Source organism: Populus trichocarpa, chromosome 10, assembly GCF_000002775.5.
Source record: "Populus trichocarpa isolate Nisqually-1 chromosome 10, P.trichocarpa_v4.1, whole genome shotgun sequence".
Lineage (NCBI taxonomy): Eukaryota > Viridiplantae > Streptophyta > Magnoliopsida > Malpighiales > Salicaceae > Populus > Populus trichocarpa.
In genome coordinates this window covers 11484982-11537387 of record NC_037294.2, presented here as the reverse complement: position 1 = coordinate 11537387, position 52406 = coordinate 11484982, and the positions used below count along the sequence as shown (strand labels likewise).

Below are 52406 nucleotides of genomic sequence, written 5' to 3'. Positions count from 1 at the left end.
GATGTTTGATGATCAGAAGGGCTAGAATGTAATATTCTTAATTAGAGTGGCCATTTCATGAGGATTTATTTCAAAACTTTCCAAGAGCAAAGGGTATTTTGTGTTTTTTTTTTTAAAAAAAAAACTCGGGGGAGGAGGTGTTAATCCTCGGCCCCTTCTGGACTCGTTCTGCTTGTCACACATGAAAAACTAGAAAAGATAACCGAAAGGGACGTCCTTACATTTTAAAGGTCGGTCCTCCATGACCATGAACTATCATAAATATCTAGATGGATCACATGCTGCATTTAAATTTCGTCGCTAGAGAGTTCACATATCAAACCACAAAGGTTAAGAATTTGAATAAGATATATATATCACGATCCAGGACCTTTTCCTTGGATGCCGCCAGGTTCCGTGTCATGTCGAACCACTTAAATATTCAAGTTGCTGCAATAACAATCTTTCCATTCCTTAATAAAACACAATAATTTTCTTTTCCGAGAAAAAAAAAAAACACGGAGGACGAGTAATGAAGGCCAGCTCTTACTTAACGACAACATAGTATATCTCACACGTCTCCTATTCAAGTGTCTTGCATAACCCAGAATTTTTCTGCGTTTTAAAAGAGCAATTGTTTTTGTTTCCAAGTTGCCACAGGCCCACAGGCACTAAAAAAAAACGCATTTTCATCTCAGCCGCACGTTCTCATCACCATTCTAAAAAAGCGTGCCCACTTCTCTCCCCCTCACCCTCTGATCTTATCTCCCTGTTTCTCTTTGGGTATTCGTTTTCTTCGGAAACAAAAACAGAACGAAGGGTTTGTGACTTTGTTCTTTCGAAACTAGCGCCACAAAAAAAAAAAAAAATCGGAATTTATTAGAACAAGTTACGTTAAACGGTTAAGAAGCCAAACGTTCGGGAAAATATGGACTCGGCGATGACAGCTCCCGATACAGCTCAACGTCGCATTAAAGCTATTCACAGCCACCTCATCACCGCCGCTGCCCATGATGATTCTCCGCCCCAACTCCGTCACAATCCCACCGCTGGAGAGTTCTTCTCTGGTACGTAACTCCCCTCCCGCCTTCCACGTTTCATATCACTCACCCCCAAAATATGACGTGTATCGTAGGATAGAATAATATCTTTTTAGGTGTTTTCTTATGCGTCCCTCTTCCTCTCTCCATGTCTGATCGATTAAAATGGTGATTCTCTTCCTAATTACGGGACAAGATATTAGCCTTTATGAATTTCTTTTTTAAAAATGTCAGGATAATCAAATAATGATGCAGAAAAATTTTTATGTACAGCTTTCAATACATACATACATACATACATACTTTGGGATAGCCATCAACATTAGCATCAGTATTTTAGAATCTCCCACATATATTCTTGGTTAGAACTTAGAAGGAAGAGGCTTAATCAGTGATCTCTGAGATCTCTTAAGAGGGAGTAGATGTCACTGTCCGACCCTAGTGAGAGCCTGCTACCCTTTTGAATAGTTTTTGTGATGCACAGTGCTGCTGCAGCCCCTAAGAATTTTCTTCATTCAATGTTCGTTGGCCACCTGGAAATAGAACTTGAAATTTTACTTGTTTTTTCTTTTATTATTATAAAAACGAACCTCTGTCTCAAGTCTTGAAATTTTTTATTTATCAAAAAATATCCTTGAGAATTTGATGAATCATCACATATTTTAAAATAGTTTTATTAATAGATATAAAATAAAGTGTTTTTTGTACATACAAATTAAAAAGTTTATAATACTAATAGATAAATTCAATTCTATTTCATTAAAAAAAAAAGACTAAAACATTATTATAATCCTTAAAAAATAGATTAATTCCATTTCTTATTACATATCTATTTATACATCATATAAAATCTTAAATTATATAAAATAAACTTCTTAAATCTGTTGACACTATATTTTGAATATTAAAACCCTAAAAATGCTTAAAAATAGATCAATAAAAGCCATAATTAAAATATGAAAGGAAGCTATTGTTAAAAGAAGATTATATTTTTTATATTTTTCATTTCTATGCATGCCATATATAATTATTTTTAAAAAATAATAAAATAACATCAAAAGTTAATAAATTATAAAATTGGAACTTTTGTTAAGTTTTTACAGTGAACCCCGAGTTATTTTCTTATGTAATTTTTTTAAAACTTTTTTTATCAGTAATTATATCCTTGACAAACTTTTCTCATATTAAAAAAAAAGAAAAACTCCTTAGTAAAAAAGTAAAATAAATTTTGAGCTAAATTATCAAAAATGTTTTAAAGATATGAAATTTGTTTCTCTCTTTCTTCCACCTGATGTGCTTAAAGTGGGACTAGGAGAAGTGCCCTTGGACTTTGCCTTAAGGTGGTCAAGGGTGGGTGGGTGGGTGGGGGTTGAGGTAGGTTCTATGTCCAAATCTCATAAATCCCTTGAATTTGATAGTTTTTGAAAGTGAAATTTTGGGTTCTATCAGTGAATTGGAATTTGAAAGAACAAGAGGCTAATTAAATTTACTTATTTATTCTGTGTTATCATACTGCTCCTGAAATCTTCGTCGTTGATTGTGAATAAGAAAGGAACGGGCCGTAAACTGGGGCTATTTTTCACTTATTTTATACTTTAAGGCTATGTTTGTATTTTAGAATTCAGTTTACGGAAACCACTTTTCAAATTTTCTTGTGTTTGTTTGACATTAGTAAAGTTGGTCAACGAAAAACACTTTTTAGTAAAAGAAAAATTTGGCTTAGTTTCCAGAAAAGTGTTTAAACACTTTCTGGAAGTTGTGAAAAACTTAGAAATATCATATTATTTGCTGATTATATCAAATTTGGTCCCCAAACTTTTGATTGCTATATATATTTTGTTTTGAATATTTATTTTTCAATTTCATCTCTTAAAATTTAATTTTTACATTAATTTTGGTCCTTATTTTTATAATTATTATTTGCTTTTTCCTTATCATTTTTTTATTGAAATTTTTTATCTATCAAATTTAGTTCTCATTCTTTTGATTATTACTTATTTTTTTTAAATAATTTATGAAATGTTAATTATTATTATTTTAATTTCTTCATCTTTCATTTTTTTTATTTTTTAGATTTGATCTCTATTATTTTGATTATTATTTATTTTATTTGAGATAATTTATGAAATTATATTTTTTTCAATTTCATTCTCATTCAACTTTTTAATTTGTAAGATTTGTTCCTCATTATTTTAATAAACTTGAGAAAAATAAAACATTAATATGTTATTTTCCAGCTCATTTTCTATGACATAACCAAACACTGGAAAGTGTTTTCCAACTAATTTTCCATTATACTACCAAACTTCAGAAAATAATTCACTTTCCAAAAGAAAATTACTTTCCAGCAAATAAACGGGACCTAAAAAGAAATTCCTCTTGGTTTATGCCTCGAAAAAAGGTTCACACATGCTCGTTTACCATTTGCTAAGGTCAGTCAAACATTCCAGGATTGGTTTCAGTGCTTTTGAAAATGAACGATAGATGTGGGCTTATGTGATGGGATATTTGCAAGGAATCGAAGGAGATGCGGTGAAGAGTAATGTCGTGTTTGGATTATAATCTAAAGCATAACAATAAAAAATATTAATTTGATTTTTTTCTAAAATATTTTCAAAAATTAAAAAAAAATACAGTCCAAAAACTCCCAAACGGTGCCGGAGAGGAAGGGAGTGAACGGTTACTCCTACTTCTTACCCTTTCTAATTGGGGTGAATCGTTACACCCTTTACTGTTATACTTGAATATTTCTTGATGCCAAATACAAGGGAAGGAGGAGAAAGGTGAAGCAAGTTTTCATTCCCTTTCTCATCCACCGAAGACTTGTAGTTTACTCCAGCAACATCTCATCCCATTCTTTTTTTCTGCTTAGGAGATAAAATTACCTCTTAGATTACGAGACTTGCTATTGCTTGTAAGGAATCATCGGGACACATAGGGTGAGATGATAATCTGTATCTAGTAATCAACATGGTTTAGTCTGCTTGCCTGCCTAATTTTTTGTTCTTATACATATCATGTTTCTCGTTTTTCTTTTGTTATGTGTGTATACATTAATATTGTCAATCTTGGTGTTTTATCCTGAGCAGAGCAGGGGTACAGCGTTGTGCTTCCAGAGAAATTGCAAACAGGAAAGTGGAATGTGTACAGGTAGGCATTGGCCAGTATTCTTGAAGTTTCTTTTCGTTGCTTTTCGTGCTCGTCTGTTTAGATGTTCATATGTAGTTCTTTTTTAATGGCAGGTCTGCTCGCACCCCTTTAAAGCTCGTGAGTAGATTTCCTGATCATCCTGAAATTGGTACATTGCATGATAATTTTGCGTAAGAATCCTTTGGTTATGTGGCTTCATTACATTTAAGTTATCTAAGTTACATTTCATAAATCTCCATAATCTAGAAAGCATCCAACTACCTCTATTTTAAAAGCTAAATATGGTTTTCTCTAACTTGTCTCTATAGGCGCTCGGTTGAAACTTTCCGGGACTACAAATATCTGGGCACGCGAATTCGTGTTGATGGAACAGTTGGAGAGTAAGTTCCTTTTAGATAAATTTCACTTACGATGCCACTTTTAAGTTAGCTTATCCATTTTCATTTGTTTATTCTAGCTACAAATGGATGACGTTCGGAGAAGCAGGTACTGCACGAACTGAGATAGGTTCTGGCTTAATATACCATGGAATACCTAAGGTAAATGTACAAATAACAGTCATCAGTTCGAATACAGATCTCATTTAACCTTGTTTTATCTGGTTTGATTTTTCATTTTTATTTTGTGGTGCTGTATATAAATATCTCATAAAATTCTCCTTCTTGCTTCCTTGAAACCTGATTATTATGGGGTTGTTATTACAGGGATCTACTATTGGAATATATTTTATCAACAGGCCAGAATGGATGATTGTTGACCATGCGTGCTCTGCATACTCTTACATATCCGTACCTTTATATGACACACTCGGTTTGTTGATGGTTGAACAAGTACTTTTATTTGATCTTTGCCTGTGCCCTTATAAATTAATGTCAATTATTGTTTCTCTGCAGGTCCTGATGCTGTCAAGTATATTGTAAATCATGCTGTTGTACATGCTATATTTTGTGTGCCTCAAACATTGAATATGGTGAGTTAAATTTATTATGCCCTTCGTTGGCTGCCTTTTAGAAAACAGGTGTCTTCTTAGCTTTGGAAGTTGAATTACCTTGTAGCATCAAATTCTTCTGAAATATAAGCTGGAAATCACATATCCTTTTTTTTCTTAGTTTCTGTTTTGTCCACTGAGGTGTTTCTGCGCTTATGGAGTCATGATATAGATGCAAGATATTGCAAGCTTGAGACTATGATCTAACATTCAAACTGTATCTGGAGCGAAGACCATTGAGAAACAAGATAGAACAAATTCTTATTACTTAAGATATTGCTTTACCTAAGAATTGTAGACATTTTTTAAGGCAACTTCTTGCAGTCTCCATTTTGATCTTGCTGTCTATCAGTATCAAGTCTGTGCTTATTGAGCTAATGAAATATGTTGAGTTTTTTTCGTACGAGGTTTGCAACCTTGAGTTGAGTATGGAATTCCTTTATTGGGATGGAGATAATAAATATAATGTTCACAAAACGCACATAGGATTAGCAATCACAAAAACTTTATATATTGTCACAAGGTGGCTGTATGTACTTGAAGACTTGATAGCTAAGGATTTTTGTCTAGTGAGTCTACAGTTATTTCCAATCTTAATGGATGACTCGATGAAGACAAAAGGTGTTCCTTTTGCTGCCTACTGTCACTTTTTATAATTGTATTCCACTTTTTTCATTCTTTCAGTTGTCTATAATACGTGAAATTGAAAGCTTCTGACTTGGAGCTTCTGCAGCAGTACTAAATATTATATCATTTGGAATTTGCAGTTATTGAGTTTCTTGTCTGAGATTCCATCTGCACGTCTAATTGTGGTATGAAATCCTCCCAGTCACTATTAATTGATATTTGAGCAGGTTGCGATTATTGAATATTTAGAGGCCATTTACCATAGAAAAAAAGTGATACCCCGTTGGTTTTAGAGTTTTCATTTGCTTTTCCTATAAAACAGGTGGTTGGAGGAATAGATGATCAAATGCCATCTCTTCCATCGTCAACTGGAGTTCAGGTTGTGACATATTCAAAACTGCTGAGTCAGGTAATTTTATATCCTTCTTTATCTTTATAATTATATAATTGATACACTTCTTGCACGCTCAGTTCATACCCTCTTGAAGCTGGACTTGCTCTGGCTGTCCTCCTTTGTCAAGGATAGCTAATTGTTGTTTCCTTGCGAACTCTCTTTCTCTTCGAATTGGTTGATGTGGGCCTTGAAACTCAGACACTTGAATGATAGTTTTCTTTCTAGGCTTTCACATGCTTCACATACAATGGCATGTAACGAACATGGACTAACCCATGAATTCCAGTGTACATGTTCATATGACTATACATTTAGGTGAACTCTCTTAGTTCAAGATCAAGAGTCATTTTTATTATATTTTATCCTGTTTCAAGGTTTATAATGTGATATTGCACAAGATTATTGCATTTTGCTTTATCTTTAATGGATAATTTCCTTGTGCAAATGACTATTTATTAGGGTCGCAGTAGCCTGCAGCCCTTTCACCCGCCAAAGCCTGAGGATATTGCTACCATTTGCTACACAAGTGGTACAACTGGAACACCAAAGGTAGATATACTTGCCTCATGCATTCAACTCTGTGGTTCTCAGGCAACATAATTTTCTAGAAATGTTCTTACTTCAACCAGCAACTAAAAGAAATTATTTTGATGAATTCTTTAAAGGGAGTTGTATTGACCCATGGAAACTTTATTGCAAGCGTTGCTGGGATCTCGCTTTCTACTTCATACAGCACATCAGATATGTGAGTTCTACTGGTTTTATATATGGTGCTGAAGTGCTATCGTACCTTGTTTATATATGAAACTGTTTTCTCCTACTGAAATGAACTCTATTTTGCCAGTTTCATTTCATATTTGCCTTTGGCGCACATTTATGAACGGGTAAACCAGGTCATGACGGTTTATTGTGGAGTTGCTGTTGGATTCTATCAGGGGGTATAAGACTGAACTAAACTATTTGTTATGTTTTTGCTGTTCGAGTTGATATATTATTGATGCAATGTAAGATATGCTGCTGCTTCCCATTTACATGATGAAAAATTGTAGGAAGCTCTAACAAGTAGATGGAACTTTGTTCCTGGAGACAAGTGATCCTCTGAATAATAACTACTTAAGGAAACAGATCATGCAATATTTTATTCAAACATTTGGTTGTTCTAACTTGATTGAGGAGTCCATTTACTATCCATACCCGCAGAGGAAAAAGCCTAGGTTTCGTAACCTTCTTTTCTATCCTGACAACATCAAACACTACATTATAACCTCTATGTGCAGGATAATATGAAACTAATGGATGATATGGCTGCTCTACGACCCACTATATTCTGCAGTGTTCCTCGGCTCTACAATAGAATATATGCAGGGTGAAGTTACTGTCCATAGCTGCTGAATTTATATATTTTCTTTCGAGTATTATGTTCATTTTATAACTGAGTCAAATACCTTGGTTTGCAGTATTATGAATGCTGTAAAGGCATCTGGTGGGTTAAGGGAGAGGTTATTCAATGCTGCTTATAATGCTAAGAAGCAAGCACTACTGAATGGTAGGAATAATGTCGATAAAGTTTGTTTTAGCATGGGGTTTTCTTCTATCTAGGACCTCTTGTACCTAGATTGTTAAATGAAATTCGCTGCTATAGTCTTATGATCTGATGGAGGTGATGGCAACGGTTTGAAAGATATAAAATCACACAAAGCTCTTATGTAGCGTTGGCCAAAAAGTATACTTGTCCAACTTGACAACTTCATGAAACCAGAACCAGAGAACAATAAAGTACTTTGTTCCATGTCATAGTCTAAATAGCTTAAATATTTTTCTGCTTGGATGTTTAACCAATATTGTTGCATATATATTGCTGCAGGCAAGAATCCATCTCCAATGTGGGACAGGCTGGTGTTCAATAAGATTAAGGATAGACTTGGAGGGCGAGTTCGTTTAATTGTGTCAGGTGCTTCACCGCTGTCTCCTGATGTGTTGGAGTTTTTGAGGATGTAAGTTAGTTGCTTTTAGTCAACAAAATGTTGTTAGCAAAATTCCTTTCTTTTTTCTTTCATAATGCTTTGATGATTTCTGGATAAATTGGCAGCTGTTTTGGTGGGCGGATAATTGAAGGGTATGGAATGACTGAGACGACTTCTCCTATATCTTCCATGGATGAGGGTGACAGCCTCAATGGTCATGTTGGTTCTCCTAGTCCATCTTGTGGTGGGTTTGTCTTGAGTTTACATGCCTATTTGCCTTTCTTCTGACGTATTTTTCATTTTGTTTCGGGATAGGTTTTATTAATTTGTATTTTCTGTAACAGAAGTAAAGCTTGTGGATGTTCCAGAAATGAACTACACATCTGATGATAAGCCATATCCTCGTGGTGAAATCTGTATAAGGGGTCCAATTGTTTTCCAAGGCTATTACAAAGATGAAGAACAGACGTACTCACCTTACCTGTGGGCTGTTTCTTTTACACGATTGACTTGGACATGAGTAAAACTGACAATATAATGATGCAATGCAGGAGAGAAGTAATCAATGAAGATGGATGGTTTCATTCTGGGGATATAGGATTATGGCTACCTGGAGGCCGTCTAAAGATTATTGATAGGTGAACTCCATACCTCTAATCAGTAGTCTTTGGTTGAATTGATAGATGATAATACCTACTCTTAGAGTTTGGTTGGAATTCTTGAATCAATGACGGTCTTGGGATAAATTTTGAATGATGCTATGTGCATGCAAAAAAATAAAATAAAAAAATCAATCCACACCTTTGAAATAAACTCATTTGGGTGGGGTTTAGACGAACCCTGGTTATTTTATCAACATTGCAAACAGTGTACTTGGGCTGACAAGAGAATCTCTGTTTGGAGATAGTCGCTCTAGAGTTCACTTGCTAGCTTATGACAAGAATTCCACTAATGGCATTACCTTTTAGTTCCCTTGCATGATGGCCATCGACATGTTTTCTTGTGAATTAGATGTTGTAAAACTTCTTTTACACGTTCATGAAGCATTATTAGGATTCAGTTTTCAAATTGTGGTAATTACAGAAGCCTGGATGCTTTTGCTCCTTTGACTGGAGTAGGACACCTCAGAAAAACTAAATTCAATTCGCATGATGTCATTGATTGGAACTTGGTGATTGCATTTTGGAATGAATGCCTTTGCATTCTAATGGGAACACTTATTTGCTGTTACAGAAAGAAGAACATTTTTAAGCTGGCACAAGGAGAGTACATAGCTCCGGAGAAAATTGAGAATGTTTATGCTAAATGCAAGTTTATTGCCCAGTGCTTTGTCTATGGTATGTAGATAAGTTTTATAATTTAATACATAGTTTTCTCTCTCCCTTATTGTTGACTCTTAATTGTTTCTATTGTAGGGGACAGCCTAAATTCTTCTTTGGTAGCTGTTGTTTCAGTAGACCATGATGTGTTGAAAGCATGGGCTGCTTCTGAAGGCAATAAGGTGGCGTTTGCTTTTTACTAAATTCAAGCTGATAAGAAAGAATTATAGCTGCCTCATCAACCTTTGGTTTACCTGCTTCTATTTGCATTCAAAAATCCTTTTTACAGCTAAAAGTTTTTCACTTTGCAATTTTGTTGTTCAATCATTAGATATAACTAAAATTGAACTGTCATTACTTTACACTTCTTTTTATAGGATGTTTCCAGTATTATTCTGATACTGCCAAGCTCTTGAATCAGATTACTTTTCTATCTTGCGTAACTGCATGAAGCTCCTTGATTATTATTTTTTTTTACCCGAGGAGGAATGCTGATTACAGAAACGGCTTTTAATAGATGATCAATAGTTTTATACTGCTTTTCACAATTATTCAAGGATAAAAAAAAATCATTGATTGCTACAGTTTTTGTGCTGGAGTACGATGTGCCTGCACGTTTGACTTATTTATGGAATATGTGGGTAGTAATTGAATGCCCTGACCATATACTGATGCTTTTTTTTCTGGCCATGTGCAATTGCAGTATGAAAATTTAGCACAACTGTGCAATGATCCTAGAGTTAGGGCTGCTATACTTGCAGACATGGATGCTGTCGGAAGGGAAGCTCAGGTAGTGCATTTGGAGAAATCGAATTTTTAATTTGAGCACATAAATGGTAGCTTTACCTTGAGATTTTCACCTTAAACCTTTTATTGGTTGATCATATTGTCCTGCAGCTGCGAGGTTTTGAATTTGTAAAAGCTGTGACACTGGTGCTAGAACAATTTACAGTGGAAAATGATCTTCTGACCCCAACATTTAAGGCAAGTGCACATTTTTTTTTTTTAAAGAAAAACCTAAAAGCTGTAAAAGCTGTGAAGAAAAGTAAAAGTGGCCAGCGACAGCTTCTCACTGTGCTTATTCGCTTTCAGATTAAGAGACCTCAGGCAAAGGCATACTACGAGAAAGCAATATCAAATATGTATGCAGAACTGGCTGCATCTGATCCCTCTTCTAAGAAGGTGCTGTGAAGAAAATTACAGAGAAAGAACAGTAAAATAGAGACGTGGCCAAGCTCTTCATAGCAGCCTTCACTTGACAATATGATTTCTGGACGTGACAGAGAAAAAAGGCCTAAAGTAATCCTCCCCGGCAAAGAATTCTGCATGTCAATGCCTGTTTGTGTTTTTCTTTTGTTGCCTTGAATAAGGTTATATAGAAATTTGATTGTTTTGTTTGTATCACAGCTCATTGAGTTTCTTACAAAAAAATAATATAAAATTTTGCATCGTTATATGATCATTTGTTTATCGTACCACAGCTCATTTGGGCTCTCAAACAAAATGAAGGAAATAAACTCTGATATTTACGAAGCTTGGAAATTGATCATACAATTGCACAACGGATCCGTAGATGTATTCGGTGATGATTTCGAATTTTCTAAGAAGCCTCTGATCACGTACAGGAATTATTTAGTTTGAGGTTGGAATCTCTTTGTTACTTACGCAAGACAATTCGTTTTGTAAATGTCAGTAGATTTTAAACAGACTGTCGTGATTAAACGGACCGAAGTGCAATGCTTTCTTATGGAGTGGTCGAGTTATTGCCTCTGCCCATGGAGCAAAAGTCGCTTGAATTTTGCCTGCTAGCCCCTTTCCAAGCAAGGGGGGCAGAGATCAGAAAGTTGAGAGAATGGAATTTAGCTTGTGTTTTTAAGAAGCATTTGGTGCATTGTTTGTGTTCCAGGTTTTCTTTGGGTGGCATGGTGTTTCAATTTATGCATCTAGGGGAAAAAGTTTCTGTAGCGTCTCCTTTCCAAGTGATTGTTCTTGGATTGGAGATGACGGTTGAAGCTCGGAGGTATTGCATGGGATAAAGAGTAAAAGATCGTAAATTGGGAAATGGTACTAACATCTATATGTGGCGGGATCAATGGCATCCTCATTGTCCTCTTACCAAAGCAGATGGTAACAGTATCATGCATGGAACCTGCCAAACCATCGGAAGTGATTATTCCTGAAGAATGGCATGGGCCTGCTGCTAGATCATATCGTAAGAAGATAATACCAAGATATGTGGCCTTACTCAGCCTTTTCAATTGAAAAAGGATCCTATGGTTTGGAAGCCTAGTCCTGATGAACAATTCACATTTAAAGTGTATCGAAGATTTTCAAGATAGAAGGGACCAGAATGAACCGATATGAGCTAATCTGGGGACCATCACATCCCTAGACGAAGAGTACATAGCTTTGTCTGTTGGTTGTCCTGTGACTGTCTGTCTTCGATCGAGTATCTACATAAAGAGTGTAAATGAGTTCGGGTCCTTCTACTTTAAGTGTTTTATTAAAATGGTCCCTCATAAAAAAAAAAACAATATCAATGGAGACAGTGATCACATCTTTTTCGTCGTGCGCTGTTACTAGAAGAGTGTCGCAGCAAGTTCAAGTCGCGTGCAAGGATTATAGACAGGTGGGAGTTTGGAATTATGAATTGTGTTAGGATAAACAATTTCTGCAGCAGAAGGGATTCCTGGCAATGTTACCGAGACTTGCATGCTTGTGTCTGGAAAGCCAGGAATAACAAAATGCACCATGCTGCATAGCCATGGAAGAATGAAGCTCCTGTTGATTAAGATCCATCTACAATAGTGTGCATTAGTAGCTAGCTAGGCTTTATTCAAGTAGTCTCTACTGTTTTGCATCCATCGATGCTCTTGGTAGGATCCTCTCTCTCTCTCTCTCTATATATATATATATATATATGTATGTATATATATATATATGTATGTATATATATATATATGTATGGACTAATTCCTAGAAATTGCATTTAATCTAATACAATTTCTCATTTATGGAAAAGAGAAATTCACACAAGAGTGGATGAATAAAAACATTGATACAGCAAAATTTATCAGAACACTTCCTGTTAGTGCACAACCGTGGATTGATTAGGACAGCATCCCCACTTGTGTTTTTGAGTGAATGTTGGTGGTGGAGCTGTAGCCTGCTTTTTATGGATCTCTTTCCTTTCACTTGTGTTCTGGAGCCTAGGAATTCTTCAACTCGCTCTTTGTGGTGTTCATTTTTTATTGGTCTTAATGCTCAAACTGTTTTCAATTGAGTTTTACTGGTCAGTGTGGCTGTATAATTTCGAGAATTTTATTTTATTTTATTCTATTTTATGGTAATTGAACTAGAAGAGTTTAAGAAAGACAATAATTTAAATCATAAGGAAGAAATGTATTTGTTTTATTCAAAATTATTTTTATTCCTGTATTTTTTTAGTTTTAACAAAAATATATTTGTAGCGGGATTTTTTAAATAAAATTTAAATTTAGTTACAATAAATATTCATAAAAACTTTTTACTAATTTAATTTAAGAAGAAAAAAAAATATCTCTTTAATTAAAACTCTTTTGTCTTATTCATGTATTTTTTCGTTTTAATAAAAATATTTTTTTTATCAAAAATATTGATTTTTATATAAAACATATCATGATTTAAAAAGAAAGTTTTAATTTAAAAAAAAAATAACTGACAATTTTTAAATAATTGTATGAAAAAAATTCAAGAATAATTAATTTAATAAAATTATATAAAAATTGTAAAAATAAATATTTTATTATCCTTAAAATCCATGAGCTATTTTAAAAAAACTACATATTATGTTGGTATATAATATTTATAAAGTAACTATTAATAATACCATCACGAGCTTTATTTTATTTGAAAATTATGGTATAATTAGATAATTTTTTAAATATTATTTTAATAATCTTATTTAAAAATATTTTTTAAAAAAAGTGCAGGGCGATTAAAATATGTCATGTACGCTTGAGCTTGAAAAGACAAGTAACACAAGTTTAGCCTATGTGTGCTTGCACTCCTGTGTTTTTTTAAAGGAGTGGATGTCACTCATCCAATTATTTATGGAGGATGACATGTTGTACAGTGAAATTGTTTTTTTGATCATCTCGGTGATTGGAGAATCGAGCTCTAGGTTTTTAAATCTTCAAAACCCAATTTTTAATATGCTTTTACTTAAAAGTGTTTAAAAAATATTGTAGGAACTTTAGTAACTTCTTTTCCAACTCTGGAACATTCTTTTTTAATTAGTCTAAAAACCCATAATTAAATCTAATAAAAAAACTCTTTTTAAATTTTAATATGTGTTTTCTAACATAATTAAATATATTAAAATTACTTTTATCTAACTTCTCCCTTCAAAACAAACCCATTAATATTAATATCAGTTTTATTTTTATTTTTTTATGGTCAAAATATAATTGATCCAAAACTTTTTTTTATTTTTTTTCCGACAACTTTCCTGCTCATCTCTCAATTCATAAAGATTAAAACGTGAGAAAAATAAATTTTAAAATCAAAATACAAACATCTAGAACTACAAAGATCGGATATGATAAAAGAAATAATCAAGGATCAAAATGGATTTTCCAGAGGATTCCTTGAGCACAATGGTTCACAGTGAACTGAAAAAGGCGCTCTAACACGTGACAAACCTCGTTTTATTTTAGTTGATTACTTTACTTTAATGCATTACGCAAGATTTTTTTAGTTAGATTCTCAGGTGGATGGTCGTCAAAGTATAATTTTTTTTTTCTAATTTTTTTTTTTTGTATAAAATAGATACTAATCATGAATGATTTTTTTTCCCATCATAATCAATGAATATATAGAAACTCCACCCCCTTTCTACATAATGCTAATTATTATTATAATTATTTTTAACAGTTACGCTAGTTTCTGACTCTCTAACCATCTTTAATAAACCAGATTAAATCTCGACCAATATATTTCTTTCCTAACAACATGCAGTAAAATCTTCAAGTAAAGCAATCTCCAGGAAAGAATGCCTTCAGCCAAACGAGTCCCACTTCGTATTCTGACAAAAACAGCAAATCTTCTCTATACACTTGATCCGTGCGTCAAATACAATTAAACTGTTATAAAAAGAAAGCCTAATTATATCAAATTAAAGATTTGAAAATAAATGTAAGGTTAAGAGATTGCTTGTCAGCTGCTAAGCAGGGCACCTGTCCTAAAAGACCCTAAACGTCGATTATTTTTAACCAAAACGGTAGGTCCAAAACACCCTGACGTACACCCAATTTCATAGCAAAGCAACAATAAAAAAGAAGAGAGAGAAATTCAGTTTTAAGAGTCAAAATTCTAAATTTCTAATCGAAAAAGAAAACGCGAGGAAACAAAACGAAAAAAAGAAAACCCAGCGAAACAGAAAGCTAGAAACACCACCAGGGAGGAGAGAGAAGAGAGAGAGAGAGAGGTCACTCGCGATTCTAAGCGACAGTCCGGTCTTTCTCCTTCTCTACCTGACGTTCGATTTCTCTTTAAAAGCAAAATTCTCGATTTCATTTTATGCTGTCTGTTGATTATTAAATGCCGTACGGGATCAAAATTCTCCATATATACGGCAGAAACTCCGATTCCGGGATTTTATTATTAGGGTTTAGTTTTAGTGCTTGATTTCCTGAAGAGCGAGCGAGAGAGATCGATAAATAAATAATGTTATCGAATCAATTGCATAATGGAATGGAGACTGCGAAGCTATTGTGGTCTCGGATTCCAAGCTCAGAGGACGGTGAGGTTGACGGTGTTAGCATGTTGAGAACCAGCAATGGAAACACTGCTGAGAGTCTTGACTATGAAGTTATCGAGAATCAGGCGTATCGATATGAACAGGTTTTTTCTTCTTATTTTAATTATCATTTTAGTTTGATTTATTTTTTATGTTTTGATTAATTTTCGGTGTCGTTATTTTTGTTTTGGATCTGATAGGCGCAAAGAGGGAAGCTTTATGTTGGATATCAAGTGGTAGTTAAGTGGTTCTTAGCTTTGCTCATTGGTATTGGTAAGGTTTTTTTTTTTTATTTCTTTTTTCGTTTCAGTTTTATGAACTTAGTTTGATGATGTATTAGGTTTTTTTTTTGAAAAATAATCGCAAACACAATTTTAATCATTGAATAAATAGTAATGTTTTCCTGGATTTTAAATTAAGTACAGCTCGTTGCATGATGTTAATTATGAGGTTTTTAAAGATTATTTCTGTGATCTCAGGTACTGGATTAGCGGCTGTTTTCATCAATATATCTGTCGAGAATTTTGCAGGCTGGAAGTTTTCTTTGACGTTTTCAATAATTCAGAGATCATATTTTGCTGGATTTGTAATATATGTATTAATTAACTTGGTTTTAGTCTTTTCATCTGTATATATCGTTACACATTTTGCACCTGCGGCAGCAGGTTCTGGTATTCCAGAAATTAAGGGTTATTTGAATGGTAAGCTGGAGATCTCAATCGAATTTCTTGGTATTGTTTGGGTTTGAGCCTTTTCAACTTTCGTGTCTAGCAGTTCTCATTTCCTTTATGTGTGCAGGGCTTGATATTCCTGGTATTCTACTCTTCAGAACTTTGATTGGAAAGGTGCGATAGTGCTTTTGGGGAATAAATTGTCTTTTGTGAGATTTTCACCCTGCCTTGATTTTGACAGTATTACACTTTTGATTTGTAGATATTTGGAAGCATTGGTTCTGTGGGAGGTGGCCTTGCTTTAGGAAAAGAAGGTCCTCTTGTTCATACTGGTGCTTGTATTGCTTCCTTGCTTGGACAAGTAAGAACTTAATGCATGGAGTGGGATATGTTCTTGAATTGAAATCTTGTGTTTCAGAATCTATTTTTTTTTTTGTGGTTCTCCATCAACCCTAGTTTCTTTTTGTTAATTTAGGGTGGATCTACAAAATATCATCTAAGTTTGAGGTGGCTTCAAGTTTTCAAGAGTGATCGCGATCGTCGTGATCTTGTGAGTAACAAATTTCTCCTACTTCAGGCAGACAAAAGCTTAGACTTTTTGCTCTAGGAAATTGTGCCTCTCACACCTGTTTGCTTGTTAGATATTATCACTTGTCCACTGATATTGTGTTTTTTTCTTCTTTTTCTTATGTATTCGTCTTTTGGAATATTGGAGAAGGATGCACTATGAATGTTGTGTCAGTTTCTATTTAACTTCCTCCTCCAATGATAACTCTAAAGCTTTACTTATAGGATAAATGAGTGCAAGTGAAAAATCATTAAGTTTTTCTTCTAGTGTTTATAGCAAGTCTAGGGGCCATTGTACTGTGCAACCAAGAAATTGTTGATTTGAGGATTGATAGCAGTCAATTCATTCACAATGGTTGAAGGCCAGGGTTGCTTCATAGGTCTCTTTCTAGTATCCATTTCAGCAGACAATAACGGGATATGAGCAATAAATGTGTGTATATTGCTCATATTCAGTTGTGGCTTTAGTTTTTTTGTTGGTTAAGTAAAGAATGCTTTCTAAAAAGGGTGTCAATATAGATGATGGAAGCATGAATCTTGTTTTATGTTGGAGATTTTGATATCATCATTCTAATCCCATTACATCATCTGTAACTGCCTTTGGAGAATTTGCCATTATCTTTTTATGTTGCTCTGGTATATACCAAAATGTTTTCAATATGGCCTCTTATTTTTCTAAGAATAGACGTGGCGTGCCTCTTTATTGTGTTCATTTTTCATTTGTCTAATGTTCTGAAAAGGTGACCTGTGGGTGTGCGGCTGGTGTTGCTGCTGCTTTTAGAGCTCCTGTTGGTGGTGTATTATTTGCTTTGGAAGAAGTTACATCCTGGTAAGACAGTTCTGTTCTTGATCATGCTGCTGAGAAATGCATTTGTGCCAACTACAAACAAGATTCCTTTCTTTTGAAATTTTTTTTGTGATATATCATTGCATTTCATGTGCGCAAGCATGTGTTCATGTGCATTTTCCATTCTTGTATATGAATGTGACCTGCATTCATGTGTTTGATTCTCTTGTGAAAGTTCAGTTGATCTGTCTCCTTAAATGTTTTAAAAAATTAAACATCTCTGCTGTGCCTTTGAAGGTGGAGGAGTCAACTTATGTGGCGTGTCTTTTTTACCTCTGCTGTTGTGGCGGTTGTGGTGCGTACTGCTATGGGATGGTGTAAGAGTGGGAAGTGTGGGCATTTTGGCTCTGGTGGTTTCATAATATGGGACACGTCAGAGTTAAGATCTAAGCTCTGCTGTGCTTCTTTGGTAATCCCTAACCTAAGATTTTAATGATTCTCTAAATGCTTTATAATTATTTTTTTGACAGTGGTCAAGAGGACTATTCTTTTGGGGAGTTACTTCCAATGGCAGTTATTGGGGTTATTGGTGGTCTACTTGGTAATTTCCTATTGACTAGCCTTCATACCTTGCTCACGACATGGCAACATTTTTTTTTTGGTTTGCTCTAATTCTTCTCCTTTTTACTTAGGTGCGTTATTCAATCAGCTTACTCTTCATATAACCTACTGGCGACGGAATTATCTGCACAAGAATGGGAACCGAGTGAAGGTAACAGAATAGGATGAAAATCAGAAGTCCTAATATTTTTTTTAGTATTTATGCTGGTTCTTCCAAGATTGTGATGTCACCTAATGCTTTACATTTTGTCCCTTCACTCTTAACAATATTGTGACAGATTATTGAAGCATGCCTCATCTCTGTTATTACTTCAGCTATTTCCTTTGGACTACCACTTCTAAGAAAATGCAATCCATGCCCTGAATCAGATCCTGACTCTGGCATTGAATGCCCAAGGCCCCCAGGGATGTATGGAAATTATGTAAATGTAAAGATCTAGCTTTATTAGTCGATATTTTCTTATACGCATGAAATCTTTTTTTTTTTTGTGCCTGCCTGCCTATAAATTTCATGCAAGAACTTCCTTTTGCATTCATACTTACATAGTTTAATAATTACTACATTCTTTGATCTTTCAATAATAAATACATATTTCCCTGCTACTTTGCTGTGTGGGAAAAGAAAGGTGAACAATGAAAAACTGAAATTTTGTTTCTGGTTTGAAGATGAACTCAGAATTATACACATTAGATTTCTCTATTTTCTTATAAAAAATTCAGGAATTAAACTCAATTGTTTCACTAAATTTTCTCCACAATTTTTTTTTGGGTGGGGTAACCCACAGTTTGATGTTTTATTTTGTTTGCTCATTAGCTCAATAATTCTCATGATCATAGCATAATGTATACCTCATGATTGTAAGACTTGTTGATACTTGGAACATCCTGCAACAGTATATGTTAGTGTTTTATTTCTATGTACTTTCTCAGGGTAATGTTGTTTAACTTCTTGCCATTTGCAGTTTTACTGTGGCAAGGACAAGGAATACAATGATCTTGCAACGATTTTCTTTAATACTCAGGTTTTGCTAGAATTCTTAAAAAGTCATTTTCTTCATTTCTTCATTTATTTATTTATTTATTAACGTGGTTTTTTATGGTCTACATTCTAATGAATTTAGTTGGCTATCACAGGATGATGCCATAAGGAATCTGTTTAGTGCAAAGACAATCCATGAGTTCAGTGCCCAGAGTTTATTGACGTTTCTGGTAGGTTCATTTTTTCCTACTTTGTGTTCGAGAAGACAAGCCCATGTTGTTTTTCATTTTGCTAGACTAATGCGGTTGAATCTCGAGTCTTTCACTAGAATCCACTAGGATAAACTCTTGATTCTGAAGAAGCTTCCATGAGTCGACCTGGAAATCAAGGTTGCTGAGATCCATAGAACAAAGAAACATGAGAAGATCCACCTCTTAACTAAAAACTCAATTCTTCAACTCCCAAAAATATAATCACACAAGCATGCTTGTGTAGGAATGTAAGCCATAAAAGTCCTAAATAAGCTAGTACTTTTGATTAATTATCACTGCTATAGTAATACCATTTCATAAATAATAAATTTCCTAAATAATATCAAAATCCCAGAATTAACTATATCCTTAACTGCATCGTCAATAATTAACTTATACTGTTTCTTTTTTTGTTTCAAGTTCCGATTTGAAACTGGCAGATATTCCTTATCTAGTTTCATGCTCTATAAACTCAAAACTGACTGCCGAGGGCTCCTATGTGGACAAGAAAATTTGTGCAATTAAAAAATTGTTCTTTTTATGGGTTGATGGGAGAAATGTCAGAATGAATGCTTCTACAAGGACATCACCAGAGGAACAACATATTATAAATGGAATCCGTAATGGAAGAGATTAAAGCATCTAATATATTCAAGGAGGCATATGCTGTCCAGCATATTGTTCAAGCCCTCATGCATCTGTTTTGCAAGACATGGGTTTTAAATATCATCTGTTTTGCACCCCCAAAGATAAATTTTGTTCCTTCTCACATGGTTGTGGGTGATGTTCCATGGCATTGTGAAGCTTTATTGTTTGAAGTTGTTTTTCAATTTTGGTGGGAGGATGCCTTATTCCGCTAGCTTCCCATTTCTTTATTTTCTACTATCCAAACAAATAGGCTTGTAATTCAATCTACCTTCTCCTGGTTTATAATTTTTGCAGGTTATGTTTTATACTTTAGCAGTGGTGACATTTGGTACTGCAGTTCCTGCTGGCCAGTTTGTTCCTGGAATTATGATAGGCTCCACGTACGGGCGCCTGGTTGGCATGTTTGTTGTTAATTTTTACAAGGTCAACGTTGAGGAGGGAACGTAGGTTTCTCATTTGGTTCAATGAAATTTTTACTTATTAGACATCAAGCATGTAGAAGATTGATGATAGAACTCGGGCATTCATCTTTAGCATATTGTCAAAAGCTGTCCTGGTTAAACTGTTTTATGTGTGCCTGGACAAATTTTGGGTCTTCCAATATTCCAGTTTTTTTTTTCCTTGCTTTCATTCCCTTCTTTTTTTCCATTGTATTCTTCACTTAATATGTTTTGCTCCAAGAATGTCCTTTGCCTTCATCCATACAATGCAAACTTGTTGGATTCTTCATTTGTTTCTGAAGTGTTTCTATATGCTTCTTGGTGGATTTCTAGATATGCACTGTTGGGAGCAGCTTCTTTTCTTGGAGGTTCAATGCGAATGACTGTCTCTTTATGTGTAATTATGGTTGAGATCACAAACAACTTGAAACTTTTACCTTTAATCATGCTTGTTCTCCTGATATCAAAGGTATACCTTTCAATTTGCTTTGCGTATTTGCTTATGGATGCTCTGTGAATACTAAGACTTTTCTCACTGCAGGCTGTTGGTGATGCATTCAATGAAGGTCTTTATGAACAACAAGCACGATTGAGAGGAATTCCACTGTTGGAATCTAGACCTAAATACCAAATGAGAAACATGAAGGCAAAGGAAGCTTGTGGAAATCAGAAGGTGATTTCAATGAAACGCTTGATATTTCTGTCAATATTTCAGAGGGTTGCTGCTTTGGAAACTTAATATATAACTCAATACAAGCATATGTCTTAATTCTAACAGTATTGACCTTTTAACTACTACATGGCCTGGCTAATTGAAATCTACCAATAAAAGATTGAAACGTTGGTCTACCTTATTGACTATCTCTCTCTATTCTTTTCTGTAAATTGTTCTCAAATCATGGCATCCTAAACTCTGGAGCTTTTATGAATCCATTTTATGGGAGAATCTATCCAATGCTCTTCAGGACTTTCTGCTGACCTTAATCCTAGAACAACACTTTCTGCTTTCCTTTTCCTTTTTCCTTTCTTTGGTTGTATTGCATGCCATCCTGAACTCAAGGATTTTATTTTTTTGTATTTTTAAACTTTGTAGGTTGTCTCCTTTCCCCGTATTGTTAAGGTTGCAGATGTCATTTCTATTTTGCAGAGCAACATACACAATGGCTTTCCTGTAAGCTTTGCTTCCATTTCTCATCTTCGCTTGTTTACACCTGAGATGCCTAAAGTTTATTTTTACTGTTTACTCAGGTGATTGATCACACGAGAAATGGGGAAACACTTGTAATTGGACTTGTGCTTCGCAGGTAGAACATGTTTATGTTTTTTTTATTTGTTAGAAACCAAGGCAATGCACTGGCTGAACAAACTAATTTAGTATTTGGTTAACATTGCAGTCATTTGCTAGTCCTTCTCCAATCCAAGGTGGATTTTCAGCATAGTCCTTTACCATGTGATCCAGCAGGTGTATCGAAATCAATCAGGTACTTGGAGGCTTGATACCTGCTACTATTTTTGTTACCGGCATAATTCTTTATTTGGCCATCATTTTTTAACCTAATGGGTTCTATTCACTCCAGGCACAACTTCAGTGAGTTTGTGAAACCTGTTTCCAGTAAAGGAATTTCTATAGAGGATATTCATTTAAGTTCAGATGACTTGGAAATGTACATTGATCTTGCCCCATTTTTGAACCCCTCTCCATACGTTGTCCCTGAAGATATGTCTTTAACAAAGGTGTTGGTCTTTTTCCCACCATTACTAATTTATCTGTTTCATTCCTTTGTATTTATCATCTCATCCAACAAAAATTGCATCTTGTTGATGGTATAGGTATATAATCTTTTCCGACAACTAGGGTTGAGGCATATATTTGTTGTTCCTCGTGCATCTCGGGTAGTTGGAATGATTACAAGAAAGGACTTGCTGATTGAGGTGTGCTTATGGCATTTGTTTCTCTGTGGTTTTCAATTTTAGTGGACTGTATAATAATTGAAGTTATGTTCTGTACTGTAGGATAGAGAGGATTCAGCTAATGTGGAGCTCCAATCAACTAGTGTAAGGTCTCTATGCTGCTTTTCTTGTGTTATATTTGTTAGCTATTATACATGCGTGAAGAACTGAATTTGATTAGGGTAATCTAAGTTTTGCTTTATGCGGATGTTCCTTCCAATCAAATGAACACAAACCATGGTCATGTTGCCATGGCAGCACCTTGGCCTTGCTGATGCATATGATCACTGCCAATGGTGAAGTTTTTCCATTCAGCACTTAATTTATGGATGCACAGCAATCTTCGTGGAAAAATTTACATGGCAGACACCTTGACATGTTGTGTCTGTGACTTGGAACTCGTATGGTGATCACAACTCTTGGTGTTGATGGGTGTTCAGTTCTCCATTATGTACTTGAAGGCTACATTGGTAACTGCAGTATCCGGTTCAAACACCTTGACATGTTGAAAGCTTTTTCTTCTTTGTTCTTATTCCGAAGGCAATTAATTGATTTATTGGGTGGATAACCATTACTGCCATGGTTCCGGATATAACTGTGCACTTCTGGCTTTCCTCTGGTTTATTTTTTGGGCCACTATAACAGAAGTAATGCTGCATGTATATACGTTTCTTTGGCATGGCTTAACCTGGTATATTTTCAACCTTTTGATCTTATTGTTTGATTGTGTGGTGGCAGAGGGCACCGTCAATATAGGATGATCTCGAGGGATGTGGATGTGGAGCGCCCACTTCTTAATGGTCTTCTAGTTCAAGATCATATGCTTGGTTGAAATTATTGTCCGACCTTCCTCTTTGGGCATGCCTGGTTCATTCTGCTGTCCAATCTTTCTCAAAAGACCGACTCCATGTAGCTTCCTCCATTTTTTTCCTTGTGAAATCAGATTGTTTCCTTAGCTTCATCTCCATAAAATCATCCTAGGTTATAGGGTTCAGTATGGTTCATTAATTTGTACCCCCTTTTATGCAGGGGATCATAAACCACACCCATCTAAATTTTCTACATCTGATGATAATTGATATGAAGAAAATTCAGGTGATGATGAGAAACGAAGTTGCAGAGAGAATGTTTTTATTAGTGGTGAATTGAATGTAGTTTCCAATTTACCAAGACATTATTCACAAGCTCAGGTTTGGAGAGGAAGACAGTTCAATTTAATTGAGTCGGGTAAAATTGGGAGGTTCGGTGCGTTGTAATTTTTCTTTGGTAGCGCGAGAAGAAAAAAAGGAACAAACGAGTACAGTGAAAAATTCTAATCATTTGAAACGGAACTCACCTCTTCGGAATCCAATAAATTTATCAGACTGCTCAAGAATATGAAGTTAAATCTGCTATGCTCACGAAATCGTATACCGTGTCTTTTAAATAAAAGCATGGAAATGCAGCGGTTAGCGCTTACGATAGCGAGCTGTGTCTAAAGGTGGATGAAAAGGGCTTCTCGAAGTGAAAACCGACCAGGGACAACAAATTCCCCGTACCATACCACCTCTTCACACTCTGTTCTGGTAGGATTTTCACAGACAAGTTGAACTCAATGGAATGGTGAATTAGTAACCTGCGATGCTAAAAAAAATATATATCAGCCCCTACAGTTTGGGCAAATGTTAAACAAAATGTTATTTTACCATTTCTCTTGTAAAAGGGATATTCTTACATGTATTAAAAAAAATACTAAAATACTATTCATTGCAATAGTATTTTTTTCCACTAGTTTTTTTCTTTTTATTTTTTTTAAATCTATGTTTTTTTGTTTATTTTTTATGAGATTATTCTAGTCATACGATCGACATCATGAATTTGGCGAATTCACCCGGATTAACTCGGGTTATTTTTTAATTGATTTTTTTCAATTTCATCCTTTAATATTGGGTTAATTGAGAATTGTTCTGGTTGTTTTTAACTGTCAAGTCAACCGAGTCATATCAGGTTGTTAAAATAGTTGTGTATCAAATATATTAATATATAATTGACTTTTCGAAATAGTTTTTTTATCATTAGAGTGCATATAAGTAAAAAAGTAATATTTACACTAAATAATATCTTTTATTGAAGATGCTATAACAAAAAAAAAAAATAAAGAGAGCTAGCACGCGTAGAAGAAAAAAAAAAGTAACGATGAATGAGATGTTGGAGCCACACTAGAGTTTTTTTATGAGATTAGCACAACAATACTAGGAAAAGTCATCATCGATGGTGGGAAGAATTTCAGATGCTGCACAAGTTACACTAGTTTGTCCACACTCTAGTGCAAGTGATGCACACACGAACAATTTTTTTCCTCTTTTTTCATTTTAGTCCCTCCACTTCATTCCCTAATTATTGTCCAGTTCAATGTCCAAAATTGAATTAGGCGAAAAGGAAAGGAAGTGAAAGAAAGGGAAAACCACCATGCATCTTCCACAAACATTGTTCATCTCCAACAATTACTGTCCTGCACAAGGGACTGGCCTGCACAAAGGAATGCTCTCCTGCTATGAGATTGCATGTCTCCAAAGAGGACAGCTACCTTGCTCGCCCATCATCACTTGCGAGCATCAACCTTCTACTAATTATATAATAATACACAATAATCAATTACTCAACTTTTCAGATTATCTATAAAAAAAAAAAAATTATTCTCCATCATTATTTCACTTTCTATAATATAAACTGATGTGACTGAGATTTATAAATACATCGAGTTGAGTTTCTAGATAACAATAAATTTAAATCAGAACTCCACACTAGTTTTCTCAACAATACAATCCAATCCAAGCCTAGTCATACACACTCCTTACATTTCTCATTCTCCTCTTTCTTATATATTTTTTTCTCCTTAAAACCAAGCCAAAAAAAAGCTCATAGTCAAGCCCAAGCCTAGTCACTTCAGTTCAAGATACAATCGTGTAAAATCCAATCTGAAATTTTCACGAACATATCAGTAATTGTGTCTCTATGCACGTATGTTTGTGGTGAGCATGAGCATTGAAAAGTTTTAATACGTTAGTTTTGGGTCAGAGGACCTAGCGGAGATCGAGTCCTATACAGGGGGAATAAGTTAACTTTTTTTTTATTTTAGTTTAACGTGGGTGTCCGGACCAGCTTGTGCGCACTTGACTAATCTTACGAGCCTTGAAGTTAAGGAAAAATAAGATAACTTGTATGTACGGCAGTTTGCATCTAATTATCACGGGAAGTTTAAGGTTGAACCGTTTGATAGGATTTTCTTTTTTGAACATCATCTGATAGGAAAATAAGATTTGGAGGGCTTATTTCAGGAGTCAGATTATAAAAAGGTTGAACTATATTTTTGCCCCTATAAAGTCTTCGGTATTCCACTTTTACCCCTATGGTTTAAATTCATCAATATTATCCTCGTAGTTTTTTCAAAAAGTTCCAATTTTAACCATGGTAATTTAATAGCTAATGATGAACCCACTTTTTCAATTTTCTGTTTTGAGTTTTCTTGTATTTTTATGAGATATTGTCACACATATATATAGGAATTTGAGAGGACAGAATGATAGACTGAACAAAGTAGAAGGAAAAAAAAACAGAGATCATATTTCCTAGCTATTTAAACAGTGAAGGTTAACATTGAAACTTTCATAAAAATACAAGCATAACATAAGAAAGCTTAAAACTACAAGGGTAAAGGTGCGGAACATTGGTGAATTTAAAATAAATTTACGAATGAAATAAAATTTATAATTAGAAAAAGAAAAATAAAACTTGCATAAGTGGAGTGCTTACTTAAGAATATGAGCATTTTGTGTGTTTTCTATGATCACTGAGGCCCTATTTGGAATTGTAATCTATCAATATTCTTGAAAAACAATTATTTTTTATATTTTTGAATCATTTTGATGTGCTGATATCAAAAAAAAAATTTAAAAGAAATATATTTTTTATGTATTTTCAAATAAAAAACAACCTCTACCACATGATCCTAAAATGCTATAATTCAAGTTGGCAAATGATGAGATAGGTGTAACAGGATATACAATTACAATCAATGAACATTTTGTAATCTTATTAAAGACACAATTAGTAAAATTAATATACTTACAATGGCTTGGTACAGAGGAAGTGGAGCTTCTCTCTTTTTTAACACAAGAAAATTACAACGGATCGTCATTTCGAAACAATTATTCAAGTTATAGAAATAATATGATAATTTTTCACAACATAATAAGAATGCTTACCAGAAGGTAACTTGAAGACATTAGCAGGGTATGTCCAACCACAGGACAGTTTATGGTTGGCTTCCTCTTTTCATGGGAAGTTCAAGAGTTTCTGAAATATGGGTTGGATGTCCGAAAAATATAATAAAGATTCTTTTACATTTTTTTTATAAGAATATCGTTATTTAAATATTTGAATTCTTTCTCTTTTTTATTAAGTAATTATTGATAGTTATTCTTCAATATCATAAGAAATCATCCTCTTTAATTAAACCCTGCTGAGTTCATGTTTTAAGACTCTAATTGACTAGGCCCTCACTCAGCACACGGTTTCCATTATTAGAGTTCAGCCCATAATTTTATCCTTAATTTTTGCTTCTATTATTGGCCTTAATTTCTCCCATCACACTTGTACATAAACACCTGCATGTCTACATCTTGGAATCTCCATCTCATGGTGCAAAAAAATACATTTTCCCATATCCATTCTGCATTAATATTTGATTAATTTTTCTTTCTTGACAAGAAATTAAGTAGTGTGAATAAAAGAATTGTAGTGGGAAAATAAAAGAATGACATACAGAGAAAGTAGGAAATTTCGGAATAGAATATATCTCAAAATTAACATTAAACAATTAGAATATATCTCAAATGTCTAGCATTCCTACATTTAGTGCGATGATTTTATACATCTCTTATATGATTTTGTAAATCACCTCATTTATGTAATGTCATTGCTAGTAATATTTTTTTGTATAGAATTTACCAAAGAGAGAACATGAATCAGGTTTTGTATTTTGCGGCTCAATTATAGGCTATCATAGAATTATTTTTTTAGGATTGCGAAATTACAAAAGATACTATTTTAAATTGACAATATGTTAATAAATGTTAATAGATCATCTACTCATGTTATGTTATGTTGATAGGTCAAATTAATTTATTTTTTAAGGTTAAAAAAATATATTCAGATATTGCTAATATGTTTTCAAAAAAAAAAATATTAAAACTGTTTTAAAATTAATCTGATGTGGTCTAATCAATTTGATAAATCCAAAAGCAATCTAGACAACAAAAATAAAAAAATTTCATAAGAGCACATGTACAATACCACCTAGGAGTATTAAAGAGTATTAAAGAGGTGTAAGAATTTTATCCAAAAGCCTAGTCACTATGTTTTCCACGGAGGATCATCATTTTAGGCATCAAATATTAATGTTCCGATTACCTAAAGGAATTGATTTGCTAAATTAACGAAACCTTTCCTTACATATACTAAATGTATCTCTCGCCAGCCTACAAAAGCCAAGCAAGAACCTGTAATCCTTGTCTACACGCTTCATTCTTTACTTTTTGTAATTTTTCACTTGATAAGTACATCGAGAAAGGGAGATGACAGACAGTGAGAAGCATGATCAGGATTTCCCATCAAAATTCACTGTTTATGTGGTCATATGTTGGATTCTTGCAGCTTTTGGTGGCTTCATGTTCGGTTATGATATTGGAATTTCAGGTATGCAGTCTTTAAGAAAAAAAATAGAGTTAAACCAAATACACTATTACATTGTAATTTTTAACGAAGAAAATAAGTAGTACTTGTAATTGCATGTATATATACCACCAAGGTATTGTGGTGGTCTGAGTAACATGGTTTTTAGAACATGGCAATTACATTACCCTCTTTTTGTACTCTTCTCTTACTATGTTTATTGGATACTGGGACAGTGGGACTCTTTATTTTCTTTGTATGAGAAATTAAAATTAAATACACTGACACTTGTACTGCAAACATTTCGCTACAGTACTACAGTATTTTCCCTGTTGAGCGCACGTCCTGTGCAGTTTGTTGTTCAGAAAAATCCAGATTTCTCTCCTGTTCTGGAAATGAATTTGTTCAGTGTTGTAGTCTCTGATGAAAAGAATAAAAGCAGCTAAATCAGAGTATGATGAGTATTTTCATTCGGTTTCATTATTTTAAAAATAGAGTGGGATCCGGCATTGAATATCATAAATTCATGTGGTAGTACTACTAAGACTGTGTAAAAAATAGCACATTTTTCAATAAAAATTGGATTCTATATTAAGGGTATTAATAAAATGATAATGGTGCCTTAGGATGATATATATACATATATATTTTACTTCTGGTTAAAGTGAAATTAAAAAATCTCCAAAAATTGCTTCCAATTCTTATGTATGACCATGTAGTTCTTTGATTCAGTGATTTTGATTTTTTTTTCCATTGAATGAATTTGGAGTCACGTATCTTATTCAGGGTATAAATAATGATACTGAATATTCGTATTGTTAAAGACTGTGTATATAACACTTCTGTCAACTGAAAATTTCAGTATGAAGTTAAATTCTCTTATCCTAGAAAAGGGTAAGATTGAAAGGTGATGGCCGCTCTGTTTTCAGTTCAAATCAATTGTGGGTTATGCAGATTGATCTAAAGCAATGTACATGATGATTTTGTATCGATAATCAGGTGGTGTGACAGCCATGGATGACTTTTTGATCAAATTCTTTCCTACTGTTCATGAAAGAAAGCTTCATGCCAAGGAAAACAATTACTGCAAGTATAACGATCAATATCTTCAACTTTTTACATCTTCGCTCTACCTTGCTGCCCTTGTTTCGAGCTTTGGTGCATCAAAGGCATGCACCAAATTTGGCCGAAAGCCGACAATTCTTGTTGCATCAGTATTTTTCTTGTTTGGAGCAGCCGTCAGTTCTAGTGCTCAAAACATTTGGATGCTAATCATTGGCAGGATTCTCCTTGGTTTTGGGGTAGGATTTGGCAATGAGGTATGCATATTTGAGAAATATTTTGTTTCTGAGTTCTTTCTAGTCGATAAAACTTTCTTCTCAGAATATTGTTTTGCAGCTTTATTTTAAATTGGTGCCGCATTGGGTAGGTTAATGAGAACCTTTTGCAAAATACTGAAAAACTTTGCAGGCGATTCCTCTGTTCTTATCAGAGATAGCACCAGTGGAGCGTCGGGGGGCTGTGAACATCCTGTTCCAATTCTTTGTTACAGTAGGGATATTCTTTGCAAATCTAGTCAACTATGGCACTTCGAAGATGCATCCATATGGATGGAGAGTATCCCTGGGCCTTGCTGGTGTGCCAGCTGTGTTCCTGTTTATAGGATCCATAGTCATCACCGAAACACCAACAAGCCTAATTGAACGAGGAAATGAAACTGCAGGGCAAAGCACGCTCAGGAAGATTAGAGGAGTCGACAATGTTAATTCTGAGTTCGAGCAAATTAAAGCTGCCAGTGAGATAGCCAGGCAAGTCAGGCATCCATACAAGAAACTCATGAAGCGCTCTAGCATGCCCCCACTAATTATAGGCATCCTGTTGCAAGTCTTTCAACAGCTTACAGGAATCAATGCTATAATGTTTTATGCACCTGTCCTGTTTCAAACCGTTGGATTCAAAAATGATGCTTCACTTTTGTCAGCTGTGATAACTGGAATTGTAAATGTGCTTAGCACATTGGTCTCCATCTTTTATGTGGATAAGGTTGGGAGGAGGGTTCTGCTTCTTCAAGCCTGCGTGCAGATGTTAATAAGCCAGGTCAACATTCCTTTCTGTTTGCCTTTAATTTTATTGCCAAATCTGCTGGAGTATACTTGTATGACGTATTTTGCAGTTTATCTGTTTTGCTGAATGAAAAGTTTCTGTGATGCAGACTGCAATTGGAGGAATTTTACTAGCTTTCTTGACAACTACAGGCTCACTTACCAAATTACAAGCAGCTTTTGTTGTGGTGCTGGTGTGTATGTTTGTCATGTCCTTTGCATGGTCCTGGGGTCCTCTTGGCTGGCTGATACCAAGTGAAACATTTCCTCAAGAGACCAGAACTGCAGGGTTCGCCTTTGCAGTTAGCTCAAACATGCTCTTCACTTTCCTCATAGCTCAGGCATTCTTATCGATGCTGTGTCATATGCGTGCCTTTATATTTTTCTTCTTTGCTGGCTGGATTCTCAAAATGGGGTTGTTTGTGTATTTCCTGTTGCCGGAGACAAAGAATGTGCCAATAGATCTTATGGTTGAAAGAGTTTGGAAGCAGCATCCGGTCTGGAAAAGATTCATGGATTAATGGTAATCGTAATTAAGTGGTAGAAGATAAAGTCCAATGTGATAAAAAAAAAGTCAAATAAGGCAGTTTAAAGATTTTGGTGTGTACGTATGCTGATTATACCTGTTTGGATTTTGGAAGCTTGAAAGCGTCTCCTGGAAGTAGGCATCTTGAATTCATGTTTCTACTGAATGCAGTTTATTTTATTGAATTAATGATGTTTTTTTCTTAGTTTGGTTTTGGGAGGACAGATGATTTGTGTTGAACGAGGTTCTTTCTCATTTGTGATTGGAATATGTATGGTACTTGAGTTTCGGAAATTACAGCTTACTTTCTTGAAAACCAGAAATTACATTTGCCTTATGCCTAGCCATCTGCTAATATATGTGTCTGCAAGAAATGTGATTTATATTAACGGTAGTTTGCTTATTTGAAATTAAAACTTTGAGCGGCAAAACAACAGAGACTTTGAGAAGCAGGTGCGCCGCCCATCTCTATACACCAGAGATCAAAACTCACACCATGTTCTATCCACTGCCGATAGGGTCTATCATATGAACTCATCCTTGTACCAGGTTCAGAGTTCAATCCAAGCAATTGATTAAAGTTTCTAACAAAATGATTATAGATAACTTTTTTGATTGCATTGACCTGCAGAACATCTATCGTCCCCCGAATTCTCAGCACAACAAAGCCTCCAAATTAAGCAAGATTGATATAAAAAAACGTTGCCAAAACAGCCATTGCCAAACCAAAGCTACCAAAAGGACTTCTCAAAGCCTTCAATGACAAGGCATTACTTGAGGCCGGCCCGGCTACTTTGGCAGAAGGAACTGGCGGGGAGGACATTGAAGAAGATGCAGGAGTTTGTGCCCTTTCATCGCTCCGTAGCACATTAATGTCAACTTTCTGTCCAGCTTGGCAATGGCCAGGGACACCACAGAAAAAGAAATGGTGACGACGAGTCTTGATAGTGATTGAATCATTGCCGGTGGTGTAGGTTGCCATAGGGGCAGAGGTATTGCATGCTTTGTACATTGCATGTGTAACTCGCATCACATTGTGAAATTGAGCATTGTATTCGAAAACTGATACACCCATTGACGGTCAACATGTAAGTGCATGTATAGTTTTAGGTAGAACCACAATTAAAAGGACATGAAGATATAAATCCTGAGCAAAAAGCTAGCAAAATGGCAAATATACTGATGTGCAAGATGAATGACGAGAACTCCAAGGATCTATTGCATTAGTCGGCACTGTATATTGCTATTTAAGTCTATGAAAATAAAATATGCCTTCTTTAAAAAGGGGTGAATTGAAGAGCATCTTCACTTTACTACAAATATTAATGATCTCCATTCCATTCTCATCCACAATACATTACTTGCCTTTCAGTTTGTACTTACAGAAACAAAAGAAATCAGGTGAATGGATTAAAGCATACCTTTCAACATATGCCTAAACTAAGCAAAGTCAAGAAAAAGACGGTCATTAAAGCTTTGGAATATTAGCTTTACCCCCCCCCCCCCCCCCCTTTAACCAGAGCAAGAAACTTCTTATTTTCCTCGTCATTTCCATAAATTGTACGAATGGATGTGATGTTTTACTTGCCTCCCACCTCGCATGAAATGTCTCAAAAGAAAGAGACCCATACCGACATTATCATGCCAAATCACGAAAGTTACGGCGTCTATGTGATGGACTATATAGGGGAATGTAGCATGCTGAGTGCGATTCATCATTATTGAACAGAAGGGTCAGAGTTGCTATGGTGGGGGCAACATATAATATACATCCATGCTAGCATTTGCATGGCCCACCAATATCATCATGAAATCTTAGCAACTAAACGTTGGAGCTAAAATTGCTCAGCGCACTTGAGGATTACAGGTCACCCACATATGTGGTGACTAAATATCAACTGTTCTAGTATAATACTTTTTTGTGCTAATAATTAAGGCCAGTTTACATGCACAGTGAGCTTGCCACAGGGACAGCCACCTGGGATTTAACAACACTACCCGTCAAGACCAAACATCAAAACGTTGAATCCAGAACAAACAAGCAAAGAAATTATGCGAGGGAGAGGGAACAGACAGGAAAGTTTGCTGCTGCTAGTCTTGATCTGCACGCATTATGCTAACCCACCTAATTACAATGAGAGGCCACGAGGGGTAAATTGTAAAGCAAATATAGCAGAGTTGGAAAGGCACGATACTAGCAGAACTTGTCCGCCAATAACCAGATTTTGAGATTTATATGGAAACCATAAAACAATATTTCTAAGAAAACATTGGTGACTGGAAACTGAAACTATCAATTTTAGCCTACGAGATTATGGTTTGTATGGAAAATGAGAACCCCCAGAATTATGAAATGTAAAGTCGAATGGACAACCCAAATGCAGCCATAAAAAGTAAAGATTGATGAGGGAAGAAAGGGCAATGGAATTAACTTACGGATTACGTCACCAACTTGAAATGTCTTGGTAGCAGACCATTGTTTGTAGTCAATGTTACCGCTAGCGGTCCAACCAGCAGAGTCCCCAACCTTGTACACCGCTGCATGGATCAACTCCAGCATTAATGTCATTACTGTCAGCAGAGCCACGGCCCTCATCACCAAAGCCATGGCCTCAAAACTGTGAAAATCGAGATGCTTGGTGGGTTTGTTTTGCTTGAATTGAGTTATGAGAACTGGAGAGGCACCTTTCACTTTAGGCGTTTATAAATCTTTTGGAATTTACATGGGGTTTGGCTGGCAGCTTGGTGTCATTTAATGATGATAGATTTTAAGAAAATGAGACTTTGGTCCCCCATATATCTTAATATATGCGATTGAGGACCCTTTTACAGTAAATTGACGACGGAGGTCCAAACTCCAAACTACAAGGAACGAGAGACCGTGCACTTATAAAATTCTTTTATTGATCTTTTCCCTTCAGAATTTTTAGACGGAAGAAGGACAAACTATCACACGTGTCTAGGTGTAAAGTAATTTATTATGAGCAGTTTAAAAGGAAAAGGGTATAGGTTTGTCGTTTAAATGATTTCATTGTTGACGTGTAGATTGTTTAAGGACAACATTTGAGACAAAAGACCTCCGCGTTGTCGTTGAGAAACTCTAAACCAAATATGTCAAGTGTTCATGTGAAGTAATTTTTTTCCATAAGAAATGATGTCGAGGTATCAACATCACAGTCATGTTTTTCTATTAAAAAAAAGGTATTGCAACTTGATTTATAGATTTAAAATTAAATAAGATGGTTTTATTTTAATTAGACACAAATACAAAGTTAAAAACAATAAATAAATCAAATTTTTTTAAAAAAAAAGTGATTAGGATTACTTAAAAAAAAATCAAAATAATATAAACGATTTATCTCAATTAACAACTCATTAAATATAAAAGAACAAGATGGGATAAGAAAAAAGACATAAAAAGTTGATCCTAATCAACCTAAGCTAGTATAACAAATCTAAAACCTCATTAATCAAGGTCAATCTAGGATATTTCGTCAAATTTATAGCTCGGATCATGAGATTGAAATAACCTTATAAAAAAATTATAAAGTTTATTTTTTTAAAAAAATCGTGTTAACTTTTCAAACCTGAGCCATTAAACTTGAAACATTGTATCTAGAAAAAATATGAAATTCAATTCTCAATCAATCAAATATTAAATAATGGGATTGAAAAAAGAATCTAAATTATATAAAAAAAATATTCAATTGAAAAATAGCAATTAAAAAAATAAAAAATAAATTTTATATATGGTTCGAATGGTGAAATTGAAAAGAAAAATTAATTTAGCAAAAATACCTAGAAAAATCAAAAGAACGAGGATTAAAATTAACATAAAAAATAAATATATTGATTAAAAGGTGAAATTAAAAAAAAATAATTTTTACAAAAGAGCCAAGAAAAAAATGAAAAAGCATTTTTTGATGCTGGGAGGCGCCACACGAGACGCCCAAAAGGCGCGGGCGCTCCCAAAACCTGCCTTTTTGTTTGTTTTTTAATTTTTTTATATTTAGTTAAATATCAAATTGCTCCACTTGATAATATAAAAAAAAAATCATTGTAAAAAGACAAAAAATTTCCTTAACTTCAATTTTAAAATATTTGCTTTTAATTATTTTTTCATTGTTTTATTGTACTTTTTAATTGTTTGTTATTTTTATATTTGATTAAATATCAAATTACCATTAGGCTTACATTATAATTAAAAAAAATCATTATAAAAATACAAGAACACCCCTTAAGGTAAATTTTAAATTATTTTGCTTGAAAATCATATTTTAGTTGTTTTACTATACAATTAAAATGAGAAAAAAAATTATTTTTCCATGATTAATTTAATAATAATCAATGAATCATGGGAAAAAAAATAATATACTTGAAAGCTAATGTTAAATTTTATTTTAGTGGAGAAGAAAATTATAATTACACTGAAAGAGTTAACAATATTCGAATCTGGAGGTTAAAAAAAATTTGAAAAGCGAATTAGGTTTGATATGGTTGTTGCCTCACCCATCCCCGCTGTTTTCGGCATGTAGCAACTTGAAAGGAAAGAATCATAGGTGTTGGTGAGTGGTGGGATGCCAGCGCAATGATCACGAGCCCACCATTATTACTTCCTACCGGTAGAGTCAAACTGCTTACTTTGTTCATCGGACAAGTATGGTGTCGCAACCTCCGCTACGCTACGCTACTGCTCTTCACCAGCATATTTCTCTATCCAACAACTTCTTCTTCTCAACTCAAATTTTGTAACACTTTTTTTAGGTAAACTCCCGTTTCAAGTCTTTGATTAAAAAAAAAATAGCGATGATGTCACTTGGCTACCGTAGAGCAGCGGTATGCTAATAAAGAAAATTAACCAGTAAATTGAATATTAGCATTTCTCTCGATCCCAGATGTTAGTCGAGTGAATTTAAGACAGAATTTGAGAAAATCTTAGTCAATAACCATTTATCTAAGACTCTAGGCTGCATGCCCAATAAAAAGAATGGCACTGAGAACAGAAGGGCCTCTTGTCACACCGTGTCAAAGAGGCTATGAAGACAAAGTTTTTCCCTGGGCACAATCGCAGCTTCTATGAATCAGTCCTGCTTGTATTTATTTCTTTATCTCACCATTCCATCGCCCTCCATATTGAGCCTCCGAGGTTAATTAAACAAATTTATTTTCATTGCAGTTAGAATATATAGTCAATTTAGTGGGATATAGTGTCGAAGACTTTGGTTGGTGGAGAAATTGACAATTAGGAGGAGAAACGCTCATTTAAGTAGATCCCATATAACCTCATATATATTATATGCATAAATTAAGCTTGTAAAGGACCTTTTACGCATCGATTGCCCTTCCATGCTCTTTTTGGAATCTTAAATTTTCACTCTTTGTTTTATCAATTTATTTGTTAGGTAAATTTCGACAGTAAATTGTTAGGATCATCGAGCTCTAAGCCTAGTCGTGGAATAATCTCTTTCAACATATAAGAAAAGATACAAGTACGCTGGCTAGTTTAGCTACCAGAAAATAGCCCAATATTATAGAACCGGGCTTGAGCCCAAATATATGGCCTTTTTCTTTGGTGGTGTATGGCGGAAGGGTGGTGAGAAACCCGGCCCAAAGGCCCAAACCCTAGTATTGCCAGGATGATGAGGCCTAAAGGTATTAATCAGATGGTAATTAGTTATGAGAGCCAACTCGCCAAGTAATCAAAGCAAATAGAAGAACTTCTCATTAAGGTATAAGGTAGGGCAGATATAAAACATAAAACAATGTAAAAATCCCACCGGCACTAGATTTTTTACAATCATATCCTAGAGCGGACACGTGGAAAATTTGATAGCTATTCGATATTCATTTTGCAGTATCCTTAAAAACCCTCAAATTTACAACTGGGAAGCAGGATCAAGTCCATTAGAATGCCCCTTTTTCGGTGAGTGGTCACCATTAGTTCCAGTTGCTGCTACCTCCTCATTGTTGTCCATAAATCTCTTCCAGAACCAATGTTTCTTCCACACTCTCTCAGTCATCTCTTCAATAGGTATATTCTTCGTCTCCGGCAGCAGAAATACCACAAATATTGACATGATGAGCACCCAGCTAGAGAAGAACAAGAAGATGCCAAACTTCAAAGTGCAGAGCATGGAGAGGAAGGACTGTGCCATAACAAAAGTGAAGATCAAGTTGACACAGACAGTGACGCTTTGACCAGCTGAGCGAGTCTCCAATGGAAAAGTTTCACTGGGGATTAGCCATCCTAGAGGCCCCCAAGACCATGCAAAGGCAGAGACAAATGTGCACACCATCAAAACTACTAGAACTGCGAAACCACGATGAAGGTCATTAGAGTTGTCTTTAACCTTAATTCCCAGTAGTATTGCTATTACCACTTGAGAGAAGAACATTTGGACACCAGCTTCCAATAAGAGCATCCTGCGACCTATTTTGTCCACTGAGTAGATGGATACACAGGTGGAAAGAACGTTGACAGCCCCAATTATAACAGCTGAATAAAGGGAAGCATCACTGCCGAATCCCACGGTGTCAAATAGAACCGGTGCATAAAACATGATTGCATTGATTCCTGTGAATTGCTGGAAGATCTGTTGCAACAGTGAATTAAAGATCATCAGGCCAAATCTTTGGAATACAAGGTAATGAGGTATTACGGATAACTAAACTGGTGAAAACTATATGGTATGATCGAAAACTGAAACGTGCTTTTTAATTTGTTAGGTTAATCAGGTCCTCATTATTATGTTCGGCAAGTATCATAGTGAATTCACGTTGATACATATTGCAGTCTAAATGCCTCTTAAATTTAACCAAGTTGATGGAAGATGTCAGTTACAGTTTCCATTCATTGAAAAGTACTGACCTGCAAGGCTATTGTTATAGCTAGTTGGGGCCAATTCCTCCTCTTGAGGAGATTTCTGAAAGGATGTTTTACTTCTTTTGCCACTCGGCTTGCTTCAACGAGCTCCAAGAACTCTGGTTCAATCTTATCTGTACCACGAATCTTTCTAAGCACAGTTTTTCCTTCATCCAGGCGACCACGCTCAATGAGGCTGTTAGGGGTTTCTAACACCAGGAGAGCCCCTGCGGTTAAGAGAAGTGCCGGAAAACCAGCCAAGCCCAATGAGAGTCTCCAACCCCATCCTCCTTTGATTCTGTTTAGATAAGGCACCCCGCAAATATAATTAACAAATTAATTATTAGCAGCAAAAGTAAGAATATAGCCTAAATTTGTAATAGTCATCCTAGTTTCATGTGGCTTGTGAAGTATATAGGGGGATGGCATCAGACTATAGGGTAGCACATCAGATTTGCACAAATGACAAGTATTTTGATTGTCATGGACAAAAAGAAACTAAAATTAATAGGTTGGAGGTAGACGATTGAGATTTATCTTGCTTCCTCATGCTGTCGTGCAAAGATTTCATCTTCTTTTAATTTTTATACTTAAGCCAAACCACTCTCATATTGGTCTTCATCGGCCAAAGATTTTTCGTCTCTTGTGTAGGTAAGGAAGTTGTTGATCTTCGATTATTTCGAACTTAATCCTTAACCTTAATGTCAACAGTGGAGCTGTGGATATATATGCAAAGGGGAAGATTGCATGCGTTTTTTAGTATATTCGAATAAAAAAAGTTCCCGAGTTCTAAGTTCTAACACTTCCTGCCAAGTGATTGTCTTTCCAGTCCACACGTAATTTGATACCAAGATGTAGACAGAAGTGGTTATAATATTGTAACGGTGACTATTCTACAATCCTGTTTGTTTTCTCTTTATAATTTATGTTATTGCAATAAAGTAAGGTTGTTGGAAAAGAAGACTTACTTTGCAGTCCCATAATTGACAAGGTTAGCGAAGAGAATGCCAATGGTCACATTAAGCTGGAAGAGTATGTTTAATCCTCCACGAATTCTTGTAGGTGCTATCTCAGATAAAAATAATGGCACAGCCTGTCATGTATTGAAATTGAGATCATCAGATATAATAAACAAAAGACAATTTTAAATTTCTTGACAACTAATGTTCAAACTGTTGAATCGGAATATGGTATTGCACTATCAAAGTAGTTAAAAAAATATATAAACGACCCCTTGTCTATTCAATTTTGACTTTAGGACAGCTCTTATGTTTTTACATCAGCAACAACGTTTTCCACACAAGGCGTTGAGTTTAAGGTCCATGGATAGGATAAACAATTCAAAAATGTACACACCACACAAGCTATGACTAGCAGTTGGAAAAAAATAGCGAAGGGTCTACAGCCTGCAGCCCTTCAAAATCACGTTATTCAATAAAAAAAACCAAAGGACTTTTCAAAGAAAATCATTCTTTAGGCAAGAAGCAAGATACAATGAAATTGGTTTTGTCACTTTTTATGGATAATTCCACACTATCCATCCTTCATCCTTGTCATATGACACTTTCAACGATCAAGCCAAAAAAGAGAAGAGATAAAAGGTCTCGATCAAGTGTAAGAACATCAAATGGCTAGAATGTATTTAAAGCCAAAAGGATGACATGTGCTCGTCATGCATTTTGATTTGATGATAAGCTCCCATATTTCATCCCGTAACTATCACCCATCAGTGCACGAAGGATTACGTTTGTGAAAATTATACATGGCACAAAAAGATTCGAAGACATAAAAGAAAATTAAGAATCTATCTCAACACTTTGACTAGCAAGCTGACTTGTCGATCACAGAGCACCTAATTGGTGCTTTTATCATGGAAACACAATTTACAGTCTCGTAAATTGCGCAATCGATTAACTACCAACTTTGAAAATGAAATTATGTCGGCAACACATCAGGATATTGATAGGCCTTTATGCTCTGCTTAATTAAACTCCTTAGATTGGATGCCTCCCCCAGAAACCACCTTTAGCCCGCAATTCATAATTCAATTCTCACATTAAACTATTGACTCCTAAATATTTGAGAAGCGACAATTTAAATGCACGTAATTGTTTTATTTTTCAATTTTAACCAGCTAGGTGTCCAAGATTCTTTGACTAATCAAATAAATTAATTTTTAAAAGCAATAAATTATAGAGATAAATATAAAAATCTTACAAACTGACATAGCAGAGCAGATGGTGTAAATATACGAACCTGATTAGCAAAACCAACTCCACATCCAAGTAAAACCCTGCCAATAATGAGCATGGCAAGGTCTTGAGCAGCAGCATTAATCACCACACCAACTAAAAAGAAACACCCAGCAATCAACATGGTTGGCTTCCTGCCTAGGTTTCTAGTAGTCCATGATGCAAAGAAAGTTGCTACCAAGCCAGCCAAGTAAAGCGATGATGTGAACATTTGCAAGTTCTGATTATCGTACTTGCAGTAATTGCTGTTAAGATTGGGATCCTGGGTTTTCCCATAAACGTCTGGGAAGAATTTTTCCAAGAAATCGGGCATTGATGTAACACCACCTGATCATCATCATCATCATGTATTAATAACGTATCCATAAATTAATAACATCATCAAATTTTTTTATATCCAATTAAACAATAAGGATCTTAAAGATTTCAAAAAATTAAATATTAAAGGGCCTAGAAGAATTTTTAAAAAACAACTAAATATAAAAGGGGTTAAAAAAATAATTTTATGAGGAAATAGTGGTGGCGCGTCCTTGGGAAGCAAAATCAGTCACGGGGAAAATTCTACACTTTGATTGGTGTTTGAGTAACGATACCAACCACCAAACAGTGCTCTCTCAGCTGCCAAAACTCTAGCGAACTCTCTCCTCACGCCAACGGTTAGGATCACTGTATTTCCTAAAGTACCCCAGTGTTCTGCCCCCATTAACCGGGGATATTATAGTAATTCTGAAGGAAACAGAACCTTCCCGTCTGTTTGGCGGGAGTTGACCCTCACTCTTTTGGAAAATATACACAAACTCTAACTCTAAATGTCTCAATTAATTTTATCCATCAAGGAGTTTTCGCCATCAAGTCTAAAAGAGATTTAAGCTTTTTTCAGGAGAGAAAAAAACTGAAATCAATGTTGTCCAAAGAATGCACAGAAACTTCTTAGTAGAATTGAGCATGCTTTAAGAAAAAAATGAAAACGAAATGAAGAGTTAGGGGAGGACGGAAGGATTAATAACCTGAAACCCCAACGTCATAGCCAAACATGAGGCCACCAGTGGCAGCCATTATGCAAGAAAGGATGACGATCGGAGTTATCTTCGCCTCAAACTCCACTCCTCCGGCCTTCGCCGGCGCTAACCCTCCGACAGGCATGATTAGCTAGGAAACAACACAATGAACTCGAAGGGAAATTATTAACCCTTTATCTGAAGTTACAAGGGAAAGAGAGAGAACTGAAGAGGAGGAGACTTGATTTTCTGTTTCGTGCAAGTAATTATGAAATGGATTAGTAAGGTACAACGGAGCTTTAGTTAGTTTATATAGACGCGCGAGAGGGAGCTGGCAAAATCAAAATGGGTTGTGCGTCTTCCGATGCTTCCACGTGGTGACTTAGATCACTTTTTTTCTTTTCTTTTTTCTTCGACGGGTTGCTAGTGGCTGGTCAACGAAAGACTTTCAAATCCCATACAGTCACAGGTTAACCACAGCATAAGTAAACTAATTAATGAAGTCATTTTGATTTTCTTTTCTTTGTTTGTTTCTTGGAAAGATATGTTCGATGGCGGGCTTAATGGTGCCACGTAGTTCATGTGACATGAAATTATATCATATGTGATTGTGTTCGATATTACATGTGGTCGAAGAGAAAATATATATTGAATAATTGAAAGTGTAGGCGAAGAAAAAAATCGGTGGGGCTGATCGATCATTTGATGGCACGTGGGTCCATTTTGTTACGTGGCGTAATGACGTAATTGATTCTTTTGAAGATTTGATTAACATTTTAATTATTCTAAAACAATGGTTTGGCTAAGGGGAAAAAATGGTTATGATTAGACACCAAGGAGGAATATTAGCTATTCCCTAGTTTTCTATTATATAATTAACCGTTTAGAGTCTCTGTGCTTAATAATTGACTCTAAATCAACTAATTAGAGCTATAATGAGCTGTGAAAATAGAATGTAACTCCAAATTATGAATTTTAAACGTCACATTAATTCTTTAATTTGCAAAAATCGGTGGTCCAATACTACCTTAAGTTTTTCAAATCCCATGGTGACTTCATATATACATTCCCTCCAAGTTATGAATTCTCCAAGTGTCATTATTTGTAACCATTAGTGGTCCATTCTCAATTCACATGGTGAATAAGGATGAGAAAATGAACTGAATTATTTGAAATATTTATAAAAATCAATTTAGAGTTAACTAAATTGATAGTATTTTGAATTTTTTATATAATTTTAGTTAGAAAATTAAAAAAAAAAACCATCATTAGTTTTCTTTTCAAAAATAAAAAAAAAATCTAAATCAAATCAAACCGTATTAAAAAAAAATCAAAGTTATTAAATAATAACATCTTAAAAATAATATAATTAAAAAACTCACGAGTTAAATTGAATTTTTTATTTTAAAAATTATAAAACTGTTTAGATAATTTGGTTTGGTTATTCAATTTAATTTTGTTTAAGACTGTGAAAGAAAAAAACTATTTTCGTTCAATTTTTATTTTTTTATTTTTTTTTTTGTTTATATATCAAGTCAAATCAAATCATTTAAACCAATTTTCACCCCTAAATTCTATCGTACTAACCGCAAAGCATGAAAACACAGATGATATCAACCTTTTCGAAAATACTGTGATTTTGGATCTGGTTACGTACGGTTCCGTGGCCAACGACCGCAATATCGCCGCTTTAGGCGAAGCACTAGCAAATTTTGAGATGATGCCAGGTTGCCCGTAAAATCAATTTGATTTCTCCACGTTTTAAGGATGACAGTCCGTACTTTAAAAGGTGTATAACAATTGCACGAACACAAAAATTTTACTAGTTACTTTTTTTTTTTTATGTACTTTTATTTTCACATAAAATTATAGTTTTAAAATTCGGTTTGATTTGACAGGTTAATCTGAAATCCTGTTGATCTGGAACTGGAACTGAGCCAAGTTAAAAAAGAAATATGGGAAGGAAAAATCTTGGTGTGACCCGGTCAAAAACTCGATTGTAACCCGTTAACTTTTGTTTTTTTACTAAAACAACGTTGTTTTAATTTTTTAAAAAAACAAATTGACCCAGGCGACCCGGACAAAACCTGAAACTCGGACCTTGAACCCGGCCGAGTCTAAAAACTATGCATGAACTGATAAAATATAAGTGAAATAAAAGACATGAATAATAAATGAGTATTTATATATTTTTTGGTCAATAAAAAGTTAACACTTGAGATGAAATATTAAAGATATCTTATTATAAATACAAGATTTTATAAATAAATATCAACCAATAAAATCATATCATGTGACATTGGAAAAAAAAAAATATAAGAGCTTATACAAAACTCTATAAATAAAGAGCCTCAACCTATAAAAAATACGAAGAAAAATTATTGAAGACACAAAATTTTCTTTAAAACAAGCACTTTAAGCAAGAAAACTTTCTAAAAAAACTTTTAAACTTCATTCATCTACGCTCGAAGTCTATAAAGAACGAAATATTGAATCAATTCTAAACATCTCATAAGAGTTATCCAACAACACTTTGAAGACAAATCAAAGATACTCTTTAAAATATTAAATCACCAAATATCATTTTGCAATACATGCTCAAATTTGTTTTCTTGCAAAGCACAAATCTTGACTTAATTTTACAAATAAATTAAATCATTATATATCAAATGCAATGAAAGAATAAGAGGATTGTTTTATTTTTTTGAAAGAATATTTTAAGTAAAAATTATACTCGGTCATATATTTAATAAAATTATATATTTATGCTTGTTTAATTTTAGATATTTAAAATTATATATATAACAAACAATCAATAGAGGAATGGTAATAATATGAAGGGGAAAGAGTTTTGGCTAAAGAAAACATTGAGTCTATAAAAGAACGATAAATTTTTATATCAACATATTAAAATTATAAAAAAAATTACTAAAAAAATATCAATTCAATATTTTTCAAGTTAAACATACTCAGATACAATTTCAAAGAAAATATTAAATGATTAATATCCCATGTAAAACAAGAACCATTTCTTCGCAGTGCAAAGGTACCAGCATCCCTGGGTTCGTAGAAAGAAAAGGTGAACTCACTACAGTTAGCATGACATATACTACTAGAGTTCTTGTACGAGCAGCTGAGCAAAATTAATTTGGTGGAATTGTAATAATGAAATTGCAGAAGATATTGAATAATAGTGGCTCTGATACTCAAAAGTTTATTAAAAAAACATTTTCATATACAAAAATCGAAATAGAAATTAAAAACATGTGGACAAAAACTAGATAGGGAATCAATTTGGGTCGGGCTAAGGCGCGCCTAACTGGATTTGTATTCTGGGCCAGATGGCTAGATTTTCTATACATTTCTTCTTCTTCTTCTTCGTTTTCTCACGTTAAGAACAGCTTTCGATGTGGAAACACGTTTCGTCCAGTTAATTTCAAATGGTAACGATATTATCCATAGAGAAAGCTTAATGGATGTGTCGATAGATTTTGAAGTCACCAATTTTGACCGGTCTGTAGGATTTCCCATGAGATGGCAGCTAGCAATTAAGGTTTGACCAGCGAAGCTCTTTCCTTTTGGATAAGAAGATGGAACGAGATAAACGAGGTGCAAAGAGCCCCCTGGATTGGCAAGAACGAGAAAGAAAGATTTGTCTTGGCGCAAAAAGAAAGATTCTGGGGACTTGGCGATTGCAAGTCAGCAAACGGAAGGTTAGGACCCTTTTGAACCTTCACGCGCGCGACTGCAGCCATCAAAAGAGGACTGGAGACACGAGTCAACGATTCTTATAGGAAATGTTGAAAACTATACTCATTATTGAAAGGCTCGTATACCAATCGGTGAAAACTCCAAGAGGATGGTTGGTGATGCCGTAATTTTTATTTTTTACCCAACCAAAAAAAAAATATTTGGATAGTTAAATAGGTTTTGATTTTGCATTAAGCTACGTTGTATAATTGTGTTTCAAGTATTATTTTTGTAAAAGTTAAAAGTAAAAAATAATTTTTTTTAAATGAAGTTTTTAAATTCAGTAGAGTCCATAATTTAGATTATATATTTGACGGGTTAAGCCGCAAAACCCGATTAATTTAATATGTCACCGTCTTAATATAAAATTATATTATTTTTAAAAAAATTAAAATCAAACCATATTTTTTATCGATTGTTCGAGTTTTTTCTGGACACACCAAGTCAACTAGGTCAGATCAGGATAACTCGTATGCAAGTTAATTTTAAACTCAGGATAGATAATGAATTGGATTTAGAGATTTGAATGTTGACCTATTGGGTCGAACCTTTTTTTTATATATATAAATTCCTTCTTTTAATTTTTTTCTAACGAGTGAACCCATTTTTTTTTTCAATTTCATCCTTTAACATTAAGTTAATTTTGAATTGGTCTTCATAATTTATTTCAGTTTACTTTTTATGAAGTTATCACAATCTCAAAAAATATCTCGATATTTGATTGGTGTGTAATTTTACGAGTGTCAATTTTTGTCAACATATCATTAAGTAAAAAATAGTTAAAAAAGTTGTTAAACCTAGTGGAGTCCATGATCCAGGTCTTGAGTTTAGTTGGTTAAGCTGCAAGTCGACCCAATATGTTTTCGTTTCAATATTAAAATAAAAAAGGCATATCCTTAATTTTTTAAAAGCCAAATCGTATTTTTTATCCATCATTTGAGTTGTTTTTGAACTCTCATGTTGACTTGGTTATGTCAAGGCAACACTCGCGTGTGTTAATCTTAAATTTAATTGGGTAAAAAGTCAAATTGATAGATTTTAAAATTTACCTATTAAATCGGGTATAATAATAATACCAAATAATTTCACGTGGTCTGAAAAAACTTTTGACGTTTAATTTTTTTTATATTTGTTTTTTATCTTCTCCGCAACGTATTGCTGATAATAAACGCCTATAAAAAATGTTGGAAAGCGTTTTTTTTTCTTATCATCTGCTTATTGAAAAGTAAATAAATATTAAAATGTTGGGTAGCAAGAGTTCCAAGATGACAACAAGAGGATAGATCTTAGTTTGGTGGTGAGTAGGTTTCCATAGGATGGAATATATATATTATCTAAGCTGAGCGCGGGGCCAGTGGGTTGGTGATGGCTGATATGGGATACGTGCACATGTGAAATGGATCCGATTTGTGGTGGGGTTATCTGCTACTGTCGGCAGTTGGGCTGATACTTTTGCTTAATTTGCTTTATGCTTAAGGTCATCATACATTTTCCTAAAAAAAGAGGCAGGCCAATTACCTCCATTAATGAGCACTGACAGAAAAGAAAGACTTTTTCTAGAACTGGCAGACTCAGCAAAACACAACCAAAAAAATCATGCATGGATTGACCCTCCCATGGAGTAGAACTGTAGAGGTTTAGCACGCCATTATCAAAGATGTTGCTTTTGAAGTTTAGCCTAATTTACCATTATGTTTTTGTCTTACCTTGAACTGCGAAGCAGCTCCGTCGTAGTTATTGGGATCGATGGAGGAAGAAATCCCTTCTCCACTCCGGAAGGATCGGCCATAATCGACCTCTAAATGAACACTTTTGCTGATTATTTATCAGAAGCTATTAACTGTTATACCAATGATTGGAAAACAACACTTTCGTTTTTTTCCTAGCAAGATAAGAGATCAGATGGGCAGATAAGTAGATTATATGAAATATCATGTTTGTTTTCCTCTCCGCGCCACCATGTTTTATAGCTGTTCTTGCAGCCGACAAAGCAAAGCCCAAATCCACCAGGCCTCTTTGATTTTTAGCCAGGCCTGCATTGTGAATCATGTAGGCCTGCGAATGTCATATGCCCATCTATGCTACGCATCACATTAATTAATTCCCCAAATTTACCTCAACAAAGATCTTAATTAGCCTCGGAGATGGTGGTTTAGGAGGTTGGTGGATTTGTCCCTCCAATTATTTTTAACCTAAACACATTAAAATAATATGAAAATATAAAAAATAATAAATTTTCTTAAAATGTTATTTGAAATGGAATTACAAACAGTAAAAAAAAAGTAAAAGCAGGTACAAATTACCGTAATCATTAGAATAAAATATCTGAAGGTAATTTTATGATTATAAATTGTTAGGTACGGACACATGTAATGGTATGGACTGCAATGCAGTCCCCTAATAAACAAGTTAAACTGCTGCTTATTAACTGCTTATAAACAAGTAAGAGTGTGTTTGGCAGTGTGGTTGCGAGTGCTTTTCAAATAATTTTTCGTGCTAAAATGCATGTTAATAATATTTTTTTTATTTTTTAAAAATCATTTTTGACATCAACATATCAAAATGATTCTTTTTGCGTATTTTTCTTGTTTTGAAGGAGGTCGCTGCTTTTAGTGTGCTCTTATAAACACAGACATGCTAGATTGTTTACGATTAGAAGAAGAAACAGACGGATGAAAAATCTGGAGCCAAGGGAAAGAGGCTGATCACCACCCTCTTCCCCCCTCATCAAGATAGTAAGTATCTTGATGTTATTTCCATGTTCTTCATTCCTTCTCGCCTCCCTTATCCATGCATAAGTTTCGATTCTCGAGATACAATTTTACATTGGAATGCTTAATTTGTTGTATTGATTGGGCTTCAGATGTCTGTCATCAAAGCGATGCATTCTTGTAGCCAGCAGCGCTTCAACAGGTGTGGATGGAATAACAAGTGCCAGTTCAAAAATTAACCATGGTGAATATCTACGTGCGTGCTGTTAGATCCCAGTGTCACTGTCAGTGTGTCTGCTATGCCCATTAATATTTTGATTTTTAATCGGGTTAAAAAATTAAACTGGGTAATTTCGATCCATAGATATAAAACCCCAAAACATATTTTAAATCACTGATTTATCCATAGATATAAAGGTTCATGGCTGCGCTCATTTGCGTGGAATAATAGATTGTCCTTTTCTTTCCTCGTATATTACTGTTCTAAAATTCAGTTGTGTTTCTTCATGCTTTGTTGAACGGCAATAATGGTCAATCTACAGATTGGCATGGCATGACATGGCAATTTTATGATAGATATATGAAAACTCTATTGTAGTTATTTTTTAAAATATTTTTTATTTAAAAATATATTAAAATAATATTTTTTTATTTTTAAAAAATTATTTTTGATATAGTACATTAAAATGATCTAAAAATACAAAAAAAATATTAATTTAAATAAAATAAAAATAAAAATAATTTAATTTTTTTAAAAAATATTTTTAAAACATAAGTGTCAAATTGAAAAATAAATAACAATAATAATCTTATTACTTTCTTTTTTCGCATAAATATAATAATCTTATTATAAGAAGTACACAATCCAACCTCTATACCACCTCGTCTTGCCAGAGCCACTGTTAAATGGGCTTGCCTATGACCCTGTGTGTCAGGCCACTGTCTTTCGTTTGATGGTCCAAGCAGCGGTTGCTTTCACCAAAGTTTTTATGCTCCGCCCCCTTTTAAGTTGGAGAGGGGATCTAATCTTTTCCGTTACAGGGGTGTTTCGGCACCTGGCTGAACTGGTTTTAAAAAAAATTGTTTTTTTTTATTCTGATTATTTTATTTATATATTTAAATTATTTTGATGTGTTGATATCAAAAATAAATTTTTAAAAACTAAAAATTAAAAATTATTTTTATACATTTCCAAACAAAAATTATTTTAAAAAATAATATTTATTACCATCACAAACCCTCACTAGTGGACAACTCCTTCTTGTTCCTACCTATCTCACAAGTTTTTCTTGTTAAATGGGGATTCCAGACATTGGATTGGGGAATTACATGTTGCAAGACATTTATCTTTCAGTTTGTTTGTAATAAAATGAGTTTTTAAAAAATATATACTTAATCTCTTTTTTAATATTTAGTTGTGTGTGTGTGTTTGTATGTATGTATAATTTTAATAATATTATGTATTTTAAATTATTTTTATTTTGAATTAATAAAGTATTATACAACGTGTAGAGAAGTACTCCATCTTTTAAAATAGAAATAACTTTTTTAAATATATATATATATATATATATATAAAGAACAGTAAATCTTGTTAATCAATTTTTTCCAAGCAATAACATTGAAAAGTTTTTTTCTTAAAAGAAAAGAACTTTCTCACAAAAAAACAAACAGATGTTAATATTATCAATGCTCTGAATCTCTCCATGTCATATTGTAGGAATTTTTGTGGAATTCCGAAAGGATGAGAAATGCCGATTTAAGGTATACTTTATTTTCATAGAAAAATCTTTTATTTTTTCTTCGGATTTGGTTTCCATTAAAATAAAGCCGGCGAGGTCGGGCCTGCCACGTTCATTGCCCTGAGAAGGAATCTACCCAATCCAAAAGTACCGGATATCCCCGCCCAAGACTAATCGGAACACGAGATCTCGGTAAATATGTAATCAAACAAAGAAACACCAACCAATCAACGAGAAATAGGAGAGGACCCAGTTGGGTTTACCATCTCAAGGTCCAGTTTCCCCAGTATCAACAAAATCATCATGAGAGCCCCCCCGAAAAAAACTCCGGCGAACAAACATAATTAAACCATCATTTTCTCTCCATATCTATTAAACCCGGGATTGATCGCGGATCACATGGATTGTCCAAGATTTTAATATTTTATACAAAAATTAAAAAAAAAAACATTTTAATATAGGTTGAGAATTATCCCACATAAAAAAAAAAACTAAGTAACATTCAATTATATATATAGTTATTCTATATTAAAAGGTTAAAAATATTTTTTATGGATATGAGTTATAAAAAAAAATATAAAGCTAAATATTCATAAATAAATTTTATATTTTTATGTTTATTTAAAAAATTATGAAAAAAAACAATAAAGTCTTACCTAGATTATACTGAGTTATTCAGGTTTAACCACACCAAATATAAACAAAATTTTACTTATTTAAAATTTAATTTAGATCCAGATCACTCGAGTTTCAAGTCAACCTGTTAGTAGGAGGCTCGGTTCGTTTCATGGAGGAGGTACAAATTAAACAGAAACTCCATCTTCACCTCTAATAGATGGCCAAAATTTAGGCTGGAGTAATGGATAAGTGGGGTTCTCCTGCAAGAGAGAGCACTGCGAATTTCTGGATAAAAAAAAAAAACAATAATATTGTTAACAACAACAAAATATTACAGACTTTTAAACTGCATCATATCTTAGGAAGGTATATGGGAACGTTGATGAATATTTTTGAATTACAGATTCGTTACATAAATAAATACGATATCTGCTTCTTTTCAAAAATAAATATTTAAATAGAGCTAAAATAGCATAATGTATTCACTCATTCTCGTAAGCCGTACCTTTAGCAAAATCTAGATCCTACTCCACGTGAACCGATCCAAGTTGTTGATCTCATCATAGTATATAGTATTCTATGTGTTGAATTTTAAATGACTAACGGGTGGTTACGAAAGCATACCTTTTTCTTTGATTTTTTGGTTTTAAATTTTGGAACTAGCCATTAAAATTAAATTCTCTTAAATATATATAGAACTTATTTATTTTTATATTCCAAAAATATTATAATTTATATATATATTTAAATTATTTTGACGTGTTAATATAAAAAATAAAAATATTATTTTAATTTATTTATAAAAAAATAAAAACAATTATTATCACAATATAAAATAAACCTTTTAAGCTAACGAGAGGGTGTGTTTTTTAAACCGTTAAAAAATAAAAAAAAATATTTTTAAATAAAAAAATAAAAAATAACTATTAAAATAATACAAAACGGCTTTTTAAGCTAAGGGTGTGTGTTTTTAAACAGTTAAAAAAGATGATTTTATCTTGATTGACACGTAATTCAAATATACCTTTTGTTATTAAACTATCAAAACAAGTATTCCATCATGATTTGACGTCGGAGATACGAAAGATACTGTTATCTCCACCACATTTTTATCCTTTGAAATATGTTTTTTTTAATAATAGAATGACAAATTTGTTATATTCAATATATAAATGTAATATAGTGATAATTTTGTAAATAATTACTTATTTCTTAGTATGTATATAAAGTTCGTGATGCGAACCGTAATTTTTTAAATTTAGTGATAAACTATAAAATGTTTTATCCGTAATTTCTTAGTATGTTTTAATGTAAAAAATATATCAGAACAATTTTTATATATAATTTTTATATATAAAAAAAATCCAACCCGGCCATGAAGTACATTGCAAATAGCTAGTGGAAACAAAAACAAGGACCAATCACCTGCCGGTGCCATGAAAGAAGAGGGGATCATATAACAACCCTTTAATTTCACATATTTGCACTTTGTCCCCGCTAATGTTGCACGTGGGGTCACATCCAGGTGGCTCGATCACACGTGTTCCCATCGACAATTCCTCGATTGAAATAACATATTTGGTCCTTTTGTCCATAGCGTAAGCTTGGATCTTGTGATTTAAATATAAAGATGATTAGCCCTTCTCCTCCCTCTCCCCTGTAGCGAGGCATAAGAGAGCTTGTCGCGTGCCACAATCACAAATAAATTTATATTCATTTTTCTCGATAAAGAAGCAACAGTCATGCTAGGGTTAGGTCAAATAATTCAAACTCCACTAGATAATAAACAAAAACCCCAACATTTAGTTGTTCAACATTTAGATCAGAGGTCAGGTTTTTTTTTTCCCCAGGGCTCAAAAGCACGGCTACAAACAGATAAGATCACAGGAGAGAATAACAATCTTCGATTTTGATTAATAATTAAAGGACGGAAACGATGACAAAGTTGTGTGAAAGTCACTGTATGATACTATACGCTTTGTCCCCCTCTGTGGACCTTTTCTCCTTCATTTTGTTTTCTTTAAACGCTGCACCGTCAAAATTTTAAAGCGACCATCTGAATAAAAAATGGGAATTCTCAGTTTTTCATCCTCTCGGGCCCTGGGAAATTTGTGATCCTGAGAAAAGGGAAGTCTGCGAGTATTATACACCTTAAAATCTATTAATCATTGTAGCAATGCCTGGCCTGAGCTTTTTAAATTACATACAAATTAGATTTAGAAGGATTATTTATAATACTGTTTATATATATTTATTTATGTATATATATATATATATATATATATGAAGCTGGAATTTTTTATGAAATTGAGATTCTAATTATACTCCATTGTATAAAAAACTGAAGAGACAATATATATTAATGTCAAATTAAAATGATTATTGGACGAGTTTCTATAAAAATTAAGTTTAGCAATATAATTAGATTTTTAATAGGTAAATTTGATTCAATCACGTGTCAAATTAAAAGTTTTATTATGTTTAATAATTAATTTTGATCAAACTAAAAAATCTAATTAGGTGCAATGACTCAATTGTACTTTTAATATGTCAAATTAATTTTATTAACAACTTAATTGGTCAAAAAAATAAGTTTGGGAATCCGGTTCGAGCTTAATTGAGAACATTAGAATTTTATAAAACCAAATTTAATTTTTACAAAATCAATTGATTGAAATAAATAATAAAATTGTAACAAAATCAAAATTTATAGTTAATTAAAGTTTAAATTGAAGAAATTTATATTCAAAATCTTTTTTAAAAAAGCTCCAGACTTCTTCGAGGACTTAACTCAAATGATGATACTATCGGTAAAATTCACTTGCAGAAGAAAAGGAATCACACAAACACAGTCGATTATCAATTTGTTCTCTTCACGAATCTATTTTTTGTTTTGTTGCACTTTCTTCTTATCCTTTTTACAGGTGGCTAATGGTTATGTTGTAAAGAAAATCCTTTTAGGAGGCGCAAATTCTTGAA

At 33.9% G+C, this 52406-nt stretch overlaps 5 protein-coding genes across 8 annotated transcripts; 3 read left to right on the top strand and 2 right to left on the bottom strand.

Annotated features, from left to right (window-relative positions):
* Positions 1-592: 592 nt before the first annotated feature.
* On the top strand, positions 593-10923 carry LOC7459032 (long chain acyl-CoA synthetase 6, peroxisomal). 3 transcript variants are annotated; one of them, XM_024610929.2, is made up of 23 exons: positions 593-1046; positions 4109-4169; positions 4262-4339; positions 4478-4549; positions 4627-4708; positions 4874-4979; positions 5063-5139; positions 5925-5969; positions 6107-6193; positions 6638-6727; positions 6844-6923; positions 7023-7116; positions 7456-7544; positions 7636-7724; positions 8043-8172; positions 8268-8386; positions 8490-8610; positions 8694-8780; positions 9376-9479; positions 9558-9643; positions 10165-10251; positions 10359-10445; positions 10554-10923. In XM_024610929.2, exons 1-23 carry the CDS (start codon positions 908-910, stop codon positions 10650-10652), a joined length of 2109 nt encoding a protein of 702 aa, XP_024466697.2. In that variant the 5' UTR covers positions 593-907; the 3' UTR covers positions 10653-10923. The 3 variants fall into 3 exon arrangements, with proteins under 3 accessions (XP_024466697.2, XP_002315784.4, XP_052312315.1); XM_002315748.4 differs by having other exon boundaries at positions 608-1046; positions 8487-8610; XM_052456355.1 differs by lacking the exon at positions 593-1046 and adding an exon at positions 3903-3958 and having other exon boundaries at positions 8487-8610.
* A 3875-nt stretch (positions 10924-14798) lies between these two features.
* Positions 14799-23263, top strand: LOC7459031 (chloride channel protein CLC-d). 2 transcript variants are annotated; one of them, XM_002315747.4, is made up of 23 exons: positions 14799-15344; positions 15441-15513; positions 15720-15941; positions 16039-16085; positions 16174-16272; positions 16387-16461; positions 17219-17307; positions 17563-17703; positions 17796-17866; positions 17958-18037; positions 18165-18314; positions 18849-18908; positions 19021-19095; positions 20059-20207; positions 20538-20673; positions 20746-20877; positions 21298-21375; positions 21453-21508; positions 21599-21685; positions 21782-21938; positions 22035-22136; positions 22218-22259; positions 22893-23263. In XM_002315747.4, the coding sequence occupies exons 1-23, from the start codon at positions 15168-15170 to the stop codon at positions 22908-22910; spliced, it is 2316 nt and encodes a 771-aa protein (XP_002315783.4). In that variant the 5' UTR covers positions 14799-15167; the 3' UTR covers positions 22911-23263. The 2 variants fall into 2 exon arrangements, with proteins under 2 accessions (XP_002315783.4, XP_024466387.2); XM_024610619.2 differs by having other exon boundaries at positions 14800-15344; positions 22218-22264.
* Positions 23264-27556: 4293 nt separating this feature from the next.
* On the top strand, positions 27557-30788 carry LOC18102520 (sugar transport protein 8). The gene is made up of 4 exons (XM_006378336.3): positions 27557-27890; positions 28866-29185; positions 29337-29963; positions 30079-30788. The coding sequence occupies exons 1-4, from the start codon at positions 27770-27772 to the stop codon at positions 30487-30489; spliced, it is 1479 nt and encodes a 492-aa protein (XP_006378398.1). The 5' UTR covers positions 27557-27769; the 3' UTR covers positions 30490-30788.
* Positions 30789-30855: 67 nt separating this feature from the next.
* On the bottom strand, positions 30856-33336 carry LOC7474219 (mavicyanin). Its single transcript, XM_002314674.3, has 2 exons — positions 32931-33336; positions 30856-31556 (listed from the first exon to the last, which is right to left on the bottom strand). Exons 1-2 carry the CDS (start codon positions 33100-33102, stop codon positions 31171-31173), a joined length of 558 nt encoding a protein of 185 aa, XP_002314710.1. The 5' UTR covers positions 33103-33336; the 3' UTR covers positions 30856-31170.
* A 2854-nt stretch (positions 33337-36190) lies between these two features.
* LOC7459030 (sugar transport protein 13) lies at positions 36191-40898 on the bottom strand. Its single transcript, XM_002314673.4, has 5 exons — positions 40616-40898; positions 39613-39935; positions 38325-38449; positions 37363-37654; positions 36191-37087 (listed from the first exon to the last, which is right to left on the bottom strand). Exons 1-5 carry the CDS (start codon positions 40749-40751, stop codon positions 36371-36373), a joined length of 1593 nt encoding a protein of 530 aa, XP_002314709.1. The 5' UTR covers positions 40752-40898; the 3' UTR covers positions 36191-36370.
* Positions 40899-52406: the final 11508 nt, after the last annotated feature.

Excerpts from the sequence above, each read along its gene's own strand:
- LOC7459031 (XM_024610619.2), top strand. The coding sequence starts at position 15,168 with ATGTTATCGAATCAATTGCATAATGGAATGGAGACTGCGAAGCTATTG. Across the intron at positions 15,514-15,719 it reads AGCTTTGCTCATTGGTATTG|GTACTGGATTAGCGGCTGTT; the intron begins GTAAGGTTTTTT and ends CTGTGATCTCAG. Across the intron at positions 18,909-19,020 it reads CGATTTTCTTTAATACTCAG|GATGATGCCATAAGGAATCT; the intron begins GTTTTGCTAGAA and ends TGGCTATCACAG.
- LOC7474219 (XM_002314674.3), bottom strand. The coding sequence starts at position 33,102 with ATGGCTTTGGTGATGAGGGCCGTGGCTCTGCTGACAGTAATGACATTA. Across the intron at positions 31,557-32,930 it reads TCAAGTTGGTGACGTAATCC|TTTTCGAATACAATGCTCAA; the intron begins GTAAGTTAATTC and ends TGGGTGTATCAG.
- LOC7459030 (XM_002314673.4), bottom strand. The coding sequence starts at position 40,751 with ATGCCTGTCGGAGGGTTAGCGCCGGCGAAGGCCGGAGGAGTGGAGTTT. Across the intron at positions 38,450-39,612 it reads GAGTTGGTTTTGCTAATCAG|GCTGTGCCATTATTTTTATC; the intron begins GTTCGTATATTT and ends AATACATGACAG. Across the intron at positions 37,088-37,362 it reads CTATAACAATAGCCTTGCAG|ATCTTCCAGCAATTCACAGG; the intron begins GTCAGTACTTTT and ends CTGTTGCAACAG.
- LOC7459032 (XM_002315748.4), top strand. The coding sequence starts at position 908 with ATGGACTCGGCGATGACAGCTCCCGATACAGCTCAACGTCGCATTAAA. Across the intron at positions 7,725-8,042 it reads GAAGCAAGCACTACTGAATG|GCAAGAATCCATCTCCAATG; the intron begins GTAGGAATAATG and ends ATATTGCTGCAG. Across the intron at positions 8,173-8,267 it reads GTGTTGGAGTTTTTGAGGAT|CTGTTTTGGTGGGCGGATAA; the intron begins GTAAGTTAGTTG and ends ATAAATTGGCAG.
- LOC18102520 (XM_006378336.3), top strand. The coding sequence starts at position 27,770 with ATGACAGACAGTGAGAAGCATGATCAGGATTTCCCATCAAAATTCACT. Across the intron at positions 27,891-28,865 it reads TTATGATATTGGAATTTCAG|GTGGTGTGACAGCCATGGAT; the intron begins GTATGCAGTCTT and ends ATCGATAATCAG. Across the intron at positions 29,186-29,336 it reads GGGTAGGATTTGGCAATGAG|GCGATTCCTCTGTTCTTATC; the intron begins GTATGCATATTT and ends AAAACTTTGCAG.